This window comes from Oncorhynchus nerka, linkage group LG23, assembly GCF_034236695.1.
Source record: "Oncorhynchus nerka isolate Pitt River linkage group LG23, Oner_Uvic_2.0, whole genome shotgun sequence".
Taxonomy (NCBI): Eukaryota; Metazoa; Chordata; class Actinopteri; order Salmoniformes; family Salmonidae; genus Oncorhynchus; species Oncorhynchus nerka.
The window spans coordinates 13296814-13368902 of NC_088418.1; the positions used below are offsets into that span (position 1 = coordinate 13296814).

The following is a 72089-nucleotide window of genomic DNA, read 5'->3' on the forward strand; positions in this document are numbered from 1 at the left end:
TGATACAGGAGATTCATTCCACAGTTCTCGACCATCGCTGTCCCTCTGACAGTGAAGTGTGAAGTGGACTGAGGAGTGTGGGGAAGCCTTCATGATACTGAAAAACCGACTGTAATCATTCCCTGTTCTCCAGACCCCTGATTTTCAGAAGAGATTTCTCGTGCAGGTGGATGCTTCGGCTGTGGGAATTGGAGCTGTACTGGCCCAAGGAGAGCCAGGAGAAGAGCTTCACGTGCTGTACCTGGGTCGGAAGCTGTTGCCCAGGGAAACCGGGTATTCTACCATCGAGAAGGAGTGCCTGGCTATAAAGTGGGCCCTAGATAGTCTCCGTTACTACTCCGTTACTACCTTCATCAATCTCCATCAATTTGACCTGCACACGGACCACAGAGCCTTGACCTGGATCCAGACCATGAAGGACTGGAATTCTCGTGTGACCAGGGGGTATCTGTAGCTCCAGCCCTTCAGGTTCTGTGTCCGTCACAAGGCAGGAAAGGAGAATTTCACGGCGGACTACCTATCAAGGCTCCCGAACCTGGTCGCTTCAGGAGAGGAGTACGGTAATGTGACGTAGAAGTCCGTCACTGGCCGCGGGCACCATTTGGTTCTTTATCGCACGCACACATTCATCACTCCTCCCTGCTCCATTATCAGATAAGTTAACAATGTGGGTCGACACACAAGTTAACTTCTCTGTCTTAGTACATACATTTCACACTTCTGTCAAGGTTCATATTTAATATAAGCAATATGTATTTTACTTATTGATGTTATGGATGAGCGCGTTCGTTGTTTGTTTGTTCTGTTCCTCTCTCTCTCCATCTCTGTAGCTTCCGGGTATGCTGGATAAGGAGGGAATTGGGCTGACTTTGTAGTGCCTGTCTGAAATGGCTCATTCATTTAAATGTGCATATTGAAAGACACTGTCAGTAGTGATATCATTTTGTAAATGTTATGTGGTGATATTGTTTAAAAAACGTGTTGCAATGTATATACTTAAGTATGTTTAGTTAAATGGAAAATGTAGGTTTGACTAGGTAATTGCTTAATTAATTAGTGTTAATTGTTCTGAGGGGAGGGGCTAGCCCTACAAAAGGAGCCTCTCTTTCAGTTCATGAGGAGGCCATTTTGGATTGAGCTGTGAATGTGGCAGCATGGTTTTCAGCTGTCCCATAAGGTATACGTTTGATGGCAGTACTGTTGTTTTGTTTTTGTTCAGGAATCACTCTGTAAATAAACACCCTGAAGCACAGAAGAACTTTTGCGACTCTGCCATCTTTTTATTTTGATAGAGGTCAGGTGTTCCAGTACAGCCTTCTGGCCTACTCTACGTGATAGAGGTTAGGTGTTCCAGTACAGCCTTCTGGCCTACTATACGTGATAGAGGTTAGGTTTTCCAGTATAGCCTTCTGGCCTACTCTATGTGATAGAGGTTAGATTTTCCAGTTTAGCCTTCTGGCCTACTCTACGTGATAGAGGTTAGGTTTTCCAGTATAGCCTTCTGGCCTACTCTACGTGATGGAGGTTAGGTGTTCCAGTATAGCCTTCTGGCCTACTCTACGTGACATGAACACTTGTTGGCTGCTTTTCCTTCCCTCTGCGGACCAAGTCATCCCAAATCATCTCAATTGGGTTGAGGTTGGGTGATTGTGGAGGCCAGGTCACTCCATCAATCTCCTTCTTGGTCAAATAGCCCTTACACAGCCTGGAGGTGTGTTGGTTCATTGTCCTGTTGAAAAACAAGTGATAGTCCCACTAAGACACGGCGGTACGAATAAAAAATCTAAAATTTGGACTGGTCTAATGTCCATTGCTCGTGTTTCTTGGCTCAAGCAAGTCTCTTATTCTTATTGGTGCCCTTTTGTAGTGGTTTCTTTGCAGCAGTTTGACCACGAAGGCCTGATTCACAGTCTCCTCTGAAGAGTTGATGCTGAGATGTGACTGTTACTTGAACTCTATGAAGCATTTATTTGGGCTGCAATTTCTGAGGCTGGTAACTCTAATGAATTTATCCTCTGCAGCAGAGGGAAGTCTGGGTCTTCCTTTCCTGTGCCGGTCCTCATGAGAGCCAGTTTCATCATAGCTCTTGATGGTTTTTGCGACTGCACTTGTTCTTGAAATTTTCCACATTGACTGACTTTGTCATAAAATAATGATGGACTGGTGACAGCTTTGCACACCTGTTAATTGAAATGCATTCCAGGTGACGACCTCATGAAGCTGGTTGAGGGAATGCCAAGAGTGTGCAAAGCTGCTACTTTGAATAAACTCAAATATAAAATATATTTAATTTGTTTTTTGGTTACTACACGACTCCATGTGTTATTTCATGGTTTTGTTATCTTCATTAGTATTCTACCATGTAAAACATAGTAAAAAATAAAAAATAAACTTGAAAAGTAGGTGTGTCCAAACTTTTAACTGGTACTGTATGTAAATATATGTAAACATTATTAAAGTGACCAGTGTTCCATGTCTATGTACATAGGGCAGCAGCCTCTAAGGTGCAGGGTTGATTAACCGGGTGGTAGCCGGCTAGTGCCAGTGACTAAAGTTAAGGGCAGGGTACTGGGCTGAGACCAGCTAGAACACTGACTAATGTTCAGGGCAGGGTACTGGGCTGAGACCAGCTAGAACACTGACTAAAGTTCAGGGCAGGGTACTGGGCTGAGACCAGCTAGAACACTGACTAAAGTTCAGGGCAGGGTACTGGGCTGAGACCAGCTAGAACACTGACTAATGTTCAGGGCAGGGTACTGGGCTGAGACCAGCTAGAACACTGACTAAAGTTCAGGGCAGGGTACTGGGCTGAGACCAGCTAGAACACTGACTAAAGTTCAGGGCAGGGTACTGGGCTGAGACCAGCTAGAACACTGACTAAAGTTCAGGGCAGGGTACTGGGCTGAGACCAGCTAGAACACTGACTAAAGTTCAGGGCAGGGTACTGGGCTGAGACCAGCTAGAACACTGACTAATGTTCAGGGCAGGGTACTGGGCTGAGACCAGCTAGAACACTGACTAAAGTTCAGGGCAGGGTACTAGGCTGAGACCAGCTAGTGGTGACTATTTAACAGCATGGAGATGGAAGCTGTTTTTCAGTCCCAGCTTTGATGAACAGAAATGGAACATGTATAAATAAAGTGTGCGTGTGAGAGAGATTATATTGCATCAAACTGAACGACAGATGACTCCATGATTAGATGTTAATTAAACTTCATCTCTGTCTCCCCTTTATTCTATCTTTTCCCTCTTCCACCCTCTCTCTAGCCATCTTCTATCAAATCAAATCAAATAAAACAATGTATGTCACATGCGCCGAATACAACAGGTGTAGACCTTACAGTGAAATGTTAGCTTAAGAAAAATACCTACAAAAAAATAAGAAATAAAATTAACAAATAATTAAAGAGCAGCAGTAAAATTACAATAGCAAGGCTATATATAGCTCTCCCTTTCCATCTCTCTCTCTCTCGCTCTCTCTCTCTATCCCCTCCCTCTCCTCCTCCTCTCTCCCTCCCTCTCCTCCTCTCTCCCTCTGCTCCACCTCCCTTCCTCTCCTCCTCTCTCCATCTTTCCCTTTCTCCCTCTCCTCCTCTCTCCCTCTCCTCCTCTCTCCCTCTCCTCCTCTCTCCCTCTCCTCCTCTCTCCCTCCCTCTCCCTCTCCCTCTGCTCCCTCCCTCTCCTCCTCTCTCGCTCTAGTCCACCTCCCTCCCTCTCGACTACCAGTGACACTCTCAGTTGCCAAAATGTGTCGAACGTTGCAGATAGAAATGACATGAAAAGAGCCAACATGATTCCTTGGTCTACATGTCGGAGGGGCGTATTTGTTTTATGTCTATATTACACATTTCTAACTGAACGTTCCAAAATGTTGTCCTGCTGAACGCACCCCAGATGTTACGGGAACAAGAGTTCTCCTTCTAGGGAGTAATATTGTACCCTGGAGGCCTATAGTGTGTTGGATGATCAGCTCTCTGCCCGTCCAAGTCTCGGCCAAGGGTACTGCTAATGGCTTTCTGTTTGTCTGCATCTGGAGATGCTTCCCTTTTTCTGTTTTTCCCTCTCTCTCTCTCTCTTTCTTTCGCTCTCTCTCCGTCCATCTCAAGGAGTCAATATAGGCTTGTCTCGCCGTCCATCTCAAGGCGTCAATATCGGCTTGTCTCTCTGTCCATCTCAAGGAGTCAATATAGGCTTGTCTCTCTGTACATTCATGAAAACATTGACCCTCCCAAGGTTCTATATTTTCGTTCACTTTCTTTCTCCTCTCTCCATGTTAAGAGGTCCCTCGTTTTCCCCAGCCGTCTTAGCTGAGGGGAGAACAGCTCATAATAACGGCCGGAATGGAGCAAATGGAATGGCATCAAACACCTGGAAACCATGGAAACCAATGTGTTTGATGTATTTGATACCATTCCACTGATTCCTCTCCAGTCATTACCACCAGCCCACTAACCTTCTGTGATCCTTTTCTCTCTATTTCTCTCTCTAATAAAGGGGCCTCTGTCTTCTCTTGGGGGGCAGTATTCTACCCAGTATTACTAGTTCAGTGGTACTGGTTGTTACTGGTCCTGGTGGTAATCCTTGTAATCTCTGTCGATGCTGCGATCTCCTATATGTTCCTGTTACCCTACTAAACTGAGATACCAGTTAGGTAAATGATGAAATATTAAATCAATTAGCTTTATAACATTTTATTTCCAACCCAATTACTCCTAATCCCAGCAGACCGCCTCACAATTAAGATGATTGTTTGTGTGTGTGTGTGTGTGTGTGTGTGTGTGTGTGTGTGTGTGTGTGTGTGTGTGTGTGTGTGTGTGCACGAGCGACTGTGCAATCGGAGCAATAATTGCCTAGCTGTATTGGATCACGATCTAGTCGATTATACAAACACCGGTTCTGGCGGCCACATAGCCCAGTCTGAGACAGAGAGTGTGTGTATGTGGGTTTAACTATTCTTGTGGGGACCAGAAGGACACACAATTCCATTAGAAAAAGCTAAATTCCATTAGAAAAAAAACAATTCCATTAGAAAAAGCAGCCAAAACCTCCCCAGAGTCAGAGTCAGAGCTAGTCAGTCAGAGCCAGAGTCAGAGTCAGAGCTAGAGTCAGTCAGAGTCAGAGCCAGAGCCAGAGTCAGAGTCAGAGCCATGTGAATACTAAATACCAGCGTTAGAGTGTGTTAGCCTTACTCAGACTGACAACTGTCAAACGGTTTGGAGGGGAAAACACAAATGTCATCTGAGCTGTAGACATGGTGTGGGCGCTCAGAGAGTAACAGGAGAGAAACAGGGGGAAGGTAGAGAGGAGAAATGGATAGAGAAGAATAGAGGAACAGAGGGAGGGTAGAGAGGAAATGGATAGAGATCAACCTTCTAATCTACCTGGTACGGGTATCTTGGAAGGATACTGACCTCATCCCGTCAGTAGAGGATGCCTGGTTATTCTTTGAAAGTGCCTTCCTCAACATCTTAAATAAGCATGTCCCATTCAAAAAATGTAGAACCAGGAACAGATAGAGCCCTGGGTTCTCTCCAGACCTGACTACCCTTGACCAGCACAAAAACATCCTGTGGCGTTCTGCATTAGCATCGAATAGCCCCCGTGATATGCAACTTTTCAGGAAAGTTAGGAACCAATATACACAGGCAGTTAGGAAAGCTAAGGCTAGCTTTTTCAAGCAGAAGTTTGCATCCTGTAGCACAAACTCAAAAAGTTCTGTGACACTGTAAAGTCCATGGAGAATAAGAGCACCTCCTCACAGCTGCCCACTGCACTGAGGCTAGGAAACACTGTCACCACCAATACATCCACGATAATTGAGAATTTCAATAAGCATTTTTCTACGGCTGGCCATGCTTTCCACCTGGCTACCCCTACCCCGGTCAACAGCCATGCACCCCGATGGCAACTCGCCCAAGCCCTCCCCCATTTCTCCTTCACCCAAATCCAGATAGCTGATGTTCTGAAAGAGCTGCAAAATCTGGACCTCTACAAATCAGCAATCTGGACTCTCTCTTTCTAAAATGATCTGCCGAAATTGTTGCAACCCCTATTACTAGCCTGTTCAACCTCTCTATCGTCTGAGATTTCCAAAGAATGGAAAGCTGTCGCGGTCCTCCCCCTCTTCAAACTGCTACAGACCTATATCTATCCTACCCTGCCTTTCTAAGGTCTTTGAAAGCCAAGTTAACAAACAGATTACCGACCATTTCGAATTCCCCCGTACCTTCTCCACGATGCAATCCGGTTTCAGAGCTGGTCATGGGTGCACCTCAGCCACGCTCAAGGTCCTAAATGATATCATAACCGCCATCAATAAGAGATATTACTGTGTAGCCGTATTCATCGACCTGGCCAAGGCTTTCGACTGTCAATCACCACATTCTTATCGGCAGACTCAACAGCCTTGGTTTCTCAAACGATTGCTGTTTCACCAACTACTTCTCTGATAGAGTTCAGTGTGTCAAATAGGAGGGCCTGTTGATCGGACCTCTGGCAGTCTCTGTGAGGGTGCCACAGGGTTCAATTCTAAGGCCGACTCTCTTCTCTGTATATATCAATGATGTCGCTCTTGCTGCTGGTGATTCTCTGATCCACCTCTACGCAGATGACACCATTCTGTATACCTCTGGCCCATCTTTTGACACTGTGTTAACAAACCTCCAGACAAGCTTCGATGCCATACAACTCTCCTTCCGTGGCCTCCAACTGCTCTTTTTTACTTCTTAGGGCTGCAATCCCGTTAACGGGATGATATGACAACAGCCAATGAAAGTGCAGGGTGCCAAATTCAAAACAACAGAAATCTCATAATTAAAAATCCTCAAACAGACAGTTCATGTATCTTATACCGTTTTAAAGGTAATCTTGTTGTTAATCCCACCACAGTGTCCGATTTCGATTAGGCTTTACAGTGAAAGCACCACAACGATTATGTTAGGTCACCACCAAGCCACAGAAAAACACAGCCATTTTTCCATCCAAAGAGAGGAGTCACAAAAAGCACAAATAGAGATAAAATTAATCACTAACCTTTGATGATCTTCATCAGATGACACTCATAGGACTTCATGTTACACAATACATGTATGTTTTGTTTGATAAAGTTCATATTTATATCCAAAAATCTTAGTTTACATTGGCGCGTTACTTTCACTAGTTCCGATTTTGCATAGTCACATAGATTCAACAGAAATACTCATCATAAATGTAGATGATAATACAAGTTATACACATGGAATTATAGATATACCTCTCCTTAATGCAACCGCTGTGTCAGATTTTTTTTAAACTTTAAGGAAAAAGCAAACCATGCAATAATCTGAGACGGCCCTCAGAAAATTAATCAAATTTGCCGTCATGTTGGAGTAAACAGAAACCAGAAATGACATGATAAATATTCCCTTACCTTTGATGATCTTCATCAGAATGCACTCCCAGGAATCGCAGTTCCACAACAAAAAAAGTAGCTACTTTTGTTAGCGTTAGGTACATGCGTTTGGACAAAAAACGCTCATGCGTTTGGACAAAAACTTCAAAAAGTTTACCAAAATATACCAACCTCAGATTTCTCAATTCCTGTTTGGATTTCTTCTCAGGTTTTTGCCTCACATATGAGTTCTGTTATACTCACAGACATCATTCAAACAGTTTTAGAAACTTCAGAGTGTTTTCTATCCAATACTAATAATAATATGCATAAATTAGCAACTGAGACTGAGGAGCAGGCCGTTTACTCTGGGCACCTGTCATCCTAGCTTCTCAATACTGCCCCTGCAGCCATAAGAAGTTAAATGCAAGTAAAACTAAATGCACGCTCTTCAACCGATCACTGACTGCACCTGCCCGCCCGAACAGCATCACTACTCTGGATGGTTCTGACTTAAAATATGTGGACAACTACAAATACCTAGGTGTCTGGTTAGACTGTAAACTCTCTTTCCAGACTCGACCTCTTGAATCTAGGGGGCACTATTTTCATTTTTGGAAAAATAACGTTCCCTAAGTAAACAGGCTATTTTGTCAGGACAAGATACTAGAATATGCATATAATTGACAGTTTAGGATAGAAAACACTCTAAAGTTTCCAAAACTGTACAAATATTGTTTGTGAGTATAACAGAACTGATATTGCAGGCGAAAGCCTGAGAAAAATCCAATCAGGAAGTGACTCTTATTTAGAAACCTCTGCGTTCCTATGCGTCCCTATTGAGCAGTGAATGAGATATCAACCAGATTCCTTTCTCTATGGCTTCCCTAATGTTTCTTGTGTCACAATACATAGTTTCAGGCTTTTACTTTGAAAAATGAGCCGGAGCGTCAACATTGCATCAGTGGTCAGCTGAAGTCTCTCAGAGTGTTTTGTGTGTAAAGGACAAATGCGGCCATTGTTTCTCTCTTTCCTACTAAGAAGCCATCTGTCCCGGTTGATATATTACTAAATAGATATTTGAAAAACACCTTGAGGATTGATTATAACAACGTTTGCCATGTTTCTGTCAATATTATGGAGCAAATTTTGAATATTTCTTCGGCGTTGTCGTGACCGCAATTTCCGGTCGATTTCTCAGCCAAACATGAAGAACTAACGGAGCTATTTCGGCTACAAAAATAATATTTTGGGAAAAAAGGAACATTTGCTATCTAACTGGGAGTCTCGTGAGTGAAAACATCTGAAGCTCATCAAAGATAAACGATTTAATTTGATTGCTTTTCTGATTTTCGTGACCAGGTTGCCTGCTGCTAGCTAGCCATAATGCTATGCTAGGCTATCGATAAACTTACACAAATGCTTGTCTTGCTTTGGCTGTAAAGCATATTTTCAAAATCTGAGATGACAGGGTGATTAACAAAAGGCTAAGCTGTGTTTCAATATGTTTAACTTGTGATTTCATGAATAGGAATATTTTCTAGTAATATTTCTGTCCGTTGCATTATGCTAATTAGTGTCAGTTGATGACAACGCTCCCGGATTTGGGATGGGTAGTACCAACAGTTAAGCATCTCCAATCCAAGATTGAATCTAGAATCAGCTTTCTATTTCGCAACAAAGCATCTTTCACTCATGCTGCCAAACATACCCTGGTAAAACTGACCATCCTACCGATCCTTGACTTCAGCAATGTTATTTACAAAATAGCCTCCAACACTCTACTCAGCAAATTGGATGCAGTCTATCACAGTGCCATACGTTTGGTCACCAAAGCCCCATATACTACCCACCACTACGACCTGTACGCTCTCGTTGGTTGGCCCTGGCTTCATACTCATCGCCAAACCCACTGGATCCAGGTCATCTACAAGTCTCTGCTAGGTAAAGCCCCACCTTATCTCAGCTCACTGGTCACCATAGCAGCACACATCCGTAGCATGCACACTAGCAGGTATATCTCACTGGTCACCCCCAAAGCCAATTCTTCCTTTGGCCGCCTTTCCTTCCAGTTCTCTGCTGCCAATGACTGGAACGAACTGCAAAACTTGTAATTACTTCGCCACCATGGCCTATTTATTGCCTTACCTCCCTCATCCTACCTCATTTCCACACACTGTATATAGACCTTTTCTATTGTGTTATTGACTGTATGTTATTGACTGTATGTTTGTTTATTCCATGTGTAACTGTGTTGTTGTATGTGTCACACTGCTTTGCTTTATCTTGGCCAGGTCACAGTTGTAAATGAGAACTTGTTCTCAACTAACCTACCTGGTTAAATAAAGGTGAAATTAAAAAATAGAGGAACAGAGGGAGGGTAGAGAGGAAATGGCTATATGTGTATCCTCTGAGAGTTGTGTTGAAAAGTAATGATGTCACAGCGAATGGTAATGATGTCACAGCATTTCCATGGGGAATACTGTGTACCAGGAGCAAACAGGATCAAATCTAATCAACTTTTATTTGTCAACTACTGCCAATACAGCAGGTGTAGATGTGAAATGCTTACTTACAAGCCCTTAACCAAGTAAATAAGAAACATTTGCTTAATAAACTAAAGAAAGATAAATATACTTTAAGAGAAGAGAGGATGAGGGGGATAGAGGATGAGTGGAAAGGAAAAGGGAAGGATGAGAGTGGGGGCTAGAGGATGAGTGGAAAGGCTACAACCAAAAACAATGATATAGAGAGGAGGCGAGAAAAGTGGTGAACAGACAAACACACACACACACACACACACACATACACAGGTCCAAAGTGACATCTGACTAGAAAAGCAGCAAGGCTTCTGTGACATTTAAACAACATGAGGCTAGCCAACACCAGAGGGCACTGTCCCAAACAGCCCTGCTGTGTTTTTGTGTGTGCGTGCTTGTGTGTGATGAATTTGGCAACCTGACCTTTTGCTATTGTTGCTGTAACCCTCTCATTATGACACAGTCTTTGAGACCCAAAGATGTGTCTCAACTAAATAACACCTAAATAATGTAATAATGAATAAATAACTAGTAATAACTCATTAAGAGTGGTTGGTCAGGATACCCTGGTGGAGTACTGCTTCAAGGATGGATTGTGCCCTTAACTCTTACCTTGTGAGAGAAAGAGAGAGAGAGAGAGAGAGAGAGAGAGAGAGAGGGAGAGAGTGGTGGTTGTCTCACTAACGAGAGAGGAGAGTGGTGATTGTCTCACTAACGAGAGAGGAGAGTGGTGGTTGTCTCACTAACGAGAGAGGAGAGTGGTGGTTGTCTCACTAACGAGAGAGGAGAGTGGTGGTTGTCGCAGTAACGATATAGGAGAGTGGTGGTTGTCTCACTAACAAGAGAGGAGAGTGGTGGTTGTCTCACTAACAAGAGAGGAGAGTGTAACGATATAGGAGAGTGGTGGTTGTCGAAGTAACGATATATGAGAGTGGTGGTTGTCGCAGTAACGATTTAGGAGAGTGGTGGTTGTCGCAGTAACGATTTAGGAGAGTGGTGGTTGTCGCAGTAACGATATAGGAGAGTGGTGGTTGTCGAAGTAACGATAGAGGAGAGTGGTGGTTGTCGCAGTAACGATATAGGAGAGTGGTGGTTGTCGAAGTAACGATATAGGAGAGTGGTGGTTGTCGCAGTAACGATATAGGAGAGTGGTGGTTATCGAAGTAACGATATAGGAGAGTGGTGGTTGTCGCAGTAACGATATAGGAGAGTGGTGGTTATCGAAGTAACGATATAGGAGAGTGGTGGTTGTCGCAGTAACGATATAGGAGAGTGGTGGTTATCGAAGTAACGATATAGGAGAGTGGTGGTTGTCGCAGTAACGATATAGAAGAGTGGTGGTTGTCGAAGTAACGATATAGGAGAGTGGTGGTTGTCGAAGTAACGATTTAGGAGAGTGGTGGTTGTCTCACTAACGAGAGAGGAGAGTGGTGGTTGTCGAAGTAACGATATAGGAGAGTGGTGGTTGTCGCACTAATGATATAGGAGAGTGGTGGTTGTCAAAGTAACGATATCGGAGAGTGGTGGTTGTCAAGTAACGATATAGGAGAGTGGTGGTTGTCACAGTAACGATATAGGAGAGTGGCGGTTGTCACAGTAACGATAAAGGAGAGTGGTGGTTGTCACAGTAACGATAAAGGAGAGTGGTGGTTGTCTCACTAACAAGAGAGGAGAGTAGTGGTTGTCGAAGTAACGACATAGGAGAGTGGTGGTTGTCGCACTAATGATATAGGAGAGTGGTGGTTGTCAAAGTAACGATATAGGAGAGTGGTGGTTGTCGCAGTAACGATATAGGAAAATGGTGGTTTTCGAAGTAACGATATTGGAGAGTGGTGGTTGTCGCAGTAATGATATCGGAGAGTGGTGGTTGTCGAAGTAACGATATCGGAGAGTGGTGGTTGTCGCAGTAACGATATCGGAGAGTGGTGGTTGTCGAAGTAACGATATAGGAGAGTGGTGGTTGTCGAAGTAACGATATTGGAGAGTGGTGGTTGTCGAAGTAACGATATTGGAGAGTGGTGGTTGTCGAAGTAACGATATTGGAGAGTGGTGGTTGTCGCAGTAACGATATCGGAGAGTGGTGGTTGTCGAAGTAACGATATTGGAGAGTGGTGGTTGTCGAAGTAACGATATTGGAGAGTGGTGGTTGTCGCAGTAACGATATCGGAGAGTGGTGGTTGTCGAAGTAACGATATAGGAGAGTGGTGGTTGTCGCAGTAACGATATAGGAGAGTGGTGGTTGTCACAGTAACGATATAGGAGAGTGGCGGTTGTCACAGTAACGATAAAGGAGAGTGGTGGTTGTCGCAGTAACGATATAGGAGAGTTGTGGTTGTCGACGTAACGATATAGGAGAGTGGTGGTTGTCAAAGTAACGATATAGGAGAGTGGTGGTTGTCTCACTAACAAGAGAGGAGAGTAGTGGTTGTCGCAGTAACGATAGAGGAGAGTGGTGGTTGTCGAAGTAACGATATAGGAGAGTGGTGGTTGTCGCAGTAACGATATAGGAGAGCGGTGGTTGTCGCAATAACGATATAGGAGAGTGGTGGTTGTCGCAAGTAACGATATAGCAGAGCAGTGGTTGTCGCAGTAACGATATAGGAGAGCGGTGGTTGTCGCAATAACGATATAGGAGAGCGGTGGTTGTCGCAATAACGATATAGGAGAGTGGTGGTTGTCGCAGTAACGATAAAGCAGAGCAGTGGTTGTCGCAGTAACGATATAGGAGAGTGGTGGTTGTAAAATTTACGATATAGGAGAGTGGTGGTTGTCGCAGTAACGATATAGGAGAGTGGTGGTTGTCGCTGTAACGATATAGGAGTGGTGGTTGTTTAGTAACAAGAGAGGAAAAGGTGTGTTCTGGGCTCCGCTCACCTTGTCTGAGCCCTAGCTTGTTATCATCCTCCCCCACTTCTACACACACACACACAGCTTGTCATCTCCACCCCCACTTCTACACACACACACACACACACACACACACACACGCACAGCTTGTTATCTCCTCCACTTCTACACACACACAGCTTGTTATCTCCACCCCCACTTCTACACACACACACAGCTTGTTATCTCCACCACCTCAATGACTTCTCCTCCTCAGGTGAAATATGCACTAATTCTAACCTTAACCCTAAACCCTCTAGAAATAGAATCAAAGACGTCCACACAGACACATGCAATGGCAAGATGGTGCCGATGGTGCCTCGCTTCTAGTCCTAAGGAAACTATGCAGGTCCACCCACACAGAGAGTGTGGTGAAGAAGGCGCAACAGCGCCTCTTCAATCTCAGGAGGCTGAAGAAATGTGGCTTGTCACCTAAAACCCTCACAAACTTTTACAGATGAACAATTGAGACCATCCTGTCGGGCTGTATCATTGCCTGGTATGGCAACTGCGCCACCCACAACCGCAATGCTCTCCAGAGGGTGGTGCAATCTGGACAACGCATCACCGGGGGAAAACTACCTGACCTCTGGGACATCTACAGCACCCGATGTCACAGGAAGGCCAAAAATATCATCAAGGACAACAACCACTCGAGACACTGCCTGTTCACCCCGCTACCATCCAGAAGGCGAGGTCAGCACAGGTGCATCAAAGCTTGGACCGAGAGACTGAAAACAGCTTCTATCTCAAGGCCATCAGACTGCATGAAATCCTGTGCATTTCCTGGTCGGTCATACATCTTGGTTTTGCCCGAAGCATTTGTTCTAAGGGACTCACAGTGAAAATCTTTGCATTTCTGGAAACGTAAGACTGTCTTCTTTCCAAAACTATCAATTCCAAGCATATTCGAGCATCTTTTCGTGACAAAATATTGCGCTTAAAACGGGCACGTCTTTTTATCCAAAAATGAAATACTGCCCCTAGAGTCTTAACAGGTTAAACAGCCACTACTAACACAGAGAGGCTGCTGACTTGAAATCATTGGCCACTTTAATAAATGGATCACTAGTCACTTTAATAATGCCACTTTAACAATGTTTACATATCTAGCATTACTCATCTCATATGTTTATACTGTATTTTATACCATCTATTGCATCTTGCCTGTGCCGCTCGGTCATTGCTCATCCATATATTTATATGTACATACTCTTATTCCATTCCTTTACTTAGATTTGTGTGTATTAGGTAGTTGTTGTGGAATAGTCAGATTACTTGTTAGATATTACTGCACTGTCGGAACTAGAAGCGCAAGCATTTCACTACACAATAACATCTGCTAACCATGTGTACGTGACCAATAAAATTTAGTTTGATTTGAGACCATACTCCACTAAAAAACACTATAGAAAATAAATTGTATACATTTAAATGCATACTGTGACACAGTCAAGCATTACCACATGAGGGCTATAGGGTCCACTAAATCGTTTTTCATATCTCTCCCTGAGCCCCATGGCAGAAATCATACACACACAGACCAGTGGATTGAGATAAACACACACACACACACACACACACACACACACACACACACACACACACACAGCAGGGAGTGGTGAGACATGGTGGAACACACACAGCTTTTGGGTCGGGATGTAAAATAGAGAGTGGACTATAATCCATCTTCCTGTGATAGAAACACACACACACAACTAAACAAACCGACACACACACAACTAAACAAACCGACACACATACACACCTACACACACCTACATACACCGACACACACACACACTGACAAACACACACACCGACACACACACACACCGACACACGCACACGCACACACACCGACACACACACACACAACTAAACAAACCGACACACATACACACCTACACACACACACACCTACATACACCGACACACACACACACACACCGACAAACACACACACCGACACACACACGCACACCGACAAACACACATCGACACACACACGTACACCGACACACATACACACACACACCTACACACACAAAACTACACACAACAACACACACACACACACACACACCGGCACACACAAACACACACAAACACACACACACACACACACACACACACAACCACACACACACAAACACACCTACACACACCGACACACACCGACACACACCGACACACACACCGACACACACCGACACACACCGACACACACACACACACCAACACACCGACACACACACACACATACACCTACACACACACACACCGACACAAACACACACACACACACTGATACACACACACACACACACAACCACACACACACAAACACACCTACACACACCGACACACACCGACACACACACACACACCAACACACCGACACACACACACACACACATACACCTACACACACACACCGACACACACACACCCACACCGACACACTCGCGCGCACACACACACGCGCGCACACACACACACATGCATACAGGGATTTTCTGCCATTGAAATCCTTGGATGGGTCTCCTAAGCGTTTTTTGCAGGCCGCTTAAACAGTGTAAAATATATATATATATTATCATTGACACACACACTCATTAACACACACACACTCTACAGGCTATGACAGGAATGCTTTTTCTCCTTTTTTTCATGTCATCAGTCGAGAGGCAAGGCAATGTGTGTTTTAGTGATACGTGGGTTGACTCATAACCCACTGTCCCGTGGTTATATCCGTGGGGCAGGCGGGTTCAGGGTTATGAAATATTGTGTGGATGAAAGGCAGGTGGGTGGCGGGCGGTTTGAATTAAGAGAAAACAATACATTAAACGTTGGTTCAATACATTAAACGTTGGTTCTGGTCTGTCCTGAGCTGCTAGAGTCTCCTATCTGTCCTGAGCCGTCAGAGCCGCCAGTCTGTCCTGAGCCGTCAGAGCCGCCAGTCTGTCCGGAGCCGTCAGAGCCGCCAGTCTGTCTTGAGCCGTCAGTCAGCCACGAGCTGCCAGAGCTGTCAGTCAGCCAGGACCTGCCAGAGCAGTCAGTCAGCCAGGACCTGCCAAAGCCGCCAGTCAGCCAGGAGCCGCCAGAGCCGCCCATCAGCCAGGAGCCTCCAGAGCCACTAATCAGCCAGGAGCCGCCAGAGCCGCCAGTCAGATAGGAGCCGCCAGAGCCGCCAGTCAGCCAGGAGCCGCCAGAGCCGCCAGTCAGCCAGGAGCCGCCAGAGCCGCCAGTCAGCCAGGAGCCGCCATGGCCGTCAGCCAGCCAGCAGCCACCAGAGCTGTCAGCCAACCAGGAGCTGCCAGAGCCATCAATCAGTCCGGAGCTGCCCCTCAGTCCGGAGCTGCCCCTCAGTCCGGAGCTGCCCCTCAGTCCGGAGCTGCCCCTCAGTTCGGAGCTGCACCTCAGTCCGGAGCTGCCCCTCAGTCCGGAGCTGCCCCTCAGTTCGGAGCTGCCCCTCAGTCCGGAGCTGTCCCTCAGTCCGGAGCTGTCCCTCAGTCCGGAGGAGCCTTTAATTAGGGTCTTAGGCCCAAGGTCGGAGGCGAGGGTTGTCACTCTAAACAGGGCCTTGAAGACGGCAATGACTACGGTGGAGTGGGGTCCACGTCCCGCGCCAGAGCCGCCACCGCGGCCAGATGCCCACCCACCCAGACCCTCCCCTATAGGTTTAGGTTTTGTGGTTACTGTCACACTCTGACCATGATTTGTGTTGTTTGTTTCTATGTTTTGTTTGGTTAGGGTGTGATATGAGTGGGCATTCTATGTTGTATGTCTAGTTTATCTATTTCTATGTGTTTTGGCCTGATATGGTTCTCAATCAATGGCAGGTGTTTGTCGTTGTCTCTGATTGGGAACCATATTTAGGTAGCCTGTTTTGTATTGTGGTTTGTGGGTTATTGTCTATGTGATGTTGCATGTTAGCACTCAGTTTCTATAGCGGTCACGTTCGTCTGGTTAGTTTGTTTGTTTGTTTTAGTGTATTTCGTGTTTATTCCCGTCTTTCATTAAATCATGCAGTCACACCACGCTGCGCTTTGGTCCGCTTCTTACGACGATCATGACATTTACTTAGATGTGATGGTTATTATATCAATATTTGGTTCCACCGCCATTTCTCACGTAATTAATTGAACCGACTCAAAAACATCCCACCATGTCGAACAAACAAATGATCTGTTGGCATTTATGAAATTGTACAGAAACGTCCTGTTTCCATCACTACTATCGTGATTTTTTTTTTCTACGGTATGACTCGTAAAAACTGTGGATGGAAACCTGTCTTGTATTTCATCCCCCGTACCCACACTAACTGTTCATTCTTCCATACCCCTCTTCTAGAACTACAGGTAACTGCCAAAATAATGGAAACACAAGTAAATTAGGGGTACAAACTATATTGAAGCCGGTGCTCCACACATGTGGTTCCTGAGTTAATTAAGTAGTTATCATCCAGTCATGTTTTGGGTCATGTATAGAAAATACTGGGAAGGCCATTATTTTTTCTACCATGGCTATGCCCCCATAGGATGACAATGCCCCCATCCACAGGGCACAAACACAAGCGGGCTAAACAAACTTAAATAATACCCACCCCAAAACCCCAACAAGGAACAGGTGAAAACAATTAGACCAAAACAAACGAAAAGGAAAAAGGGATGGGTGGCATCTAGTAGACCGGCGACGACGACCGCCACCCGAACAGGAAGGGGAGCCACCTTCGGTAATATTCGTGACAATGTCCGTCTTTTCATGGGTTAGCCCACACTTCACCTAACAGGACTTCCCAGGCAGAGGAGGAGGTGAGAGAGGAACTGTGAGGAGAATAATGCCTGTGTCCCAAATAGCTCCCTGTTTCCTATAGTGAGAGAGAGAGAGAGAGAGAGAGAGAGAGAGAGAGAGAGAGAGAGACAGGGAGACAGAGAGAGAGAGAGAGAGAGAGGGAGAGAGAGAGAGAGGGATAGAGAGAGAGAGAGAGAGAGAGAGGGAGAGAGAGAGGGGGAGAGAGAGAGAGAGGGGGGGGGGGGGTTAATGGAAAAGGAGACATGGATTATGTCATGTCTTAGGCTATGCCGGATTAAGTGATATGACATGCAATTCTATAAAATCCTTTCTCCGTAATTAATATAACCTGATTGAGCTAATCATGTAAATGTAATTAACTAGAGAGTCGGGGCACCACAAAATAATATTTATAAGAGCTGTTATCTTCTGAATAAACTCTTAAAGACCTATTCATATTTTAAATCAATAGCAGTCAATATTAATCGTCACCTTAATTCAGTCTCATCTGAAAGTTGTAACTTCTTGGTTATCTTCAAGAACCCTGGCTAACAAGTTGAATCAGCAATACAAAATTGGGTTAAATTATTTATTTACTAAATACCTAACTAATCATACAGAATTACATTTACACAGAATTAATTTTACCTTGATTACAAATTACGTCATAAAGGAAAACGTCCCTGGCGGGCGGAACAGATATGACAGCTGGTTACACAAAGAAAAGGGAGCTGGGTTTGAGTGAAAGAGCAGGAAGACTGAGGGACCTGTTAGTGTTAGTCCTTTTAACGCAGAGGCTGCAGACCTCACGTACTTGGAACAGGAGGTTACATTTTCATCAAGGCTTTATATAGTGGAGTGAGAAGGGTGTGTCTGAAAAGTTTTATAACCCATGACTCTTCACAGGGGCGGGCCACTGATTGAGCAGAGCCCTAACCATATGAAAACACAAATCTCTCATTCGGAAGCTAAAATTACATTTCATCTCTTCACCAATAATTTTATATTCAAACATTTAAATTGAACAACAATTCCATGTGACTCCAAAAACTACTATTTGCAGACTTTCCACTGTAGAGTTTATGTCATCCTGTCATTGATGAGAATGTCCCAGATGACAACCGAATTGACATCATATTCATTAAGTACCACCGCATATGTTCAATTGGTCGGATTACCAGAATATAGTTCATTTCCTCCCACCTTCTGGTGTTCCCAGAATCTCTATGTTAACCAAGGGGTTTGCAAATTTCACATCAGTAGGGTAGAGAGAGGGAAAAGGGGGGAAGAGGTATTTATAACTGTCATAAACCTACCCCCAGGCCAACATCATGACAGTGATGTGGAGATAGGTGTGTGTAGGCCAGATGAACTGTTGGGAGGCTCACACACACTCACACAACATACAAATAAACACACAAAGACACACATTCTAATGTGCTCGACCACCCACACATGCCCCTGAGTATGTATCTGGTTTGATGACTCACATCCACAATGTATGAGCATGTGCTCCATTTTAAGGATTTCAAACAGAGAGTTTAATGTGTTTACAGTTTTTAGAAGAGATTCTTCTCTAGGTCACAGTCACTCATTATCGCTTCCCAGTAGCAGACGATTCAAATCCAGATAACTTTCATTAGAACAATGTCACAGGGAGAAAAGCTCTCTGCTACTGTATTTCTCATCTGAGCTCATTAAATAGAGTTGTGGGAGGGGTTGTTAAGTTTGATGGAATTCCAGTATTCTTTGAGGATTTTGGGTTCAATTATAACTGAGAGAGGAAAGCAATTGATTAGTTGACTCAGCTGTGTTTTTGCAGGGCTAGACCCACAATTTACAATGTTATGGGGTACATAATACAACGAATAGAGTTGAGGGAAAAACTGTCGTAATCAGTGTTTCTCTCCAGTACAACGTCCTCTGTCACACAAAGTATTCCTCCCGGCCAGTTCTCTCCCTAGTTACAACGTAATGATACTGTGAGATATTACAGCACCACAACATCTCTAGGTCTATTAACCCAGTTCTAGAACGCCCTAGCCATCCCTTCAGCCGACGTGCTTTGTCCTGTATGTGCCTGACATAACAGAGATATAGCTATGTCCAGCCAAGTCTTGGGAGGCATGACAGAGATCTAGCTATGTCCAGCCAAGTCTTGGGAGGCATGACAGAGATATAGTTATGTCCAGCCAAGGCTTTGGGAGGTATGACAGAGATATAGCTAGGCCCAGCCAAGTCTTGGGAGGCATGACAGAGATCTAGCTATGTCCAGCCAAGTCTTGGGAGGCATAACAGAGATATAGCTATGTCCAGCCAAGTCTTGGGAGGCATAACAGAGATATAGCTATGTCCGGCCAAGTCTTGGGAGGCATGACAGAGATATAGCTATGTCCAGCCAAGGCTTTGGGAGGCATGACAGAGATATAGCTATGTCCAGCCAAGGCTTTGGGAGGCATGACAGAGATATAGCTAGGCCCAGCCAAGTCTTGGGAGGCATGACAGAGATATAGCTATGTCCAGCCAAGTCTTGGGAGGCATAACAGAGATATAGCTATGTCCAGCCAAGTCTTGGGAGGCATGACAGAGATATAGCTATGTCCAGCCAAGTCTTGGGAAGGCATAACAGAGATATAGCTATGTCCAGCCAAGTCTTGGGAAAGCATGACAGAGATATAGCTATGTCCAGCCAAGTCTTAGGAAGGCATGACAGAGATATAGCTATGTCCAGCCAAGTCTTGGGAAGGCATGACAGAGATATAGCTATGTCCAGCCAAGTCTTGGGAAGGCATGACAGAGATATAGCTAGGCCCAGCCAAGTCTTGGGAAGGCATGACAGAGATATAGCTAGGTCTAGCCAAGGCTTTGGGAGGCATGACAGAGATATAGCTAGGCCCAGCCAAGTCTTGGGAAGGCATGACAGAGATATAGCTAGGCCCAGCCAAGGCTTTGGGAGGCATGACAGAGTATTGCTAGGCCCAGCCAAGTCTTGGGAAGGCATGACAGAGATATAGCTAGGTCTAGCCAAGGCTTTGGGAGGCATGACAGAGTATTGCTAGGCCCAGCCAAGGCTTAAGAAGAAAAACAGCCCAGGTAAACATTCTACATCTTGCTACCTGCTGAAGTCATGAGAATATGGCTTGTAGGGTTGAGACAGGCCCACTGGAACCAGGTCTGTGTGTCAGTATGTGTATGTGTGGGTTTCTCATGTGGCTTTCTGCTGATTCTGTTGCATTCCCTCATTAATGGTATCTAGGACAGAAACAGCCTAGTTCACCCATCACATCACCTAAATATACTGTTTTTTAAATATTGTATTTATTATGGATCCCCATAATAAGGCAACAACTACTCTTCCTGGGGTCCGGCACAATTAAGGCAGTTATACAATTTTAAAAACATTACAATACCTTCATAACAGATTTCACAACACACTAGGTGTGTGCCCTCAGGCCCCTACTCCACTACCACATATCTACAACACAAAATCCATGTGTATGTGTGTGTGTAGTGCATATATTATCATGTGTGTGTATGCATGTGTCTGTGTCTATGCTTGTGTTGCTTCACAGTTCTGGCTTTTCCATAAGGTGTATTTTTATCTGGGGGGGTTTTCCAATCTGATTCTACTACTTGCATCAGTTACCTGATGTGGAATAGAGTTCCATGTAGTCATGGCTCTATGTAGAAATGTGCACCTCCCATAGACTGTTCTGGACTTGGGTACTGTGAAGAGACTTCTCTTGGTATGTCATGTGGGGTATGCATGGGTTCTGAGCTGTGTGCTAGTCGTTTAAAACCTCTTAAGGTTCCGCCCCTTTTTTTCAATTTTCAACTAAAATGACATACCCAAATCTAACTGCCTGTAGCTCAGGACTCAAGATATGCATATTCTTGATACCATTTGAAAGGAAACACCTTGAAATTTGTGGAAATGTAAAATGAATGTAGGAGAATATAACACATTAGATCTGGTAAAAGATAATACAAAGAAAAAAACATGATTTTGTTGTATTGTTTTTGTACCATTATCTTAGAAATGCAATTGAAAGGCCAAAATGTATTATTCCAGCCCAGGTACAATTTAGTCTTGGCCACTAGATGGCAGGAGTGTATGTGCAAAGTTTTAGACTGATTCAATGAACCGTTGCATTTCTGTTCAAAATGTTGTATCAATACTTCTCCCCATCTTAGCTACTGTTGTATCAATATCTTTTCTCTATGACAGTTTACAATCCAGGGTTACTCCAAGCAGTTTAGTCACCTCAACTTGCTCAATATCCACATAATTTATAACAAAATATTATAACAAAATATTATTTACAACAAAAACGTGTTATTAGTTTTTGAAACATTTAGGACTAACTTATTCCTTGCCACCCACTCTGAAACTAATTGCAGCTCTTTGTTAAGTGTTGCAGTCATTTCAGTCGCTGTAGTAGCTGACGTGTATAGTGTTGAGTCATCTGCATACATAGACACGTTGGCTTTACTCAAAGCATGTTGCAAGTAAAGATTGAAAAAAGTAAGGGGTGTCACGAACGTTGAAGGAGGAGGACCAAGGTGCAGCGTGGTGAGCGTACATATTCTTTATTTATATGACACCGACAAAAACAATAAACACTACAAAAACAAACCGTGAAGCTAAAGGCTATGTGCACTAAACAAAGACAACTTCCCACAAGAGGGGAGGGGAAAGGGCTACCTAAGACACGTCTGCAGGCCTCGAACTGGGCACCCTCGTCGCTGCGGACCACAGACTGGGCACCCTCGTCGCTGGGGGCCCCAGACTGATGACCATCGTCGCTGGGGACCCGGACTGGCGACCGTCGTCGCTGGAGGACCCGGACTGGAGACCGTCTCTGGAGGCTCCGGACTGGAGACCGTCTCTGGAGGCTCCGTACTGGAGGCCGTCTCTGGAGGCTCCGGACGGGGACCGTCTCTGGAGGCTCCGGCCTGGGCGCAGGCACAGGACTCACCAGGCTGAGGAGACACACAGGAGACCTGGCTCTGGGAACAGGCGCAGGACTCACCAGGCTGGGGAGACATACAGGAGGCCTCTTCCTTGGCCGAGGCACCGGATACACTAGGCCGTGGAAGCGCACTGGCGGGTCTCGAGCGCAGAGCTGGCACCACCTGTTCTGGCTGGATGCCCACTTCCACCCGGCAAATGCGGGACGCTGGCACCGAGCACATCGGCCTGTGAATGCTCAGGCGAGACACAGTGCGCATCACCCCATAACACGGGGCGTGACCAGTCACATGTTCGCCACGGTAAGCACAGGGAGTTGGCTCAGGTCTCCAACCTGACTCTGCCAAACTCCCCAAAATGTTTTTTGGGGCTGCCTCTCGGGCTTCCTTGCTAAACGTGTTCCCTCATAACTCTGCCGCTCCGCCTTAGCTGGCTCCAGTTCCTCCCGTGGACGGCGATACTCCCCAGCCTGCCTCCAGGGTCCCTTCCCGTCCAGGATTTCTTCCCATGTCAATGAATCCTGAACACGCTGCTCCTCCTTACCACGGTGCTTGGTCCCTTGGTGGTGGGAAATTCTGTCACGAACGTTGAAGGAGGAGGACCAAGGTGCAGCGTGATGAGCGTACATATTCTTTATTTATATGACACCGACAAAAAACAATAAACACTACAAAAACAAACCGTGAAGCTAAAGGCTTTGTGCCCTAAACAAAGACAACTTCCCACATAGAAAGGAGGGGAAAAGGGCTACCTAAGTATGGTTCGCAATCAAAGACAACAATAGACAGCTGTCCCTGATTGAGAACCATACCTGGCAAAAACATAGAAATACAAAATCATAGAAAACAAAAACATAGAATGCCCACCCCAAATCACACCCTGACCAAACCAAATAGAGACATTAAAAGGCTCTTTAAGGTCAGGGCGTGACAAGGGGCCTAGACAGCTGCCCAGGGAATTCCATATTCTATCTGGATTATGTTGGAGACCCACCTTCTGTGTTCTGTTAGTCAGGTAACTCTTTATCCTCATTATAGCAGGGGTGTAAAGCCATAACACATACGTTTTTCTAGCAGCAGACTATGATCGATAATGTCAAAAGCCGCACTGAAGTTGAACAAAACAGCCCCCACAATCTTTTTATAATACATTTCTCCCAGACAATTTCACTCAGCTAAACATCAGTCACACAAGTGCTGTGCTTATTGAATGACCTTCCCTATATGCGTGCTGAAAGTCTGTTTGTTTACTATAAAATAGTATCTTGTTAAACACAATTTTTTCCAAAACCTTACTAAGGGTTGGTAACAGGCCGATTGGTTGGCTATTTGAGCCAGTAAAGAAGGCTTTACTGTTCTTAGGGAGTGGAATGACTTGAGCTTCCCTCCAGGCTTGAGGGCAAACACTTTCTAGTGGGCTTAGATTGAAGATAAGGCAAATAGGAGAAATGGTGATGCCTAGTCAGTTGTCCATCTGAATGTATTCAACTGAAATGTGTCTTCCACATTTTACCCAACCTCTCTGAATCAGAGAGGTGCAGGGGGCTGACTTAATCGACATCCACGTCTTCGGCGCCCGGGGGAACAGTGGGTTAACTGCCATGCACATGGGCAGAATTACATATTTTTATCTTGTTAGTGTAAATATCGTCCCCTACTATCCTCAGCAATTTTCATTCCAAGTTTTCAGACCACGGTGGAAATCATTTTTTCAGCTATTCCACACTCACTTTACTGAATTCAAAATTACAATTATTGTCTGGTTGGTCCCCAACGTACCAGACAGGATATACTGTGATGGTCCCCCACCTACCAGACAGGATATAGTGTGATGGTTCCCCACCTACCAGACAGGATATAGTGTGATGGTCCCCCACCTACCAGTCAGGATATATTGTGATGGTCCCCCACCTACCAGCCAGGATATATTGTGATTGTCCCCACCTACCAGCCAGGATATATTGTGATGGTCCCCCACCTACCAGCCAGGATATATTGTGATGGTCCCCCACCTACCAGCCAGGATATATTGTGATTGTCCCCACCTACCAGCCAGGATATATTGTGATGGTCCCCCACCTACCAGCCAGGATATATTGTGATTGTCCCCACCTACCAGCCAGGATATATTGTGATGGTCCCCCACCTACCAGCCAGGATATATTGTGATGGTCCCCCACCTACCAGCCAGGATATATTGTGATTGTCCCCACCTACCAGCCAGGATATATTGTGATGGTCCCCCACCTACCAGCCAGGATATATTGTGATGGTCCCCCACCTACCAGCCAGGATATATTGTGATGGTCCACCACCTACCAGCCAGGATATAATGTGATGGTTCCCCACCTACCAGCCAGGATATATTGTGATGGTCCCCCACCTACCAGTCAGGATATATTGTGATGGTCCACCACCTACCAGTCAGGATATATTGTGATGGTCCCCCACCTGTACCTGCCCAGTCCAGTCAGATCCTCACCTGAGATAATGAACAGATAACTGACTGGTAGGTGGGGGACCATCACACTATATCCTGACTGGGGCGGCAGGGTAGCCTAGTGGTTAGAGCTAGTAACCGAAAGGTTGCAAGTTCGAATCCCCGAGCTGACAAGGTACAAACCCACTGTTCCTAGGCCGTCATTGAAAATAATGAGTTTTGTTCTAAACTGACTTGCCTAGTTAAATAAAGGCTAATAATAATAATAATAATATTATTTTTTTAAACTGAAACCTTTTCATAAATCAAACATGAATATCAAGTACTCAAGGGTTGTTACTCAAATATCATTATCATTATCCTCCCCCCATCTTACCCCTGCTCCACCCCATCTTACCCCTTTCCACCCCATCTTACCCCTGCTCCACCCCATCTTAACCTGCTCCACCCCATCTTACACCTGCTCCATCCACATCTTAACCTGCTCCACCCCATCTTGCACCTGCTCCACCCCCATCTTACAAAAGCTCCATCCCCATCTTACCCTTGCTCCACCCCTTCATACCCCTGCTCCACCCCATCTTATACCTGCTCCACCCCCATCTTACCCCTGTTCCACCCCATCTTGCACCTGCTCCACCCCATCTTACAAAAGCTCCACCCCCATCTTACCCTTGCTCCACCCCTTCATACCCCTGCTCCACCCCATCTTATACCTGCTCCACCCCATCTTATACCTGCTCCACCCCATCTTCTCCTGCTCCACTCCATCTTACCCTGTTCCACCCCATCTTATACCTGCTCCACCCCATCTTACCCCTGCTCCACCCAATCTTCCCCTGCTCCACCCCATCTTACCCCTGCTCCACCTCATCTTACACCTGCTCCACCCACATCTTACCCCTGCTCCACCCCATCTTACCCCTGTTCCACCCCATCTTATACCTGCTCCACCCCATCTTACCCCTGCTCCACACCATCTTTGCCTGCTCCACCCCATCTTACCCCTGCTCCATCCCATCTTCCCCTGCTCCACCCCATCTTCACCCCATCTTCCCCTGCTCCACCCTATCTTCCCCTGCTCCACCCCATCTTCCCCTGCTCCACCCCATTTTCTCCTGCTCCACCCCATCTTTCCCCTGCTCCATCCAATCTTTCCCTGCTCCACCCCATCTTACCCCTGCTCCACCCCATCTTACCCCTGCTCCACCCCATCTTACCCCTGCTCCACCCCATCTTACTCCTTCTCCACCTCCATCTTGTCTCCTCGGTAACAGGAGCGAAGGAGGATGTGTTGTTCTCTCGTCTCACAGGTGTTCCTTTAGGAAGCGGGCAGCCTGCAATGCTTGTCTTGTCATCCAGCACAGCACCAACATGTGCAAAGCCTGATAACATCAGACCTGGAGAGAGAATGGGAAGGGGGAGCTCTGTATCATTACTCTCCACAGTAGCTCAGTGACTCAGTGAGGTGGCAGTACAGTGGCAGCTTGGTGATTACTAAGCTTTGAAGTTCCTCTGGTTGGTGGGTCCCCCTCTCTCCTTCCCTCTATCCCTCCCTCCATCAGTTTGAAAGTGTTGGTAGTTGGTAGGGAGCAGGCCAGTCACCAAAGCCCCAGTAGAAGGCTGTCTGCTCCAGGGGACAGCTAATGAATGAAGTCATTGACAAATTAAGGATGGAGGAGACAGGTTTAAATGTGCTTACACATAGGATTTTTGTTGAATTGTTGTGTTGTAATTTCAGAAAATGTTTATAATATATCTGCAGGTAATAATGGAATGATAGTGTTTCACAGCGTTACTTATCCCTCCAGTGTTGTGATTGGCTGTGATATTTGCCTGTTGCTTTCTCCCGCCGGGCCAGCATCTGTTGTCAAAATGGGAAAGCTGTTCTGTTTTTGTGGCTGTGTTATGGGGTGGAAAGCTCAAAAATTCTACACTGTTAAACTCAATTTCAGTTTATGTGAGAAAACAAACATTGAATACCGAAGGGAATCATCTAAATCTATAAGGGCACAGGGTGAGACCCAGTTGCAGACACGGGAGGCAGAGGGTTGAAGTCTCTGATATGTATTATAATCCAAGGGGCAGGCAAGAGAATGGTCGTGGACTGGCAAAAGATCATATCAAGGTCAGAGTCCAGGAGTTACAGGGTGGCAGGCAGGCTTGAGGTCAGGGCAGGCAGAAGGGTCAGGCGGACGGGTTCAGGGTCAAGGCAGGCAAGGGTCAAAACTGGGAGGACTAGCACAATCAGAGAAAAGGAAAAAGCAGGAGCATGGAAAAACACTCTGGTTGGCAACAGACAAACAGGAAACACAGGAATAAGTACCCAATGGGAAAACAGGTGACACCTGGAGGTGGGTGGAGACAATCACAAAGACAGGTGAAACAGATCAGGGCTTGCCAAAATCACTGTGAAATATCTTTTCAATAATCCAAAATATTGTTGTTACAGCTGTTTGAAGCCAGTGGACCAAAACTGAATGTAAAAGGCTCAACAGCGAGTCTCTGCCATGTTACGGGGAAATGGAATGCGGGTGAGGAAATAGTTATCTGACCACTGACCCCGTCCACCCACAGAACGCCCCCTCCCCCTTCTCATTCGCACACGTGTCCTCACATCAGAGAAGGGGGTGTTTGGAGAACAATGTCTTAATATAATTGTCCGTATGACAAATGTATTGAAGCTGAAACCAACGTTTCAGTTATCAAACATGGGTTAAAAAGCCAGTATAGAAACGTTTGCGCCTCCACTGCTCCAAGGCTGATCTAGAACCAGTTTATATAAATTATCTCTGTGTTACAGCAGTTAAATTAAGTACGAAATTGGACAATTCAGGCCCACTCTGTTGTTCATTATCTGTGCAGTCTATTCTCTTTGTGATAATGACTGTACTGGCAGCTGTATAAAAGACACATAGCGTCCGTGGTGAATTACCTTCCTAGCGTAAATCCTTACCGTATAATTACATAATAAATCTTGGGGAATATAATGATCTCAATGAGTGTGGTTTTAATTGTGTGCTCCCCTCTGGGCTATTGAGACACTATTAATCAGACTAAGATGGCCACTGCTTTGCCTGGACAGGGAACAGGGAGAGGTAACAACGGGCTGACACACACACGCGCGCGCACACACGCGCACACACAGACACACACACACACGCGCACACACAGACACACGCGCACACACAGACACACACACACGCGCACACACAGACACACACACGCGCACACACAGACACACACACGCGCACACACACGCACACACACACGCGCACACGCACACATGCGCACACACGCGCACACGCACGCACACGCACGCACACACACACACACAGACACCGCATGCACGCACACACGCACACGCACACGCACTCACACACACACACACACACACACACACACACACACACACACACACACACACACACACACACACACACACACAGACAGAGGTGTTAATGGGGTAGGAGGGAGGTTTGTCACTGAGGTCTCTGGAGACGTGGTGGATGAACAGTTCACAGACCAGAGTAACATCAGGAACATCAAATTCACTACAGACAGAGAAGGGAAGGGAAAAGGAGAGAGAAGGAGAGGGAGAGAAATTTTTGACTAGGTACTGTCACATTCTGACCTTTTTTCCTTTGTTTTGTCTTAGTTTTAGTACGGTCAGGGCGTGAGTTGGGGTGGGAAGTCTATGTTTGTGTTTCTATGTTGGTTTTTGAGTTTGGCCTGGTATGGTTCTCAATCAGAGGCAGGTGTCGTTAGTTGTCTCTGATTGAGAATCATACTTAAGTAGCCTTTTTCCACCTGTGTTTCGTGGGTGTTTATTTTCTGTTTTGTGTGTCATCACTAGACAGGACTGTTTCGTTTGTTTGTTCTTCCTAGTTGTTATTTTGTTTAGTGTTCAGTTTGATTATATAAAAAATCATGAACACTTACCACGCTGCACCTTGGTCCTCACCTTCTTCCACCGACGATGTCCGTTACAGGTAAAGACTCAGTGAGCATAGCCTCCCGAAGGCAGACCTGGCTCTCAAGAGGAGACAGGCTGTTTGCACACTGAGCTGCACTTCCTAACTTCCTGCCAAATGTATGACCATATTAGAAACACATACATATACACATCCCCTCACACATCCCCTCACACTACCTTACACACCCCCTCACACACCCCCTCACACATCCCCACATAATACCTTACACACCCCCTCACATATCCCCACACACATCCCCTCACAATACCTTACACACCCCCTCACACACCCCCTCACACATCCCCACACACATCCCCTCACAATACTTTACACCCCCTCACAGTACCTTACACACCCCTCACACACCCCCTCACACATCCCCACACACATCCCCTCACATCCCCTCACACACCCCTCACACATCCCCTCACACATCCCCCTCAAACATCCCCTCACACATCCCCTCACACACCCTCACACTACCCTACACACCCCCTCACACACCCCCTCACAATACCCTACACACCCCTCACACATCCCCTCACACACCCCTCACACTACCTTACACACCCCTCACACATCCCCTCACACACCCCCTCACAATACCCTACACACCCCTCACACACCCCCTCACAGTACCTTACACACCCCCTCACACACCCCCTCACACACCCCCTCACAGTACCTTACACACCCCTCACACATCCCCCTAAACACCCCTCACACATCCCCTCACACCCCCCCTCACAATACCCCACACCCCCTCACACTACCTTACACACCCCCTCACACATCCCCTCACAATACCCTACACACCCCCCCCACACATCCTCTCACACACCCCCTCACACTACCTCACACACCCCCTCACACTACCTTACACCCCCTCACCCCCCTGCACTACCTTACACACTCCTCACACACCCCCTCACACACCCCCTCACACTACCTTACACACCCCCTCACACACCCCCTCACACTACCTTACACATATCTGTAAGTCCACTTACTGATATCTGAACAAGGAAGCCTCATCGAAATTGCAACAAGCGGTTCTGTGAAGTGTTTATTTAATTTAACCAGAAGCCACTGCCAGATTACTGGATTGGGCTGCGCTCAGAGTTTCCTGCCTTGGCAAATCGTGCTTTAAAGACACTGATGCCATTTGCAACCACGTGCCTATGTGAGAGTGGATTCTCGGCCCTCACTAGCATGAAAACTAAATACAGGCACAGACTGTGTGTGGAAAATGATTTAAGACTGAGACTCTCTCCAATACAACCCAACATTGCAGAGTTATGTGCATCCTTTCAAGCACACGCTTCTCATTAACCTGTGGTGAGTTATTCACAATTGTATATGTAAGATGGTTAAATAAAGAGCAAAATGATTGATTATTATATTATTATTTGAGCCCTGGTCCTATAAGAGCTCTTTGTCACTTCCCACGAGCCGGGTTGTAACGACAAACTCACACTCATCACTCATGTTTAATAAATGTATTGTATTCTCTGTTTTCTTCCTACCTTGACTGCACAACACCTGATCTGTCATCTATTGCTGACACCATTTCCGGTCACAACTTGCAGAATTGTTTACGTGTTGCTGTGCGTTTTGTTACCAACCTTACTTTGCTACCTGACAACTTTACGGTTTTTACTTTTTAATAATTATATTTTTGTTTTTTCCCCTTTTTTTCCCTTTTTTTCATTCAACTTTTTCACTCCGGACGCTTTATCTGGACGTGGTTCGTCAGGACCTCCAACAGCCGAAACTATGTAGTAACATTAACATGATGCCTTCTAATTGCAGTCGCTGTACTCAAAATATACAGGAGAACGATCGCCTTACGGTGAGGATAGCTGTGCCGCAAGCCCAGCTTCAGACGCAATCGTTAGGGTAATTTCAGTGTAGGAAAGGACTTTCAACCGGTTTTCCCCATTAAGCAGCTAGTCGGAGTCAGAGGCCAAGCCTTCTCTGGTCTCTACTCCTCCCGTTACGGGGTCTGAGACGCCAAAGCTTCCCACTATTGGCTCTGACAAATTGAAAACCCTAGTCATTAGCGACTCCATCACCCGCAGTATTAGACTTAAAACAAATCATCCAGCGATCATACACTGTTTACCAGGGGGCAGGGCTACCGACGTTAAGGCTAATCTGAAGATGGTGCTGGCTAAAGCTAAAACTGGCCAGTGTAGAGAGTATAGAGATATTATTATCCACGTCAGCACCAACGATGTTAGGATGAAACAGTCAGAGGTCACCAAGTGCAACATAGCTTCAGTGTGTAAATCAGCTAGAAAGATGTGTCGGCATCGAGTAATTGTCTCTGGCCCCCTCCCAGTTAGCGGGAGTGATGAGCTCTACAGCAGAGTCTCACAACTCAATCGCTGGTTGAAAACTTTTTTCTGCCCCTCCCAAAAGATAGAATTTGTAGATAATTGGCCCTCTTTCTGGGACTCACCTACAAACAGGACCAAGCCTGGCCTGCTGAGGATGGACGGACTCCATCCTAGCTGGAGGGGTGCTCTCATCTTATCTACCAACATAGACAGGGCTCTAACTCCTCTAGCTCCACAATGAAATAGGGTGCAGGCCAGGCAGCAGGCTGTTAGCCAGACCATGTCTGTGCCTCGACCTGGGTTGGGCAAAACTAAACATGGTGGTGTTCGCCAAAGTAATCTCACTAGGATTAAGACCTCCTCCATTCCTGTCATTATTGAAAGGGATCGTGATACCTCACATCTCAAAATAGGGCTACATAATGTTAGATCCCTTACTTCAAAGGCAATTATAGTCAATGAACTAATCACTGATCATAATCTTGATGTGATTGGCCTAACTTAAACATGGCTTAAGCCTGATGAATTTACTGTGTTAAATGAGGCCTCACCTCCTGGTTACATTAGTGACCAAATCCCCCGTGCATCCCGCAAAGGCGGAGGTGTTGCTAACATTTACGATAGCAAATTTCAATTGACAAAAAATAAATGACGTTTTCGTCTTTTGAGCTTCTAGTCATGAAATCTATGCAGCCTACTCAATATTTTTTATAGGTACTGTTTACAGGCCTCCTGGGCCATATACAGCGTTCCTCATTGAGTTCCCTGAATTCCTATCAGACCTTGTAGTCATAGCAGATAATATTCTAATTTTTGGTGACTTTAATATTCACATAGAAAAGTCCACAGACCCACTCCAAAAGGCTATCGGAGCCATCATCGACTCAGTGGGTTTTGTCCAACATGTCTCTGGACCTACTCACTGCCACAGTCATACTCTGGACCGAGTTTTGTCCCGTAGAATAAATGTTGTGGATCTTATTGTTTTTCCTCATAATCCTGGACTATCGGACCACCATTTTATTACGTTTGCAATTGCAACAAATAATCTGCTCAGACCCCAACCAAGCAGCATCAAAAGTCGTGCTATAAATTCACAGACAACACAAAGATTCCTTGATGCCCTTCCAGACTCCCTCGGCCTACCCAAGGACGTCAGAGGACATAAATCAGTTAACCATCTAACTGAGGAACTCAATTTAACCTTGTGCAATACCCTAGATGCAGTTGCACCCCTAAAAACTAAGAATATTTCTCATAAGAAACTAGCTCCCTGGTATACAGAAAATACCCAAGCTCTGAAGCAAGCTTCCAGAAAATTTGAACGGAAATGGCGCCACACCAAACTGGAAGTCTTCCGACTAGCTGGGAAAGACAGTACTGTGCAGTATCGAAGAGCCCCTACTGCTGCTCGATCATCCTATTATTACAACTTAATTGAGGAAAATAAGAACAATCCTAAATGTATTTTTGATACTATCGCAAAAGTAATTAAAAAGCAGCATTCCCCAATTGAGGATGGCTTTCACTTCAGCAGTAATAAATTAACCTTTTGCGTGTAGGGGGCAGTATTTTAGTTTTTGGCAAAAAAACTTACCCACTTGAAACTGCCTATTTCTCAGCCCCAGAAACTAAAATATGCAAATAATTGTCAGATTAGGATAGAAAACACTCTAAAGTTTCGAAAACTGTTGAAATATTGTCTGTGAGTATAACAGAACTGATATTGCATGCGAAAATCCAATCAGGAAGTGCCTCTTATTTTGAAACCTCTCTGTTCCTATGCATGCCTATCCTCCATTTAAAGGGATATCAATCATATTCATTTTCTATGGCTTCTTAAGGTGTCAACAGTCTTTAGACATAGTTTCAGGCTTTTATGTTGAAAAATGAGCGAGAAAGATCACATTGTGTAAGTGGATAGGTGGGGCTCTCAGAGTGAGTTTTGCGTAACAGAGTAAAGTGGCCATTGTCTCCCGGTCCTATTGAAAAACATACACTCACGGTTGATATATTATCGAATACATATTTTAACCTCTAGTGACTCCCAAACCCGGTAGATAGCCAAACTCCCAGGTAGGAGTTTTTTCCCAAAATATTATTTTTGTAGGCGAAACAGCTCCATTTGTTCTTCACGTTTGACTGAGAAATCGCCCGGAAATTGCGGTCACCACAACGCCGAAAAATATTCCAAATTAGCTCCATAATATCGACAGAAACATGGCAAACGTTGTTTAGAATCCATCCTCAAGGTGTTTTTCTAATATCTATTCGATAATATATCCGTCGGGACAATTCGTTTTTCTCTAGGACCGATTGGAGTAATGGCTACCTCTGTACTTTACGTGAGAATCTCTCTCGGAGCCACCATGTGACCACTTACGCAATGTGCCCGCCTACGGCTATTCTTCAACAGAAAGGCGTAAAACTACGTCACAATGCTGTAGACACCTTGGGGAATACGTAGAAAGCGTAAGCTCGTTGATGGTACATTCACAGCCAAATAGGGAGTCATTGGAACGCAGCGCTTTCAAAACCTGGGGCACTTCCGGATTGGATTTTTCTCAGGCTTTCGCCTGCAACCTCAGTTCTGTTATACTCACAGACAATATCGTTACAGTTTTGGAAACGTTAGAGTGTTTTCTATCGAAAAGCTGTTAATTATATGCATATTCAAGCATCTTTTCCTGACAAAATATCCCGTTTAAAACGGGAACGTTTTTTTCCCAAAAATGAAAATACTGCCCCCTAGCACCAACAGGTTTTAAAAACAACCTGAGGATTGATTATAAAAAACATTTGACATGTTTCTGTGGACATTATGGATATTATTTGGAATTTTCGTCTGCGTTGTCGTGACCGCTCTTTCCTGTGGATTTCTGAACATAACGCGACAAACAAACGGCAGTATTTGGATATAAAAATCATCTTTATGGAACAAAAGGAACATTTGTTGTGTAACTGGGAGTCTCGTGAGTGAAAACATCCGAAGATCATCAAAGGTAAACGATTTTTTGATTGTTTTTCTGATTTTCGTGACCTAGCTACTTAATAATGCTCAGTGTACATAATGTTTTGGTATGCTGATTTGATTTGATTTTGATTTGATATATCGATAAACTTACACAAACGCTTGGATTGCTTTCGCTGTAAAGCAGAATTTCTAAATCTGAGACGACAGGTGGATTAACAAAAGGCTAAGCTGTGTTTTGCAATATTGCACTTGTGAATTCATGAATATTAAGATTTTATTGTGATATTATTTGACTGTGGCGCTATGCTATTCAGCGGTTGCTGATGACAATTATACCGCTTATTAAGGGATGGGTAGCGTCAAGAAGTTAATGAACTTCTTTGAGGAAAAGATCATGATTATTAGAAAGCAAATTACGTACCCCTCTTTCAATCTGCGTATTCCTTCAAAGCTCAGTTGTCCTGAGTCTGCACAACTCTGCCAGGACCTAGGATCAAGAGAGACACTCAAGTGTTTTAGTACTATATCTCTTGACACAACGATGAAAATAATCATGGCCTCTAAACATTCATGCTGCATACTGGACCCTATTCCAACTAAACTACTGAAAGAGCTGCTTCCTGTGCTTGGCCCTCCTATGTTGAACATAATAAACGGCTCTCTATCCACCGGATGTGTACCAAACTCATTAAAAGTGGCAATAATAAAGCCTCTCTTGAAAAAGCAAAACCTTGACCCAGAAAATATAAAAAACTATCGGCCTATATCGAATCTTTCATTCCTCTCAACATTTTTTGAAAAAGCTGTTGCGCAGCAACTCACTGCTTCCTGAAGACAAACAATGTATACGAAATGCTTCAGTCTGGTTTTAGACCCCATCATAGCACTGAGACTGCACTTGTGAAGGTGGTAAATAACCTTTTAATGGCATCAGACCGAGGCTCTGCATCTGTCCTCGTGCTCCTAGACCTTAGTGCTGCTTTTGATATCATCGATCACCACATTCTTTTGGGGAGATTGGAAACCCAAATTGGTCTACACGGACAAGTTCTGGCCTGGTTTAGATCTTATCGGTCGGAAAGATATCAGTTTGTCTCTGTGAATGGTTTGTCCTCTGACAAATCAACTGTACATTTTGGTGATCTTCAAGGTTCCGTTTTAGGACCACTATTGTTTTCACTATATATTTTACATCTTGGGGATGTCATTCAAAATCATAAGGTTAACTTTCACTGCTATGCGGACGAAACACAGCTGTACATTTCAATGAAACATGGTGAAGCCCCAAAATTGCTCTCGCTAGAAGCCTGTGTTTCAGACATAAGGAAGTGGATGGCTGCAAACGTTCTACTTTTGAACTCGGACAAAACAGAGATGCTTGTTCTAGGTCCCAATAAATAACGAGATCTTCTGTTGAATCTGACAATTAATCTTAATGGTTAAACAGTCGTCTCAAATAAAACTGTGAAGGACCTCGGCATTACTCTGGACCCAGATCTCTCTTTTGACGAACATATCAAGACTATTTCAAGGACAGCTTTTTTCCAATGCTCTACGTAACATTGCAAAAATCAGAAACTTTCTGTCCAAAAATAATGCAGAAAAATTTATCCAAGCTTTTGTTACTTCTAGGTTAGATTACTGCAATGCTCTACTTTCCGGCTACCCGGATAAAGCACTAAATAAACTTCAGTTAGTGCTAAATACGGCTGCTAGAATCCTGACTAGAACCAAAAAAAAGTATCATATTACTCCAGTGCCTCCTACACTGGCTTCCTGTTAAGGCAAGAGCTGATTTCAAGGTTACACTGCTAACTTACAAAGCATTAAATGGGCTTGTTCCTACCTATCTCTCTGAACATTTGATGTGATTTGATTGTATAGTGTGTATGTGGCAGGCTTAAAATGATGGCAAAAAACAACATTGAGATTGCTCTGACCCTGGTGCCGGAGGAGGTACGCAGCTGGAGGTTGAATGTTTGAAAGGGTACGGGACTATAAAGAGTTGGAGAACCACTGATCTAGTGTATATTTCAATCATTACCACTCTCAGGAGAGTGGTACTTAGCAGAGAGCTGGGCAAAGAGGCATTTAAAATAAATAAATATGACGACCGTGTCCTTGAGAGTATGAACATCCATAATCCAATGTGCCTTGTCATTGTCAAAGGACTGGCTGGCTCAGTGAAGTGGTTGCCTACTTTAGCTTGACACAGCACGTTCAACTCTCCAACCAACTCTGCCAGTTTTGGCACAGAGTTTGGGGCCATAGAGTAGTCACATGATTGGCCACATGGTGGCACTACAGGAAAGGAAGTGAATAGATACATAGACAGTTTTTATGTTTCCAGATTGATTAAGCAGTGCGTAATTTATTCATAATCATAGCACGAATGAACCAAAAAAGACCATCAGACCACTTTATCATGACAAAACCTCAATTTTTATTATTTTGAATGAACTACTAACAATTCTAGACATAGAGCAGTATCACTTCCTATCACAAACTACTCAAATTAGCTTTAGAATAGATACGATTGCACTGGAGAGACACCCTCATTTGGTTGTTCATATGGCGTTACGGGATCCATTGTTGATCTGTGTTGGATTATCTAGCCAGGGCCAGACCCACCATGTTCTGGGCTCTGCTGAAGATGGAATAGTACTGTCGGATGAAGATGTCACCCAGAATCCAAAGGTCGGAGCTACTAGACGAGAGACCGGTACGGCAGCCATAGTAGGTGGACTGTACGGGTGGCAGAGAGAGAGAGAACTTGTCAAAACAATGTTACGATCACTTCATGGCTACGTAAGATATACCACAGACACACACACACACACAAACACACACACACAAACAACACACACACACACACACACACACACCTGGCGGACGTAGGTGGAGGCTGGGAGAGTGAAGGCCTGTCCGTGGATGTGGAAGACCATCGATGGCATGTTGTTGATGTTGTTACAGTTCACCACATTCTGAAAAAGAGAGAGAGACAAATAGAGGGAGGAGAGAGAGGTATGAGAGGAGAGAGAGACGATGAATTAAACAGCATTTGCTTTGTGAGGTAGACTGTGTGAGTTCTTTTCTGGTTCTTGTTGAGTTATGTCAGTAGTGGTGATGGGAACACATCATTAACACAACGTTATGCCTGGTTCTTTGTGACACATCACCAAAACAATATCACATGACTTACGTCTCCGTTGGCGGAGTGGGCTCCCACAGCACGGGCCATGCTGGAGATGTCGGCCTGAGGTCCCACAATATTAGAGGTGCCGGTGTCCACGATAGCCTGGCAGCCGCCGTTACAGGCCACAATCTGGCCGTTCACAGTCACACTGCAATGGACACACAGATATACACAGATCGGGAAGAGATGGCTGCCTGAGAACAGTACTCAATCTGTACTCAAACAGTACCCAGTTTCATAGGATTATATAACCCATTAATAACCATTTATAACCCTATAAAACGTACTGTAACTGCAACAGTACCTGTCGACGGTGATCTGCCAGTACATCTGAGAGGACAGGGGGATCCATGTGATCTGGCCGTAGTAGTGGTTGGTGTCAACGCCTCCGAAGGTCACAATGCTACCTACCGCAGAGTTACTGGAGATGGACGACAACAGAGAGCGAGAGGGAGAGAGAGGGGGAGTGTGAGGGGAGAGAGAGGAGAGAGAGAGAGAGAGAGAGAGAGAGAAGTTGCGTCAGTTCATTTTCCATGTCTGGCAAGCCATGATGGTTTGTGGGAGCCATGTGGCTCTGGTCAACAGTAGTGCACTATACAGGCAATAGGGTTCCATTTCAGAAATAGCCCTGGTTGACCTCCACTCTGACCACTCACCGAGTCAGGTAGACAGAGAACATGTCCTGGTTGACGAGATGCTGGGTCATCATGTTGTCAAAGACTGGTGTGGCCTGAGAGGCAGCCAGGCGGGGGTAAGCCAGACCCAGGATACCATCAGCCTTCATATGAGCCATGAAGGGAGCCTCTGATTGACTCAGGCCAAAGATCTGGTTCTTTACAGGGATCCCACCCACCTACAGAGGACCAGGAAGAGGAGCATAATATTTGAGATAGTACTGAAAGCTACACAATGTTTCCAGTCCTCATGTTGTTGTGATGAATTCTGTTCCTTACCACAACGGTGTCGAAGCCCTCAAAGCCAGTCATACTGCCAGTACCGTATTGGATGGACAGGCTCTTCCCAGCATTCTTGAAGGTAGAGGACAAACCGGGGTTGAACCTGTTGTGGTTGGCTGGAAGGAGGGGAGACAAAAGTAGCATGGGAGTGTTTGTGTGTGTGTGTGTTTGTGCGTGTGTGTGTGTTTGGGCGTTTGTGTGTTTGTGTTTGTGTGTTTGTGTGTTTGTGTTTGTGTGTGTTACAAACCGCAAGCTGCGCTGCTGCAGTAGACGGAGGGAATCCACAGGTTGGATGATCCAGTGTCAAAGATGACAGTGAAGGACTGAGGTGGAGTTCCAATGGAGATCACTCCAAAGTACGCCAACTAGAGAAGATCAAATAATGAAATAATTATTAGTATTAATAAATACCTCCCCCTACAAAGTACGCCAACTAGAGAATATCAAATAATGAAATAAATATTTGTATTAATAAATACCTCAGCCTACCCTATGATATTCTAAGAATTAGCTGAATTACACCAGAATACCTATAGGTCATCAGTAATCGAATTGTTGATTTCAAACTAAAGTTTTCCTGGTGGATCAATAATTAATTTAGGAAGAAGAGGCCAAAAGACGTGCTTCAGCCTTCTCTGCTGCCTTACATAGTGGAACCTGTTAAGTGCTATCCATTCTAATGCTTACATCAGCATCGTTTGTCATCTGCTCGCTGGAGACATATAGGCTCTGGTCGTCAAACCTGGTGGGGTTGAAAGGGAACTTCCCTCTGTACTCATTCCACAGACCCTGCTCCTCCAGGCTCTCCCTGGCACTCTTCCCCTTGATCAGAGGCACCCTGTGGAGGAGGACAAAGTCTGGTTGGGTAAGCAGCTCAGGTCCAGCAGGTTTCTGGTCAAAGGTCCAAGACCTTCTGGTCAAACCATTGTAATAAACGTTATGGCAGCATAAGCTAAACAACTGTGTGTGACTATTCAAATCATTCACTCATTTAGGGGTATTAAACCTTTCACTGCCTTCTGATCTGTTGTGTAATGTAAATATAGGAGAATAGCAGTAATATAACATGCGTATAGCAGGAGAATAGCAGGAGAATAGCAGGAGTATAGCAGGAGAATAGCAGGAGTATAGCAGGAGAATAGCAGGAGAATAGCAGGAGAATAGCAGGGGTATAGCAGGAGTATATTAGGAGTATAGGAGGAGAATAGGAGAATAGCAGGAGTATAGCAGGAGAATAGCAGGAGTATAGCAGGAGAAAAGCAGGAGTATAGCAGTAGAATAGCAGGAGAATAGCAGGAGGATAGCAGGAGAATAGCAGGAGTATAGCAGGAGTATAGCAGACACTGCCAGCTAGCCTACATAGTCAACAACGCAGCCTCTGCCAGCTAGCCTACTTCAGCAGTACTGTATCATTTTAATCATTTTAGTCAATAAGATTCTTGCTACGTAAGCTTAACTTTCTGAACACTCGAGACGTGTAGTCCACTTGTCATTCCAATCTCCTTTGCATTAGCGTAGCCTCTTGTGTAGCCTGTCAACTATGTGTCTGTCTATCCCTGTTCTCTCCTCTCTGCACAGACCATACAAACGCTCCACACCGCGTGGCCGCGGCCACCCTAATCTGGTGGTCCCAGCGCGCAGGACCCACGTGGAGTTCCAGGTCTCCGGTAGCCTCTGGAACTGCCGATCTGCGGTCAACAAGGCAGAGTTCATCTCAGCCTATGCCTTCCTCCAGTCCCTCGACTTCTTGGCACTGACGGAAACATGGATCACCACAGACAACACTGCTACTCCTACTGCTCTCTCTTCGTCTGCCCACGTGTTCTCGCACACCCCGAGAGCTTCTGGTCAGCGGGGTGGTGGCACCGGGATCCTCATCTCTCCCAAGTGGTCATTCTCTCTTTCTCCCTTACCCATCTGTCTATCGCCTCCTTTGAATTCCATGCTGTCACAGTTACCAGCCTTTTCAAGCTTAACATCCTTATCATTTATCGCCCTCCAGGTTCCCTCGGAGAGTTCATCAATGAGCTTGATGCCTTGATAAGCTCCTTTCCTGAGGACGGCTCACCTCTCACAGTTCTGGGCGACTTTAACCTCCCCACGCCTACCTTTGACTCATTCCTCTCTGCCTCCTTCTTTCCACTCCTCTCCTCTTTGACCTCACCCTCTCACCTTCCCCCTACTCACAAGGCAGGAAATACGCTGACCTCATCTTTACTAGATGCTGTTCTTCCACTAACCTCATTGCAACTCCTCCAAGTCTCCGACCACTACCTTGTATCCTTCACCCTCTCGCTCTCATCCAACACTTCCCACACTGCCCCTACTCGGATGGTATCGCGCCGTCCCAACCTTCGCTCTCTCCCCCGCTACTCTCTCCTCTTCCATCCTATCATCTCTTCCCTCTGCTCAAACCTTCTCCAACCTATCTCCTGATTCTGCCTCCTCAACCCTCCTCTCCTCCCTTTCTGCATCCTTTGACTCTCTATGTCCCCTATCCTCCAGGCCGGCTCGGTCCTCCCCTCCCGCTCCGTGGCTCAACGACTCATTGCGAGCTCACAGAACAGGGCCCGGCAGCCGAGCGGAAATGGAGGAAAACTCGCCTCCCTGCGGACCTGACATCCTTTCACTCCCTCCTCTCTACATTTTCCTCTTCTCTCTCTGCTGCTAAAGCCACTTTCTACCACTCTAAATTCCAAGCATCTGCCTCTAACCCTAGGAAGCTCTTTGCAACCTTCTCCTCCCTCCTGAATCCTCCTCCCCTCCCCCTCCTCCCTCTCTGCAGATGACTTCGTCAACCATTTTGAAAAGAAGGTCGACGACATCCGATCCTCGCTTTGCTAAGTCAAATGACACCGCTGGTTCTGCTCACACTGCCCTACCCTGTGCTCTGACCTCTTTCTCCCCCTCTCTCCAGATGAAATCTCGCGTCTTGTGACGGCCGGCCGCCCAACAACCTGCCCGCTTGACCCTATCCCCTCCTCTCTTCTCCAGACCATTTCCGGAGACCTTCTCCCTTACCTCACCTCGCTCATCAACTCATCCCTGACCGCTGGCTACGTCCCTTCCGTCTTCAAGAGAGCGAGAGTTGCACCCTTCTGAAAAAACCTACACTCGATCCCTCCGATGTCAACAACTACAGACCAGTATCCCTTCTTTATTTTCTCTCCAAAACTCTTGAACGTGCCGTCCTTGGCCAGCTCTCCCGCTATCTCTCTCAGAATGACCTTCTTGATCCAAATCAGTCAGGTTTCAAGACTAGTCATTCAACTGAGACTGCTCTTCTCTGTATCACGGAGGCGCTCCGCACTGCTAAAGCTAACTCTCTCTCCTCTGCTCTCATCCTTCTAAACCTATCGGCTGCCTTCGATACTGTGAACCATCAGATCCTCCTCTCCACCCTCTCCGAGTTGGGCATCTCCCGGCGCGGCCCACGCTTGGGATTGCGTCCTACCTGACAGGTCGCTCCTACCAGGTGGCGTGGCGAGAATCCGTCTCCACACCACGTGCTCTCACCACTGGTGTCCCCAGGGCTCTGTTCTAGGCCCTCTCCTATTCTCGCTATACACCAAGTCACTTGGCTCTGTCATAACCTCACATGGTCTCTCCTATCATTGCTATGCAGACGACACACAATTAATCTTCTCCTTTCCCCCTTCTGATGATCAGGTGGCGAATCGCATCTCTGCATGTCTGGCAGACATATCAGTGTGGATGACGGATCACCACCTCAAGCTGAACCTCGGCAAGACGGAGCTGCTCTTCCTCCCGGGAAGGGCTGCCCGTTCCATGATCTCGCCATCACGGTTGACAACTCCATTGTGTCCTCCTCCCAGAGCGCTAAGAACCTTGGCGTGATCCTGGACAACACCCTGTCGTTCTCAACTAACATCAAGGCGGTGGCCCGTTCCTGTAGGTTCATGCTCTACAACATCCGCAGAGTACGACCCTGCCTCACACAGGAAGCGGCGCAGGTCCTAATCCAGGCACTCGTCATCTCCCGTCTGGATTACTGCAACTCGCTGTTGGCTGGGCTCCCTGCCTGTGCCATTAAACCCCTACAACTCATCCAGAACGCCGCAGCCCGTCTGGTGTTCAACCTTCCCAAGTTCTCTCACGTCACCCCGCTCCCTCCGCTCTCTCCACTGGCTTCCAGTTGAAGCTCGCATCCGCTACAAGACCATGGTGCTTGCCTACGGAGCTGTGAGGGGAACGGCACCTCAGTACCTCCAGGCTCTGATCAGGCCCTACACCCAAACAAGGGCACTGCGTTCATCCACCTCTGGCCTGCTCGCCTCCCTACCACTGAGGAAGTACAGTTGCCGCTCAGCCCAGTCAAAACTGTTCGCTGCTCTGGCCCCCCAATGGTGGAACAAACTCCCTCACGACGCCAGGACAGCGGAGTCAATCAACACCTTCCGGAGACACCTGAAACCCCACCTCTTTAAGGAATACCTAGGATAGGATAAAGTAATCCCTCTCACCCCCTTAAAATATTTAGATGCACTACTGTTCCACTGGATGTCATAAGGTGAATGCACCAATTTGTAAGTCGCTCTGGATAAGAGCGTCTGCTAAATGACTTAAATGTAAATGTAAATGTGAGTATAGCAGGAGAATAGCATGAGTATAGCAGGAGAATAGCAGGAGGATAGCAAGAGAATAGCAGGAGAATAGCAGGAGTATAGGAGGAGAATAGCAGGAGTATAGCAGGTGTATAGCAGGAGTATAGCAGGAGAATAACAGGGGTATAGCAGGTGTATAGCAGGAGTATAGCAGGAGTATAGCAGGAGTATAGCAGGAGAATAACAGGGGTATAGCAGGAGAATAGCAGGGTATAGCAGGAGTATAGCAGGTGTATAGCAGGAGTATAACAGGTGTATAGCAGGAGTATAGCAGGAGAATAGCAGGAGTATAGCAGGAGAATAGCAGGAGAATAGCAGGAGGATAGCAAGAGAATAGCAGGAGAATAGCAGGAGTATAGGAGGAGAATAGCAGGAGAATAACAGGGGTAGGAGTATAGCAGGTGTATAGCAGGAGATAGCAGGAGAATAACAGGGGTATAGTATAGCAGGAGAATAACAGGGAGAATATAGCAGGTGTATAGCAGGAGTATAGCAGGAGTACAGCAGGAGTATAAAGGAGGGAGTATAGATGGCAGTATAAGCAGGAGTATAACAGCAAACAGAGTATAGCAGGGGTATAGCAGGAGTATAACAGGAGTATAGCAGGGGTATAGCATGATTAACGTACTGGATGATGCATTCGGAGAGTGCCACCACGGCACACAGAACGATAGCCCACTTCATGATGTGATGTCTGGTCTCCTCAGCAGTCACCTGTAGAACTCGTTCACCTGTGCAAAGAAGCAATTCCTCAATCAACCCATCAAACGCAATGTATCGCAATTCTTTTGCTCAGCGCAAACCAAGCGAGGTAGAGACCTTGAGAGGAACCAGACTCACCTGTAGATGCCTGTGGATGAGTGATCTGAGACGTGTGTGTGTTGTCTTATATACAGACGGTCCACAGTTCTAACTCTGCGTTGCTCTATCGCTACGATAAGAGATTATCCACCTGCCATGATAAGTAATGGTGAAATAATGGACGACCTCGAGACAATGTCAATCTGACGATAACCTGTACAGTATGTTGGTTCCAACGGCTACATTACAGTAATGTGTGTATACTGTTGAAAAGTGCCAGTTCTAATCATATAATGGCTAACCTGCCAGACTTCTCTCTAGGATATGAGATGACTTGTGTAGACTCAGTGATATAAAGTAAAGGTCCCCACTTGCAAATACCCTCCTATCAGCACACTTTTCCCTCACACGGTTTACTTTTGGATTAGGCAGCCTTATTAAGGCTACTGTTTCTCTGTTAGGACACGATACCTATCAGCCAGGGATTATTTCATTAACTAACATGGCACATTCACGAGAACATTCACAATGTTAACAAATATCTTGGTGATTATTTAAAGATGAATGTCACTATATGTTTCAAATAGAAAACATAATGGACATTCAACACAAAACACAACGTTACTTCTGGGCCAAGTGGCCATATGTCTTCATTGATCATCAAGAAAAAAATATATGTCCTTTGAGATTTAAAAAATAATCATTGTACTGTGGATATAGATACTTTTGTACCTGTTTCCTCCAGCATCTTCACAAGGTCCTTTGCTGTTGTTCTGGGATTGACTTACACTTGTCACACTAAAGTACGTTCCTCTCTAGGAGGTAGAACGTGTCTCCTTCCTGAGCGGTATGACGTCTGCGTGGTCCTATGGTGTTTATACTTGCGTACTTTTGCTTGTACAGAAGAACGTGGTACCTTCAGGCATTTGGAAATTGCTCCCAAAGATGAACCAGATTTGTGGAGGTCTACAATTTTTTTTCTGAGGTCTTGGCTGATTTTTTTTTATTTTCCCATGATGTCAAACAAAGAGGCACTGAGTTTGAAGGTTGGCCTTGAAATACATCCACAGGTACACCTCCAATTGACTCAAATGATGTCAATTAGCCTATCAGAAACTTCTAAAGCCATAACATCCTTTTATGGAATTTTCCAAGCTGTTTAAAGGAACAGTCAACTTAGTCCATGTAAATTTCTGACCCACTGGAATTGTGGTACAGTGAATTATAAGTGAAATAATCTGTCTGTAAAAAATATTTGGAAAAATTACTTGTGTCATGCACAAAGTAGATGTCCTGACCAACTTGCCAAAACTATAGTTTGTGTTAAGTGATATAAGTGTTACACTGTAAGTGTTAAACAAATCAAAAAATATTTTCATGACAGCTTTGCAAACTCTTGGCAGTCTCTCAACCAGCTTCATGAGGTCACCTGGAATACATTTCAAATAACACGTGTGCCTAGTAAAAAGTTAATTTGTGGAATTTGTTTCCTTAATGCATTTCAGCCAATCAGTTGTAGTGTGACAAGGTAGGGGTGGTATACAGAAGATAGCCCTATTTGGTAAAAGACGAAGTCCATATTATGGCAAGAACAGCTCAAATAAGCAAAGAGAAATGACAGTCCATCATTACTGAAAGACATGAAGGTCAGTCAATCTGGAAAATGTCAAGAACATTTGAAGTTTCTTCAAGTGCAATCGCAAAACCATCAAGCGCTATGATGAAACTGGCTCTCATGAGGACCGTCACAGGAATGGAAGACCCAGAGTTACCTCTGCTGCAGAGGATAAGTTCATTAGAGTTAACTGCACCTCAGATTGGAGCCCAAATAAATGCTTCAAAGAGTTCAAGTCACAGACACCTCTCAACATCAACTCTTCAGAGGAGACATGAATCAGGCCTTCATGTTCGAATTGCTGCAAAGAAACCACTACTAAAGGACACCAATAAGAAAAAGAGTCTTGATTGGGCCAAGAAACACGAGCAATGGACATTAGACTAGTGGAAATCATTCCGTTGGTCTGATTCGTCCAAACTTGAGATTTTTGGTTCCAACCATCGTTCTTTCTGAGACGCAGAATAGGCGAACGGATGATCTCTGCGTGTGTGGTTCCCACCGTGAAGCATGGAGGAGGAGGTGTGATTCTGTAGGGGTGCTTTGCTGGTGACACTGTCAGTGATTCATTTAGAAATCAAGGCACACTTAACCAGCATGGCTACCACAGCATTCTCCAGCGATACGCCATCCCATCTGGTCTGGGACAATCGTCTGCACTTAGTGGGTCTATCATTTGTTTTTCAACAGAACAATGATCCAACACACCTCTAGGCTGTGTAAGGGCTATTTGACCAAGAAGGAGAGTGATGGAGTGCTGCATCAGATGAACTGGCCCCCACAATCACCCGACCTCAACCCATTTGAGATGGTTTGGGATGAGTTTGACTGCAGAGGGAAGGAAAAGCAGCCAACAAGTGCTCAGCATATGTTGGAATTCCTTCAAGACTGTTGGAAAAGCATTCCAGGTGAAGCTGGTTGAGAGAATGCCAAGAGGGTGCAAAGCTGTCATCAAGGCAAATGGTGGCTACTATTTGTTGAACACTTTTTTGGTTACTACATGATTTCATATGTCTAATTTCAGAGTTTGTATGTCTTCACCATTATTCTACAATGTAGAAAATAGTAAAAATAAAGAAAACCCTTGATTGAGTAGGTGTGTCCAGACTGCTACTGTACGTATGCAGAAGCCTGGGGGGCCTCTGAGCTGTATCAGCCGAGTGAGAGCTCCCTGAGTGTCTGCCTCGATGTCTAGGAAACTGGCTGGCTCCAGGACACCTGGAAGGTCTGGTACCCACGCCCAGGCCAGAGCTCCTGTGGGTGGGCTTTGTTGCCTCAGAGAGTTAGGTGTCTCTGGGTGGGTGTGGGTGAGGTTGGAGAAAGGCAGACTCGGAGGAGGAACTGCAAATGCAAGGGAGGGAGGGCTTGATTGAAGGAGGGAGGGCAGGAGAGAGGGGTAATGGGGTTTTCAAGAATGAGGAGAGGAAGAGAGTTAGATGATCAATGTCAAGAATAAAACCAGAAATATAAACGGTACAGCATATGTTCATTGCAGGAAATATGTTGGGAGCATATAGTCAGGGCCAGATACTGTATGTCTAGAGCTTAGGTCTGGAGTGTAGTGGTCAGGCAGGTCTTACATGTGGGACAGAGAAGTGTTCCCGGGGGAGTAGCAGCTACTGTCTGATGTTGAGGGACTGTTGGACACTCCTGTGTCTGCTGCTATAGACCTCAGCAGGTCCTCCTCTGAAACACCATGGGAGACAACAGAGCTGTTTTAGGTGTTAGTCACACACACGCGTCAGACAGGGTTAGGACCTTTGCTTGCAGGTTGTGACTGTGGCTGTAGCTGGGGTCTGGAGGCAGGTCAGACAGGGATGGACCCACACATGCAGGGGAGGGAGTTGAGGGAGGGAGGGGGGGGTTGGGGTGAGGAGGGTGAGGCGTAGCTTCATCAGGGCTTTCGTAATCTAGAGGCAGACGGGAAGGACCCAGGGATGAGGCCAAGGCATGGCTGCGGGAAGACGTTCTGGGCTGGGGGTGTTGAACAGGAGGTCTGACTGAGGGTCCCACACCACCGCATGCTGCACGTCCTACGACCCAGGACACACACACAAATAGGTATTGTTGTGTTACCTATTTGAAACAGTACTACCTAAAGCCTCAATCTTCTGCCTTCCTTGTGTTCCAGTAGGCATTATTTTCACTTGTCTGACCGCTTGCATGATGACAAGTTTCTCACACGACTGGCCTATCTGGGTGATGTTTTTTCTCACCTGAATGATCTGAGTCAAGGATTACAGGGACTCTCCGCAACTATATCCAATGTGCGGAACAAAATTGAGGCTATGATTAAGAAGTTGGAGCTCTTCTCTGTCTGCATTAACAAGGACAACACACAGGTCTTTCCATCATTGTATGATTTTTTGTGTGCAAATTAACTCAAGCTTACGGACAATGTCGAATGTGATATAGCGAAGCACCTGAGTGAGTTGGATGCGCAATTACGCAGGTACTTTCCCGAAACGGATGACACAAACCACTGGATTTGTTATGCCTTTCATGCCCTGCCTCCAATCCACTTACCGATATCTGAACAAGGAAGCCTCATCGGAATTGCAACAAGTGGTTCTGTGAAATTCTGATTTGATTTAACCAGAAGCCACTGCCAGATTACTGGATTGGGCTGCGCTCAGAGTTTCCTGCCTTGGTAAATCGCACTTTTAAGACACTGATGCCATTTGCAACCACGTACCTATGTGAGAGTGGATTCTCGGCCCACACTAGCATGAAAACTAAATACAGGCACAGACTGTGTGTGGAAAATGATTTAAGACTGAGACTCTCTCCAATACAACCCAACATTGCAGAGTTATGTGCATCCTTTCAAGCACACGCTTCTCATTAACCTGTGGTGAGTTATTCACAAATGTATATGTAAGATGGTTAAATAAAGAGCAAAATTATTATTATTATTATATTATTATTTGTGCCCTGGTCCTATAGGAGCTCTTTGTCACTTCCCACGAGCCGGGTTGTGACAAAAAACTCACACTCATTCTTATGTTTAATAAATGTATTGTATAGTGTGTGTGTGGCAGGCTTACAATGATGGCAAAACACAACATTGATTCCGGTGGGGTGCCCCCACCCAGGCAGTGGCAGTGCTGGCAACACTAGCTGCAGTAATCGATGGGGAGGGGTCATGCAACTGTTGAGAATGTGAGTTTATGGTTGTGTGGGGGGGAAGGGTTGAGTGTGTGTGGGTGTATGTGTGTATCCCACAACTGTTGCGAAGGAGTAAAAGATGTTAGGGACAATAGAGGATGATCAACAGCTATATATAATACAAATCGAGGTGAGGGCGATGGAAATGCATTTGGCAGTTGATCTACTTCAATTGGGTAAATGGCACTGTGTGCTCTTTTCGAAGGATGGATCCCAGTCTGTTCAGGGCTATGGAATGTGGGGGGTCAGAGGTGGCATTGGGATGAAGGCCCAACATATTTTTTTATAAATAGAATTGAAAGTTGTGTCTCATTATGGTAAGTGGTGAAATAACTATAGCCAGTTACAATTGTAATGGCTTAGCAGATAATAAGAAAAGATGATCAGTATTTACCTGGATAAAAGAGGAATATAATATCTATTGTTTACAGGAAATTTTAGATTAAGTTTTGTGGAAAAAGACCTGGGGGGTGAAATATATTTCTCCCATGGGCAAAGAAATTCTAAAGGGGTTTTAATTAACAGTAATTTTGATTCAAATGTGCAAATTGTCCAAACAGATTGTCAAGGTAGATGTATTATTTTAAATATATTACTGGACAATAAACAGATATTTCTTATTAACCTATACGGTCCGAATAATGATGATCCAAGCTTCTTTGAAAATATATATAAGAATTTATCAATACTACAAGCAACACTAGACTCTATTATTATGGTGGGAGATTTTAATACGGTCTTAAATACCTCTATGGACCGGAAAGGAAATCCCACTACAAACTATCACCCTCAGGCACTTAAGGAAATCAGTAATGTCATGGATATATTGGATTTTTTTTAACCTTTATTTAACTAGGCAAGCTAACACAGACATATGGAAATGTTTGCTCTACCCAAAATTACAACAAATTATTGCAGCATTACCACAAAAATGGAAGAGGCAAGTAGAAGGGGAAAAAAGTAATGAACTTGTATGTCGGCCCTGTATAAAATAACATAAATGGTTAAAGAAAAGTGTGATAAATAAACGGACAGCTGTGCCATATAAATTGCAAAATAGTTGGGAAGAGATTTTCCATGTACCCATTCCATGGCACATGGTTTATGAATTGATATGTAAAACAACGCCGGATGCCAAACTTCGAATTCTTCAATATAAATTACAATACAAAATTCTTGCAACTAATAGAATGTTATATATATGGGGGATACAATCTTCCCAGCTCTGCAGATTCTGCTGTGAGGAGGCAGAGTCATTAGATCATTTATTTTGGTATTGTCCATATGTAGCTCGTTTTTGGTCACAGGTCCAGGAATGGCTGAAGAATTGCAACATTTGCCTAGAACTAACGCTGCAGATAGCAATACTGGGTGATTTGAAAAGCCATAGTCAATAAATCAATAATATAATAATTATTTTAGCAAAAATATATTTGTTTAATTTACAATCTGTAGAAGCTATGAGAATAGAAAGGTTAAATCCGTTTGTAAAGCATCACAGCACAGTTGAAAAATATATGGCAAATAGAAATCCAAAAAGGATGATGTTCAGAGATAGATGGGAGAGGTTGAATGGAGCTGAAGGGTGGGACTAATAACAAGATAAACCATGTTAAACCTACGGGGTCTGTAAAATGTCTACAGGTTCAGAACTTTTGTCAAATAGCACAGTTACAAATAGAAATCTATCTGGATGGACATCAGAAATAGAGGAAGGACTAAAAACAAACCAAAAATAACTATTGTAAAATAGACTGTGTCTGTAAAAGGTGTATAAGGTGTATAAATTGAAGGTAAAAGCCGAAGTGTGTATTAGTTTACTTCAATTGGGGGATCGGTGGTATTGTTTGCGGGGAATAATAATAAAGGTATATTCTTTAAAAAAGTATGTATGTCTACATAGGTATTTGTATTTATAAATGTGTATATGTATGCATGCGTGTTTGGATATATATATTTACCCAAAAAATATTTGGGGGATTGGAAATGATGCAGACAATTACATTGATGGAGCCAATATTCTTTCCGCAATATTAAGCTGATCCACCACCTAAAAAATGATTAAATTTTTTAAACATTGAGAGTGCTCTGACCCTGGTGCTGGAGGAGGTACGCAGCTGGAGGTTGAATGTTTGAAAGGTACGGGACTATAAAGAGTTGGAGAACCACTGATCTAGTGTATATTTAAATCATTACCACTCTCAGGAGAGTGGTACTTAGCAGAGAGCTGGGCAAAGCGGCATTTAAAAATAAAAATAAATACGACGACCGTGTCCTTGAGAGTATTAACATCCATAATCCAATGTGCCTTGTCATTGTCAACGGACTGGCTGGCTCAGTGAAGTGGTTGCCTACTTTTGCTTGACACAGCAAGTCCAACTCTCCAACCAACTCTGCCAGTTTTGGCACAGAGTTTGGGGCCATAGAGTAGTCACATGATTGGCCACATGGTGGCAATACAGGAAAGGAAGTGAATAGATACATAGACATAGTTTTTATGTTTCCAGATTGATTAAGCAGTGCGTAATTTATTCATAATCATAGCACGAATGAACCAAAAAAGACCATCAGACCACTTTATCATGACAAAACCTCAATTTTTATTATTTTGAATGAACTAATAACAATTCTAGACATAGAGCAGTATCACTTCCTATCACAAACTACTCAAATTAGCTTTAGAATAGATACGATTGCACTGGAGAGACACCCTCATTTGGTTGTTCATATGGCATTACGGGATCCATTGTTTATCTGTGTTGGATTATCTAGCCAGGGCCAGACCCACCATGTTCTGGGCTCTGCTGAAGATGGAATAGTACTGTCGGATGAAAATGTCACCCAGAATCCAAAGGTCGGAGCTACTAGACGAGAGACCGGTACGGCAGCCATAGTAGGTGGACTGTACGGGTGGCAGAGAGAGAGAGAGAACTTGTCAAAACAATGTTACGATCACTTCATGGCTACGTAAGATATACCACAGACACACACACACACACAACACACACACACACACACACACACACACACACACACACACCTGGCGGACGTAGGTGGAGGCTGGGAGAGTGAAGGCCTGTCCGTGGATGTGGAAGACCATCGATGGCATGTTGTTGATGTTGTTACAGTTCACCACATTCTGAAAAAGAGAGAGAGACAAATAGAGGGAGGAGAGAGAGACACTGAATTAAACAGCGTTTGCTTTGTGAGGTAGACTGTGTGAGTTATTTTCTGGTTCTTGTTGAGTTATGTCAGTAGTGGTGATGGGAACACATCATTAACACAACGTTATACCTGGTTCTTTGTGACACATCACCTAAACAATATCACATGACTTACGTCTCCGTTGGCGGAGTGGGCTCCCACAGCACGGGCCATGCTGGAGATGTCAGCCTGAGGTCCCACAATATTAGAGGTGCCGGTGTCCACGATAGCCTGGCAGCCGCCGTTACAGGCCACAATCTGGCCGTTCACAGTCACACTGCAATGGACACACAGATATACACAGATCAGGAAGAGATGGCTGCTTGAGATCTGTACTTAACCACTTCATCTACCAGTTACATAGGATTATATAACCCATTAATAACCATTTATAACCCTATAAAACGTACTGTAACTGCAACAGTACCTGTCGACGGTGATCTGCCAGTACATCTGAGAGGACAGGGGGATCCATGCGATCTGGCCGTAGTAGTGGTTGGTGTCAACGCCTCCGAAGGTCACCATGCTACCAACCGCAGAGTTACTGGAGATGGACGACAACAGAGAGCGAGAGGGAGGGAGAGAGAGGGGGGAGTGTGAGGGGAGAGAGGGGGAGAGAGAGAGAGAGAGAGAGAGAGAGAGAGAGAGAGAGAGAGAGAGAGAGAGAGAGAGAGTTGCGTCAGTTCATTTTCCATGTCTGGCAAGCCATGATGGTTTGTGGGAGACATGTGGCTCTGGTCAACAGTAGTGCACTATACAGGCAATAGGGTTCCATTTCAGAAATAGCCCTGGTTGACCTCCACTCTGACCACTCACCGAGTCAGGTAGACAGAGAACATGTCCTGGTTGACGAGATGCTGGGTCATCATGTTGTCAAAGACTGGTGTGGCCTGAGAGGCAGCCAGGCGGGGGTAAGCCAGACCCAGGATACCATCAGCCTTCATATGAGCCATGAAGGGAGCCTCTGATTGACTCAGGCCAAAGATCTGGTTCTTTACAGGGATCCCACCCACCTACAGAGGACCAGGAAGAGGAGCATAATATTTGAGATAGTACTGAAAGCTACACAATGTTTCCAGTCCTCATGTTGTTGTGATGAATTCTGTTCCTTACCACAACGGTGTCGAAGCCCTCAAAGCCAGTCATACTGCCAGTACCGTATTGGATGGACAGGCTCTTCCCAGCATTCTTGTAGGTAGAGGACAAACCGGGGTTGAACCTGTTGTGGTTGGCTGGAAGGAGGGGAGACAAAATTAGCATGGGAGTGTTTGTGTGTGTGTGTGTTTGTGCGTGTGTGTGTGTGTTTGGGCGTGTGTGTGTGTGTTTGTGTTTGTGTGTTTGTGTGTGTGTGTGTTACAAACCGCAGGCTGCACTGCTGCAGTAGACGGAGGGAATCCACAGGTTGGATGATCCAGTGTCAAAGATGACAGTGAAGGACTGAGGTGGAGTTCCAATGGAGATCACTCCAAAGTACGCCAACTAGAGAAGATCAAATAATTAACTAAATATTTGTATGAATAAATACCTCAGCTTACCCTATGATATTATAAGAATTAGCTGAATTACACCAGAATACCTATAGGTCATCAGTAATCGAATTGTTGATTTCAAACTAAAGTTTTCCTGGTGGATCAATAATTAATTTAGGAAGAAGAGGCCAAAAGATGTGCTTCAGCCTTCTCTGCTGCCTTACATAGTGGAACCTGTTAAGTGCTATCCATTCTCATGCTCACATCAGCGTCGTTGGTCATCTGCTCATTGGAGACATATAGGCTCTGGTCGTCAAACCTGGTGGGGTTGAAAGGGAACTTCCCTCTGTACTCATTCCACAGACCCTGCTCCTCCAGGCTCTCCCTGGCACTCTTCCCCTTGATCAGAGGCACCCTGTGGAGGAGGACAAAGTCTGGTTGGGCAAGCAGCTCAGGTCCAGCAGGTTTCTGGTCAAAGGTCCAAGACCTTCTGGTCAAACCATTGTAATAAACGTTATGGCAGCATAGGCTAAACAACTGTGTGTGACTATTCAAATCATTCACTCATTTCGGGGTATTAAACCTTTCACTGCCTTCTGATCTGTTGTGTAATGTAAATATAGGAGAATAGCAGGAGTATAGCAGGAGAATAGCAGGAGTATAGGAGGAGTATCGCAGGAGAATAGCAGGAGAATAACAGGAGAATAGCAGGAGAATAGCAGGAGAATAGGAGGAGAATAGCAGGAGAATAGCAGGAGAATAGCAGGAGAATAGCAGGAGAATAGCAGGAGTATAGCAAGAGAATAGCAGGAGTATAGGAGGAGAATAGCAGGAGAATAGCAGGAGAATAGCAGGAGTATAGGAGGAGAATAGCAGGAGTATAGGAGGAGAATAGCAGGAGTATAGCAGGAGTATAGCAGGAGTATAGCAGGAGAATAGGAGGAGTATAGCAGGAGTATAGGAGGAGAATAGCAGGAGTATAGGAGGAGAATAGCAGGAGTATAGGAGGAGAATAGCAGGAGTATAGCAGGAGTATAGCAGGAGAATAGCAGGAGAATAGCAGGAGAATAGGAGGAGAATAGTAAGAGTATAGCAGCATTACAGCAGGAGTATAACAGGAGTACAGCAGGAGTATAAAAGGGGTATAGCAGGAGTATAACAGGAGTACTGCAGGGGTACAGCAGGAGTATAAAAGGGGTATAGATGGAGTATAACAGGAGTACAGCAAGAGTACAGCAGGAGTATAACAGGAGTATAACAGGAGTATAGCAGGGGTATAGCATGATTAACGTACTGGATGATGCATTCGGAGAGTGCCACCACGGCACACAGAACGATAGCCCACTTCATGATGTGATGTCTGGTCTCCTCAGCAGTCACCTGTAGAACTCGTTCACCTGTGCAAAGAAGCAATTCCTCAATCAACCCATCAAACGCAATGTATCGCAATTCTTTTGCTCAGCGCAAACCAAGCGAGGTAGAGACCTTGAGAGGAACCAGACTCACCTGTAGATGCCTGTGGATGAGTGATCTGAGACGTGTGTGTGCGCTGTCTTATATACATACGGTCCACAGTTCTAACTCTGCGTTGCTTTATCGCTACGATAAGAGAGTATCCACCTGCCATGATAAGTAATGGTGAAATAATGGACGACCTCGAGACAATGTCAATCTGACGATAACCTGTACAGTATGTTGGTTCCAACGGCTACATTACAGTAATGTGTGTATACTGTTGAAAAGTGCCAGTTCTAATCATATAATGGCTAACCTGCCAGACTTCTCTCTAGGATATGAGATGACTTGTGTAGACTCAGTGATATAAAGTAAAGGTCCCCACTTGCAAATACCCTCCTATCAGCACACTTTTCCCTCACACGGTTTACTTTAGGTTTAGGCAGCCTTATTAAGGCTACTGTTTCTCTGTTAGGACACGATACCTATCAGCCAGGGATTATTTCATTAACTAACATGGCACATTCACGAGAACATTCACAATGTTAACAAATATCATGGTGATTTTTTAAGATGAATGTCACTATATGTTTCAAATAGAAAACATAATGGACATTCAACACAAAACACAACGTTACTTCTGGGCCAAGTGGCCATATGTTTTCATTGATCATCAAGAAAAATATATATGTCCTTTGAGATTTATAAAATAATCCTATTTAAATATTTTATTATACAATAGATACACAAGAAGTCAAATGTAAACAACCCCAACCCCCAGAATACATACAGTTGAAATCAGAAGTTTACATACATCTTAGCCAAATACATTTAAACTCAGTTTTTCACAATTCCCGACATTTCATCCTAGTAAAAATCCCCTGTCTTAGGTCAATTAGGATCACCACTTTATTTTAAGAATGTGAAATGTCAGAATAATAGTAGAGAGAATTTTTTATTTCAGCTTTTATTTCTTTCATCACATTCCCAGTGGGTCAGAAGTTTACATACTAATTGAGTGTATTTGATAGCATTGCCTTTAAAACCTTTTGTGACTAGGGGGCAGTATTTTCATTTTTGGAAAAATAACGTTCCCGTAGTAAACAGGATATTTTGTCAGGACAAGATGCTAGAATATGCATATAATTGACAGCTTAGGATAGAAAATACTCTAAAGTTTCCAAAACTATAAAAATATTGTCTGTGAGTATAACAGAACTGATATTGCAGGTGAAAGCCTGAGAAAAATCCAATCCGGAAGTGACTCATAGTTTGTAAGCTCTGCGTTCCAATGCGTCCCTATTGAGCAGTGAATGGAATATCAACCAGATTACCTTTTCTCCGTATTCCCCAAGGTGTCTACAGCATTGTGACGTAGTTTTACGCATTTATGTTGAAGAATACCCGTAAGCGGCTACATTGCGCAAGTGGTCACCTGATGGCTCTCAGAGTGATTCTCGCGTAAAATACAGAGGTAGCCATTAATCCAATCGGTCCTACTGAAAAACCAATTGTCCCGATGGATTTATTATCGAATAGATATTAGAAAAACACCTTGAGAATTGATTATAAACAACGTTTGCCATGTTTCTGTCGATATTATGGAGCAAATTTTGAATATTTTTCGGCGTTTTTGTGACTGCAATTTCCGGTCGATTTCTCAGCCAAACGTGAAGAACAAACGGAGCTATTTCGCCTACAAAAATAGTATTTTTTGAAAAAAGGACCATTGGCTATCTAACTGGGTGTCTCGTGAGTGAAAACATCCGAAGCTCATCAAAGGTAAACTATTTAATTTGATTGCTTTTCTGATTTCCGTGACCAAGTTACCTGCTGCTAGCTGGACAAAATGCTATGCTAGGCTATAGATAAACTTACGCAAATGCTTGTCTAGCTTTGGCTGTAAAGCATATTTTGAAAATCTGAGATGACAGGGTGATTAACAAAAGGCTAAGCTGTGTCTCAATATATTTCACTTGTGATTTTCATGAATAGGAATATTTTCTAGGAATATTTATGTCCGTTGCGTTATGCTAATTAGTGCCAGACGATGATTACGCTCCCAGACCCGGGATGGGGAGTCACTAGAGGTTAAATTGTTCAACTTGGGTCAAATGTTTCAGGTAGCCTTCCACAAGCTTCCCACAATAAGTTGGGTGAATTTTGGCCCATTCCTCCTGACAGAGTAACTGAGTCAGGTTTGTTGGCCTCCGTGCTTGCAAAAGCTGTTTCAGTTCTTCCCACATATTTCCCATAGGATTGAGGTCAGGGCTTTGTGAAGGCCACTCTAATACCTTGACTTTGTTGTCCTTTTTCCCACCATTTTGGAAGTATGCTTGGGGTCATTGTCCATTTGGAAGACCCATTTGTGACCATGCTTTAACTTCCTGGCTGATGTCTTGAGATGTTGCTTCAACGTATCCACATAATTTTTTTCCTCCGTGATGCCATCTATTTTGTGAAGTGCACCAGTCCCTCCTGCAGCAAAGCACCCCCACAACATGATGCTGCCACCCCCGTGCGTCACGGTTGGGTTGGTGTCTTTGGCTTGCAAGCCTCCCCCTTTTTCCTCCAAACATAACAATGGTCATTATGGCCAAACAGTTCTATTTTTTTTTCTTAAGTCCAGACGACATTTCTCCAAAAAGTAAGATCTTTGTCCCCATGTACAGTTGCCAACTGTAGTCTGGCTTTTTTATGGCGGTTTTGGAGCAGTGGCTTCCTTCCTTAATGAGCTGCCTTTCAGGTTATGTCGATATAGGACTCGTTTTACTGTGGATATAGATACTTTTGTACCTATTTCCTCCAGCATTTTCACAAGGTCCTTTGCTGTTGTTCTGGGATTGACTTGCACTTTTCACACTAAATTACGTTCCTCTCTAGGAGGTAGAACGTGTCTCCTTCCTGAGCGGTATGACGTCTGCGTGGTCCTATGGTGTTTATACTTGCGTACTTTTGTTTGTACAGATGAACGTGGTACCTTCAGGCATTTGGAAATTGCTCCCAAAGATGAACCAGACTTGTGGAGGTCTACAATGTTTTTTCTAAGGTCTTCGCTGATTTTTTTTTATTTTCCCATGACGTCAAACAAAGAGGCACTGAGTTTGAAGGTTGGCCTTGAAATACATCCACAGGTACACCTCCAATTGACTCAAATGATGTCAATTAGCCTATCAGAAACTTCTAAAGCCATGACATCCTTTTATGGAATTTTCCAAGCTGTTTAAAGGAACAGTCAACTTAGTCCATGTAAATTTCTGACCCACTGGAATTGTGATACAGTGAATTATAAGTGAAATAATCTGTCTGTAAACAATTTTTGGAAAAATTACTTGTGTCATGCACAAAGTAGATGTCCTAACCGACTTGCCAAAACTATAGTTTGTGTTAAGTGATATAAGTGTTACTGTTACGGTTTTCTTGCGGTGAAGGAGAGTCGGACCAAAACGCAGCGTGGTATTCTTGATACATGTTTAATGACGATGAAAAAACGAACAATACAAAAACAACAAACGTAACGTGAAAACCTATACAGCCTATGTGGTGCAAACAAACACAGAGACAGGAACAATCACCCATGAAACACTCAAAGAATATGGCTGCCTACATATGGTTCCCAATCAGAAACAACGATAAACACCTGCCTCTGATTGAGAACCACTCCAGACAGCCATAGACTGTGCTACAAAACCCCACTAAGCCACAATCCCAATACCTAACAAAACCCCAAGACAAAACACACCACAATAAACCCATGTCACACCCTGGCCTGACCAAAATAATAAAGAAAACACAAAATACTAAGACCAGGGCGTGACAGTTACACTGTAAGTGTTAAACAAATCAAAACATATTTTGATGACAGCTTTGCAAACTCTTGGCATTCTCTCAACCAGCTTCATGAGGTCACTTGGAATGCATTTCAAATAACACGTGTGCCTAGTAAAAAGTTAATTTGTGGAATTTCTTTCCTTCTTAATGCGTTTCAGCCAATCAGTTGTAGTGTGACAAGGTAGGGGTGGTATACAGAAGATAGCCCTATTTGGTAAAAGACCAAGTCCATATTTTGGCAAGAACAGCTCAAATAAGCAAAGAGAAATGACAGTCCATCATTACTGAAAGACATGAAGGTCAGTCAATCTGGAAAATGTCAAGAACTTTTGAAGTTTCTTCAAGTGCAATCGCAAAACCATCAAGAGCTATGATGAAACTGGCTCTCATGAGGACCGTCACAGGAATGGAAGACCCAGAGTTACCTCTGCTGCAGAGAATAAGTTCATTAGAGTTAACTGCACCTCAGATTGGAGCCCAAATAAATGCTTCAAAGAGTTCAAGTCACAGACACCTCTCAACATCAACTCTTCAGAGGAGACTGCATGAATCAGGCCTTCATGTTCGAATTGCTGCAAAGAAACCACTACTAAAGGATACCAATAAGAAAAAGAGGCTTGATTGGGCCAAAAAACCCGAGCAATGGACATTAGACTAGTGGAAATCATTCCGTTGGTCTGATTAGTCCAAACTTGATATTTTTGGTTCCAACCATCGTGTCTTTCTGAGACGCAGAGTAGGCGAACGGATGATCTCTGCGTGTGTGGTTCCCACCGTGAAGCATGGAGGAGGAGGTGCGATTCTGTGGCGGTGCTTTGCTGGTGACACTGTCAGTGATTTATTTAGAATTCAAGGCACACTAAACCAGCATGGCTACCACAGCATTCTCCAGCGATACGCCATCCCATCTGGTCTGGGACAATCATCTGTACTTAGTGGGTCTATAATTTGATTTTCAACAGAACAATGATCCAACACACCTCTAGACTGTGTAAGGGCTATTTGACCAAGAAGGAGAGTGATGGAGTGTCACGAATCCCGTTTCCTGAGTGTGTTTTTTGCCTGTGTTCTGTCCTGGATTGTTTTTTCCGGCGTCCTGGAACGAACCCTGTCTAGTTGCCGGGCAATGTAGCCAGTTGGGAGTTCTGATTACCCGCACCTGTATCCCATCAGCTATCTGTACACCTGGTCCTGATCATCATCTCTCCTCTTCATAAGCCCGGACCTGACATCCATTCCCTGCCGGATCGTTAGCCATGAACAGTATGTTGTGCCAGAGTATCAGCCTCAAGTTGGATAGAATTTGTTTTGTTGTTTGTTACGTATTGCTTGCCTTAAACTTACCTCCGTTTGTTCTGTCTTCAGTTACTCACCCGGATCATTTACCCCATTCCCGCCTGGTCGTCGGAGGATTCCGCTACCCCAGTGGATCCACCTATTTACTCCCATCAACTCAACACCGCTGCTCGCTACACCACCTGGATATATCTACCCATTCACATTCACTTGTAAATAAATACTCACCTTCTTCCTACTCTCCTTGTCCTGGTCTGCTTCTGGGTTCGATTTTGAAAGAACGTGACAGAACGATTCGGCCAAGGATGAACCCAGCGGACCTGGACTCCGTTTGCCATGCCATTACCCAGCAGGAGAAGATGTTGGGACAACACAACACGGCACTACACGAGATAGCAGATTCAATCCGGAACTTATCGGATCGATTAACGAGTATCCAGGATCAGCTCAGGTTGCCGGCGGATCATCCACAACCTGTTTCACCCATATCACCTGCCGATTCGGGAGCGGGTTCCTTCCGTGAGCCCAAGGTTCCGACACCGGAGAAGTACGAGGGAGATCTGGGAGGATGCCATTCATTTCTTTTACAGTGTGGGTTAGTTTTTGTTCTGCAGCCCTACTCTTACGCCACAGATAAGGCTAGGATAGCTTTTGTTATTGAGCTGCTGCGTGGTAGAGCTCTGGAATGGGCTTCAGCTGTTTGGGAACGACGGGACACATGCATGACGTCATACCAGGGTTTCACGGCAGAGATGAGAAAGCTTTTTGACCATCCAGTCCGAGGTAAGGACGCAGCTAAACATTTGTTCTCTCTTCGCCAAGGAGCTCGCAGTGTGGCAGACTTTGTGATAGAATTCAGGACATTGGCTGTGGAGAGTGGTTGGAATGAGGAATCACTACAAGCGGTTTTTTACCAGGGGTTGTCGGAGCAACTCAAGGACGAGCTGATCTCCTATCCAGAGCCTAGTGACCTAGATAGTTTGGTCACTTTATCTATTCGGATAGATAATAGAGTCCGAGAGAGAAGGAGGGAGAAGCAGTGAGGCCCATCCAATCAATCAGCAACTCGGTTACCATTCGGTTCAGGAAGTGAACCAGAACGTATTGATCGTTATTTCCCACACGGGATTAGTGGAGGGGTCTTGCCACCAGATCCTGAACCAATGCAAGTGGGGCGACACGGGCTAACTAAGGAGGAGCGCCAACGTAGACGTGAGACCAACAGCTGTCTCTACTGTGGTAGCTCGGGACATTACATCTCCGCTTGTCCACAGGGCCCGTTAAACTGCCCGGCTCGCTAGTTTTGGGAGGAATTTTAGCGAGCCAGTTTCAACCTCTCAAGAATCCTGTCAGACCCCGTTTTCCTGCGGCCCTTATGAATAAGGATCAGAGCTTAGAGATGAACGCTTTTATCGATTCAGGTGCCGATGGCAGCTTTATTGATGCCGACTTGGTGGAACAGCTGGGGCTTTCCAAGGAGCAATTGCCGGAAGCCATTGAAGCAACCACTCTGAACGGCAGTAGTCTGGCACGGATCACTATGAGGACTGAACCGGTTAAGATGTTGTTGTCTGGGAATCATTCAGAGTTTATCTCCTTCTTCATTCTGTCCTCGCCCCATGTTCCTCTGGTTCTTGGTTACCCCTGGCTGAAGGAACACAATCCCTCGTTTGATTGAGTGACGGGTAAGGTAACTAGTTGGAGCATTGATTGTCATGCTAACTGCCTTAGGACTGCCTGTTCTCCTGCCGTTTCCAGTCAGGTCAGTGACTCTGCTCCTCCTGATTTGTCCCTGGTTCCAGAAACATATCACGAGTTGGGTGAAGTATTCAGTAAACAGAAGGCTCTGTCCCTTCCTCCCCACCGACCTTATGACTGTGCGATTAATCTGTTTCCTGGAGCCGCCTTTCCCAAGGGACGGTTATACAGTATCTCTCGACCTGAACGTGAGGCCTTGGAGACCTACATCAAGGAGTCTCTAGCTACAGGTCTCATTCGGCCCTCGTCATCACCTCTGGGAGCAGGATTTTTTTTTGTGAGCAAGAAGGATGGCTCTCTTCGACCGTGTATTGATTATCGGGGTTTGAATGATATTACGGTCAAGAACAAGTATCCCCTGCCCTTGATGAGTTCTGCTTTCGATTCTTTACAGGGTGCTACGGTTTTTACGAAGCTTGATTTACGTAATGCTTATCATTTGGTTCGGATCAAAGAGGGGGACGAGTGGTTGACTGGGTTCAATACTCCGATGGGACATTTCGAGTACCAGGTGATGCCGTTTGGACTGACCAACGCTCCTGCTGTGTTCCAAAGTATGGTGAATGACGTTCTGAGAGATATGATTGGTATTTTTGTGTTCGTTTACCTGGATGATATCCTCATCTTCTCGAAGGAGCTTTCTAGCCACGTTCAGCATGTCAAGCAGGTCCTGCAGCGGTTATTGGAGAACCGTCTGTTCGTGAAGGCTGAGAAGTGCGATTTTCACACCCACACGACGTCCTTCCTCGGGTACATCATCTCCAGGGGAGAGATCAAGATGGACCAAGAGAAGGTTCGGGCGGTTCGGGATTGGGTCCAGCCCGGTACGAGATTGCAGCTCCAGAGATTCCTGGGGTTTGCAAATTTTTATCTGAGGTTTATCCGTGATTACAGCCGGGTGGCCGCCCCTTTAACTGTACTGACGTCTTGCACCAGAAAGTTCTGTTGGTCTCCTGAGGCAGACCGAGCATTTCTAGATTTGAAGAACCGATTCACCAATGCCCCGATTCTCTCTCAACCTGACACTTCCCGTCAGTTCGTTGTGGAGGTGGATGCGTCTGATGTGGGGGTGGGCGCCATCCTGTCCCAGCGTAGCTCCACTGACGGTAAACTCCATCCCTGCGCCTTCTACTCTTGTCGTCTTTCTCCAGCTGAAAGAAACTACGATGTGGGTAACCGGGAGCTTCTCGCTGTGAAGCTTGCCTTGGAGGAGTGGCGTCACTGGTTGGAGGGAGCGGAGTACCCGTTTGTGGTCTGGACTGACCACAAGAATCTGGCTTACGTGCAATCGGCTACAAGTCTCAACTCCCGTCAGGCCCGGTGGGCTTTGTTTTTTGGACGCTTCAATTTTTCCCTGACGTTCCGACCTGGGTCAAAGAACGGGAAGGCGGACGCCCTGTCCCGGATGTTCTCCAAGACGGAGGAGAGTGGGGCCAAGATTGAGATGATTCTTCCCCAGAACGTTGTCGTGGGAGCCGTTACATGGAGGATTGAGGAGGAGGTGATGGCGGCTCTTCGGACACAGCCCGGGCCCGATAACGGTCCACCCGGTCGGTTGTTCGTGCCTGAGTCGGTCCGTTCTGCTGTCCTTCAGTGGTCCCACGCCAGCAAGATAGCTTGTCACCCTGGTGTTGCTCGGACTATGGCGCTACTGCACAGACGATTTTGGTGGCCTGCCATGGGAGAAGATACATTTACATTTACATTTAAGTCATTTAGCAGACGCTCTTATCCAGAGCGACTTACAAATTGGTGCATTCACCTTATGACATCCAGTGGAGCAGCCACTTTACAATAGTGCATCTAAATCTTTTAAGGGGGGGGTTGAGAAGGATTACTTTATCCTATCCTAGGTATTCCTTAAAGAGGTGGGGTTTCAGGTGTCTCCGGAAGGTGGTGATTGACTCCGCTGTCCTGGCGTCGTGAGGGAGTTTGTTCCACCATTGGGGGGCCAGAGCAGCGAACAGTTTTGACTGGGCTGAGCGGGAACTGTACTTCCTCAGTGGTAGGGAGGCGAGCAGGCCAGAGGTGGATGAACGCAGTGCCCTTGTTTGGGTGTAGGGCCTGATCAGAGCCTGGAGGTACTGAGGTGCCGTTCCCCTCACAGCTCCGTAGGCAAGCACCATGGTCTTGTAGCGGATGCGAGCTTCAACTGGAAGCCAGTGGAGAGAGCGGAGGAGCGGGGTGACGTGAGAGAACTTGGGAAGGTTGAACACCAGATGGGCTGCGGCGTTCTGGGTGAGTTGTAGGGGTTTAATGGCACAGGCAGGGAGCCCAGCCAACAGCGAGTTGCAGTAATCCAGACGGGAGATGACAAGTGCCTGGATTAGGACCTGCGCCGCTTCCTGTGTGAGGCAGGGTCGTACTCTGCGGATGTTGTAGAGCATGAACCTACAGGAACGGGCCACCGCCTTGATGTTAGTTGAGAACGACAGGGTGTTGTCCAGGATCACGCCAAGGTTCTTAGCGCTCTGGGAGGAGGACACAGTGGAGTTGTCAACCGTGATGGCGAGATCATGGAACGGGCAGTCCTTCCCCGGGAGGAAGAGCAGCTCCGTCTTGCTGAGGTTCAGCTTGAGGTGGTGATCCGTCATCCACACTGATATGTCTGCCAAACATGCAGAGATGCGATTCGCCACCTGGTCATCAGAAGGGGGAAAGGAGAAGGTTAATTGTGTGTCGTCTGCATAGCAATGATAGGAGAGACCATGTGAGGTTATGACAGAGCCAAGTGACTTGGTGTATAGCGAGAATAGGAGAGGGCCTAGAACAGAGCCCTGAGGGACACCAGTGGTGAGAGCACGTGGTGAGGAGACGGATTCTCGCCACGCCACCTGGTAGGAGCGACCTGTCAGGTAGGACGCAACTAAGCGTGGGCCGCGCCGGAGATGCCCAACTCGGAGAGGGTGGAGAGGAGGATCTGATGGTTCACAGTATCGAAGGCAGCCGATAGGTCTAGAAGGATGAGAGCAGAGGAGAGAGAGTTAGCTTTAGCAGTGCGGAGCGCCTCCGTGATACAGAGAAGAGCAGTCTCAGTTGAATGACTAGTCTTGAAACCTGACTGATTTGGATCAAGAAGGTCATTCTGAGAGAGATAGCGGGAGAGCTGGCCAAGGACGGCACGTTCAAGAGTTTTGGAGAGAAAAGAAAGAAGGGATACTGGTCTGTAGTTGTTGACATCGGAGGGATCGAGTGTAGGTTTTTTCAGAAGGGGTGCAACTCTCGCTCTCTTGAAGACGGAAGGGACGTAGCCAGTGGTCAGGGATGAGTTGATGAGCGAGGTGAGGTAAGGGAGAAGGTCTCCGGAAATGGTCTGGAGAAGAGAGGAGGGGATAGGGTCAAGCGGGCAGGTTGTTGGGCGGCCGGCCGTCACAAGACGCGAGATTTCGTCTGGAGAGAGAGGGGAGAAAGAGGTCAGAGCACAGGGTAGGGCAGTGTGAGCAGAACCAGCGGTGTCGTTTGACTTAGCAAACGAGGATCGGATGTCGTCGACCTTCTTTTCAAAATGGTTGACGAAGTCATCTGCAGAGAGGGAGGAGGGGGGGTTCAGGAGGGAGGAGAAGGTGGCAAAGAGCTTCCTAGGGTTAGAGGCAGATGCTTGGAATTTAGAGTGGTAGAAAGTGGCTTTAGCAGCAGCGACAGAAGAGGAAAATGTAGAGAGGAGGGAGTGAAAGGATGCCAGGTCCGCAGGGAGGCGAGTTTTCCTCCATTTCCGCTCGGCTGCCCGGAGCCCTGTTCTGTGAGCTCGCAATGAGTCGTCGAGCCACGGAGCGGGAGGGGAGGACCGAGCCGGCCTGGAGGATAGGAGACATAGAGAGTCAAAGGATGCAGAAAGGGAGGAGAGGAGGGTTGAGGAGGCAGATTCAGGAGATAGGTTGGAGAAGGTTTGAGCAGAGGGAAGAGATGATAGGATGGAAGAGGAGAGAGTAGCAGGGGAGAGAGAGCGAAGGTTGGGACGGCGCGATACCATCCGAGTAGGGGCAGTGTGGGAAGTGTTGGATGAGAGCGAGAGGGAAAAGGATACAAGGTAGTGGTCGGAGACTTGGAGGGGAGTTGCAATGAGGTTAGTGGAAGAACAGCATCTAGTAAAGATGAGGTCGAGCGTATTGCCTGCCTTGTGAGTAGGGGGAAGGTGAGAGGGAGAGGTCAAAAGAGGAGAGGAGTGGAAAGAAGGAGGCAGAGAGGAATGAGTCAAAGGTAGACGTGGGGAGGTTAAAGTCGCCCAGAACTGTGAGAGGTGAGCCGTCCTCAGGAAAGGAGCTTATCAAGGCATCAAGCTCATTGATGAACTCTCCGAGGGAACCTGGAGGGCGATAAATGATAAGGATGTTAAGCTTGAAAGGGCTGGTAACTGTGACAGCATGGAATTCAAAGGAGGCGATAGACAGATGGGTAAGGGGAGAAAGAGAGAATGACCACTTGGGAGAGATGAGGATCCCGGTGCCACCACCCCGCTGACCAGAAGCTCTCGGGTGTGCGAGAACACGTGGGCGGACGAAGAGAGAGCAGTAGGAGTAGCAGTGTTATCTGTGGTGATCCATGTTTCCGTCAGTGCCAAGAAGTCGAGGGACTGGAGGGAGGCATAGGCTGAGATGAACTCTGCCTTGTTGGCCGCAGATCGGCAGTTCCAGAGGCTACCGGAGACCTGGAACTCCACGTGGGTCGTGCGCGCTGGGACCACCAGATTAGGGTGGCCGGGCCACGCGGTGTGGAGCGTTTGTATGGTCTGTGCAGAGAGGAGAGAACAGGGATAGACAGACACATAGTTGACAGGCTACAGAAGAGGCTACGCTAATGCAAAGGAGATTGGAATGACAAGTGGACTACACGTCTCGAATGTTCAGAAAGTTGAGCTTACGTAGCAAGAATCTTATTGACTAAAATGATTAAAAATGATACAGTACTGCTGAAGTAGGCTAGCTGGCAGTGGCTGCGTTGTTGATTCGGGGGCTAGCTGGCTAGCTAGCAGTGTTGATTACGTTACGTTGCGTTAAAAGAACGACAATAGCTGGCTAGGTAACCTAGAAAATTGCTCTAGACTACACAATTATCTTTGATACAGAGATTTGGCTATGTAGCTAGCTATGTAGCTAGCTACGATCAAACAAATCAAACCGTTGTACTGTAATGAAATGAAATGAAAATGTGATACTACCTGTGGAGCGAGGCGGAATGCGACCGGGTTGTTAAGTTCTATTCGGTAGACGTTGGCTAGCTGTTGGCTAGCTAGCAGTGTCTCCTACGTTAAGGACGACAAATAGCTGGCTAGCTAACCTCGGTAAATTAAGATAATCACTCTAAAACTACACACTCTAAACTACACAATTATCTTGGATACGAAGACAGCAAAGACAACTATGTAGCTAGCTAACACTACACTAATCAAGTCGTTCAGTTGAGGGTAATAGTTACTACAGTGCTGCTATACGGTAGACGGTGGACGTTAGCTAGCTGGCTAGCTGCTGGGCAGATAGCAGTGTAGGCTACGTTAGGACGACGAAATACGATAATTACGCAATTATCTTTGATACAAAGACGGCTATGTAGCTAGCTAAGAAGAAATTGCTAAGATTAGACAAATCAAACCGTTGTACTATAATGAAATGTAATGAAATGTAATACTACCTGCAGACCGAAGTGCGTATGCGACTGCTCGCTCCAACCCGGAAGTACACCCGGAGGTTTGTTGCCGCTCGTCCTGTTTGTGCGCAGAATAAGAGTACCAATCGGGCCAGCTCTGGGCTTCTTCACCCCCTACCTATTCCCCGGCGACCTTGGTCACATCTGGCCCTGGATTTTGTCACAGGGTTGCCCTCTTCTGTTGGTAACATGGTTATTCTGACCATTGTGGATAGATTCAGCAAGTTTGCCCACTTTGTTCCCCTCTCCAAGCTGCCTTCTGCCACTGAGACGTCCGAGATCCAGGTTAGGGAGGTGTTCAGGGTCCACGGGTTGCCCTGTGACATTGTTTCTGACCGTGGTCCTCAGTTTACCTCTGCTGTCTGGAAATCCTTCTGTTTGGCCATTGGAGCTACAGTCAGTCTCACATCTGGATTTCACCCCCAATCTAATGGTCAGGCGGAGAGAGCCAACCAGAAGATGGAGTCCACGCCGTGCTGTCTTGTTTCCTCTGATCCCACCTCTTGGTCCTCTCAATTACCCTGGGTCGAGTATGCTCATAATACTCATACCTTCATCTGCCACTGGGATGTCTCCCTTTCAGTGCCTGTACGGTTACCAACCTCCCTTGTTTCCTTCTCAGGAGCGGGATCTCTCGGTTCCTTCTGTCCAGACCCACATTCGTCGTTGCCACCGCACCTGGCATCGGGCCAGGAAGGCCCTCCTTAAGGTTTCTGACCGGTATCAGATCCAGGCGAATTGTCGCCGTATTCCTGCCCCCGCTTATACCGTCGGAGATAGGGTTTGGTTGGCTACACGGGATCTTCCTCTACGGACTGAGTCGAGGAAACTGTCACCGAAGTTCATTGGTCCGTTTGTAGTGGAGAAGATCATTAATCCTGTTGTGGTCCGACTCAAGTTGCCTGCTACACTAAGAGTACATCCCACCTTTCATGTCTCCTGCCTCAAGCCGGTTCTCCTCAGTCTTCTGTTGCCCCCTCCTCCTCGTCCTCCTCCTCCTCGGATGATCGGAGGTGGTCCTGTCTACACGGTGCGCCGCATCATGGACTCCAGACGGCGGGGTCGAGGGTTCCAGTATTTAGTGGATTGGGAAGGATATGGTCCTGAGGAGAGGAGTTGGATTCTTCGGCGTCAGATCCTTGACGATGACCTGCTTCGTGACTTTTACCGCCTCCACCCTGGCGCTCCGGGTAGTCCGCCCGGTGGCGTTCGTCGGAGAGGGGGTACTGTCACGAATCCCGTTTCCTGAGTCTGTTTTTTGCCTGTGTTCTGTCTTGGAGTGTGTTTTCCGGCGTCCTGTCTGGTTGCCGGGCAATGTAGCCAGTTGGGAGTTCTGATTACCCGCACCTGTATCCCATCAGCTATCTGCACACCTGGTCCTGATCATCATCTCTCCTCTTCATAAGACCGGACCTGACATCCATTCCCTGCCGGATCGTTAGCCATGAACAGTATGTTGTGCCAGAGTATCAGCCTCAAGTTGGATAGAATTTGTTTTGTTGTTTGTTACGTATTGCTTGCCTTAAACTTACCTCCGTTTGTTCTGTCTTCAGTTACTCACCCGGATCATTTACCCCATTCCCGCCTGGTCGTCGGAGGATTCCGCTACCCAGGTGGATCCACCTATTTACTCCCATCAACTCACCACCGCTGCCCGCTACACCACCTGGATATATCTACCCATTCACATTCACTTGTAAATAAATACTCACCTTCTTCCTACTCTCCTTGTCCTGGTCTGCTTCTGGGTTCGATTTTGAAAGAACGTGACATGGAGTGCTGCATCAGATGACCTGGCCCCCACAATCACCCGACCTCAACCCATTTGAGATGGTTTGGGATGAGTTCGACTGCAGAGGGAAGGAAAAGCAGCCAACAAGTGCTCAGCATATGTTGGAATTCCTTCAAGACTGTTGGAAAAGCATTCCAGGTGAAGCTGGTTGAGAGAATGCCAAGAGGGTGTAAAGCTGTCATCAAGGCAAAGGGTGGCTACTATTTGTTGAACACTTTTTTGGTTACTACATGATTTCATATGTCTAATTTCAGAGTTTTTATGTCTTCACTATTATTCTACAATGTAGAAAATAGTAAAAATAAAGAAAAACCCTTGATTGAGTAGGTGTGTCCAGACTGCTACTGTACGTATGCAGAAGCCTGGGGGGGCCTCTGAGCTGTATCAGCCGAGTGAGAGCTCCCTGAGTGTCTGCCTCGATGTCTAGGAAACTGGCTGGCTCCAGGACACCTGGAAGGCCTGGTGCCCACGCCCAGGCCAGAGCTCCTGTGGGTGGGCTTTGTTGCCTCAGAGAGTTAGGTGTCTCTGGATGGGTGTGGGTGAGGTTGGAGAAAGGCAGACTCGGAGGAGGAACTGCAAATGCAAGGGAGGGAGGGCTTGATTGAAGGAGGGAGGGCAGGAGAGAGGGGTAATGGGGTTTACAAGAATGAGGAGAGGAAGAGAGTTAGATGATCAATGTCAAGAATAAAACCAGAAATATAAACGGTACAGCATATGTTCATTGCAGGAAGTATGTTGGGAGCATATAGTCAGGGCCAGATACTGTATGTCTAGAGCTTAGGTCTGGAGTGTAGTGGTCAGGCAGGTCTTACGTGTGGGACAGAGAAGTGTTCCCAGGGGAGTAGCAGCTACTGTCTGATGTTGAGGGACTGTTGGACACTCCTGTGCCTGCTGCTATAGACCTCAGCAGGTCCTCCTCTGAAACACCATGGGAGACAACAGAGCTGTTTTAGGTGTTGTCACACACACGTCAGACAGGGTTAGGACCTTGGCTTGCAGGCTGTGACTGTGGCTGTAGCTGGGGTCTGGAGGCAGGTCAGACAGGGATGGACCCACACAAGCAGGGGAGGAGTGGAGGGAGTTGAGTGAGGGAGGGAGGGAGGGGGGTGAGGAAGGTGAGGCGTAGCTTCATCAGGGCTTTCGTCATCTAGAGGCAGACGTGAAGGACCCAGGGATGATGTCAAGGCATGGCTGCGGGAAGACGTTCTGGGCTGGGGGTATAGAACAGGAGGTCTGACTGAGGGTCCCACACCACCGCATGCTGCACGTCCTACGACCCAGGACACACACACAAATAGGTATTGTTGTGTTACCTATTTGAAATAGTACTACCTAAAGCCTCAATCTTCTGCCTTCCTTGTGTTCCAGTAGGCACGTGAATATGAGACTATGAAGTCTGGCAATGCGAGACTACAGCATTTACCTGTGTTGTCGGTCTCCAGGTGAAGACTACAGGTCCAGAAACAGGTCCAGACCACAGCGTTGGAACGTTCCCTCACCTTCCCTCTGAGGGTGGTGTAAGCTGTTTTTAGTCACCCCGTACAGACTGATGTGTGTGTGTGTGTGTGTGTGTGTGTGTGTGTGTGTGTGTGTGTGTGTGTGTGTTAGTGTGTGTGTGTGTGTGTGTGTGTGTGTGTGTGTGTGTGTGTGTTTGGTGTGTGTGTGCGTGCGTGCGTGCATGTGTGTGTGTGCGTGCGAGTGCGTGCTTGCGTGCGTGCGTGCCTTTGTGTGTGTGTGTGTATACTCGGCCCTGTCTCAGGATGGTAAGTTGGTGGTTGAAGATATCCCTCTAGTTGTGTGGGGGCTGTGCTTTGGCAAAGTGGGTGGGGTTATATCCTTCCTGTTTGGCCCTATCCGGGGGTATCATCGGATGGGGCCACAGTGTCTCCTGACCCCTCCTGTCTCAGCCTCCAGTATTTATGCTGCAGTAGTTTATGTGTCAGGGGGCTAGGGTCAGTTTGTTATATCTGGAGTACTTCTCCTGTCTTATCCAGTGTCCGGTGTGAATTTAAGTATGCTCTCTCTAATTCTCTCTTTCTCTCTTTCTCTCGGAGGACCTGAGCCCTAGGACCATGCCTCAGGACTACCTGGCATGATGACTCCTTCCTGTGTGTGTGTGTGTGTGTGTGTGTGTGTGTGTGTGTGTGTGTGTGTGTGTGTGTGTGTGTGTGTGTTGTGTGTGTGTTCCAGACATCATAGGAATGGTGAGAGACATCTCCATAGCAGCGGGATCTAATTTCAGCACTTCTCCTCCCTTCCCTCTCCTTTTCTCTATCTCCTTGAATATATATTATTTGATTTATTTTGTGCTTCCGACTTTAAATCATACATCTTTGAAGGGTTGGTCATTATTTTTTTTAAATGCACTTGATTTTGGCCTGAATGATCAACACTGGTTGAAATTGCACAGGCTCTACAGTTGGCACCATTGTCTTGTTTTTTTTTATTGACGGATAACTAGGGGCACACTCCAGCACAGACAAACAAAGCATGTGTGTTTAGTGAGTCCGCCAGATCAGAGACAATAGGGATGACCAGGGATATTCTCTTGATACGTGTGTGAATTGGACCATTGTCCTGTCATTCTGGCCATTCATAATGTAACGAGTACTTTTGAGTGTCAGGGAAAATGTATGAAGTAAAAAGTTCATACAGTAAGAGTCTTTAGGAATGTAGTGAAGTAAAAAGTGCATACAGTAAGTGTCTTTAGGAATGTAGTGAAGTAAAAAGTGCATACAGTAAGTGTCTTTAGGAATGTAGTGAAGTAAAAAACAGTCAAAAATATAAATAGTAAAGTAAATGACAGATACCCCCAAAAACAACTTAAGTAGTAGTTTTAATTATTTTTTACTTAAGTACTTTACACCACTATTGGAACTCTACTTGATGGATGAAACACCATTATATCATATTAAATTCCATCATTTGGTGTTTTATGTTGACGGTTGTGTCTCAGGCACCACTACAGAATCTCCCATAAGTGTTCA

At 45.8% G+C, this 72089-nt stretch overlaps 2 protein-coding genes across 2 annotated transcripts; both read right to left on the reverse strand.

Annotated features, from left to right (window-relative positions):
- Nucleotides 1-36715: 36715 nt before the first annotated feature.
- LOC115121822 (pepsin A-like) lies at nucleotides 36716-44008 on the reverse strand. Its single transcript, XM_029650954.2, has 10 exons — nucleotides 43914-44008; nucleotides 43702-43804; nucleotides 39136-39286; nucleotides 38696-38813; nucleotides 38446-38564; nucleotides 38149-38345; nucleotides 37797-37913; nucleotides 37499-37640; nucleotides 37182-37280; nucleotides 36716-37041 (listed from the first exon to the last, which is right to left on the reverse strand). The coding sequence occupies exons 2-10, from the start codon at nucleotides 43755-43757 to the stop codon at nucleotides 36904-36906; spliced, it is 1137 nt and encodes a 378-aa protein (XP_029506814.2). The 5' UTR covers nucleotides 43758-43804; nucleotides 43914-44008; the 3' UTR covers nucleotides 36716-36903.
- A 7225-nt stretch (nucleotides 44009-51233) lies between these two features.
- LOC115121821 (pepsin A-like) lies at nucleotides 51234-54972 on the reverse strand. Its single transcript, XM_029650953.2, has 10 exons — nucleotides 54837-54972; nucleotides 54625-54727; nucleotides 53595-53745; nucleotides 53223-53340; nucleotides 52975-53093; nucleotides 52678-52874; nucleotides 52289-52405; nucleotides 51997-52138; nucleotides 51698-51796; nucleotides 51234-51559 (listed from the first exon to the last, which is right to left on the reverse strand). The coding sequence occupies exons 1-10, from the start codon at nucleotides 54955-54957 to the stop codon at nucleotides 51422-51424; spliced, it is 1305 nt and encodes a 434-aa protein (XP_029506813.2). The 5' UTR covers nucleotides 54958-54972; the 3' UTR covers nucleotides 51234-51421.
- Nucleotides 54973-72089: the final 17117 nt, after the last annotated feature.

Excerpts from the sequence above, each read along its gene's own strand:
- LOC115121821 (XM_029650953.2), bottom strand. The coding sequence starts at position 54,957 with ATGGCAGGTGGATACTCTCTTATCGTAGCGATAAAGCAACGCAGAGTT. Across the intron at positions 53,094-53,222 it reads CTGCAGCAGTGCAGCCTGCG|CCAACCACAACAGGTTCAAC; the intron begins GTTTGTAACACA and ends CCCTCCTTCCAG. Across the intron at positions 51,797-51,996 it reads CCCACTCCGCCAACGGAGAC|AATGTGGTGAACTGTAACAA; the intron begins GTAAGTCATGTG and ends TCTCTTTTTCAG.
- LOC115121822 (XM_029650954.2), bottom strand. The coding sequence starts at position 43,757 with ATGAAGTGGGCTATCGTTCTGTGTGCCGTGGTGGCACTCTCCGAATGC. Across the intron at positions 37,641-37,796 it reads TGGCAGATCACCGTCGACAG|TGTGACTGTGAACGGCCAGA; the intron begins GTACTGTTGCAG and ends TGTCCATTGCAG. Across the intron at positions 37,281-37,498 it reads CCCACTCCGCCAACGGAGAC|AATGTGGTGAACTGTAACAA; the intron begins GTAAGTCATGTG and ends TCTCTTTTTCAG.